Source organism: Ictidomys tridecemlineatus, chromosome 4, assembly GCF_052094955.1.
Source record: "Ictidomys tridecemlineatus isolate mIctTri1 chromosome 4, mIctTri1.hap1, whole genome shotgun sequence".
In the NCBI taxonomy this organism is placed as follows: domain Eukaryota; kingdom Metazoa; phylum Chordata; class Mammalia; order Rodentia; family Sciuridae; genus Ictidomys; species Ictidomys tridecemlineatus.
The window spans coordinates 9,235,131-9,307,219 of record NC_135480.1 but is presented as its reverse complement, the minus strand read 5'-3'; the positions used below and the strand labels follow the sequence as shown (position 1 = coordinate 9,307,219).

Here is a 72,089-nt window from a genome sequence, read left to right as displayed (position 1 = left end):
TAGTGGTGGGAATACTGTTATAACAAATACCTAAAAACATGGAGATGGAATTGGAATCCAGTAAGAAGTAGAGGATATAAGAGTTTTGAGGTATATAATAGAAAAAGTATAGATTCTCTGGGAGAAAAACAGATATTAAATTTGGTTCAGATGAAGGCTAATACAGATGTAAAGAGAACAGAATATTGATATCTAGTGCCGCAGTCTGGCTGGGCACAAATCACCAGCCACTGAAGCAGGAACAAACTTTATTTCTGAACTTCACCAGCACACTCCACACACACTCCCGGGAACTCCCCCAAATGCCACACAGCTCTTCCAGGAACCAGAAACCGGAAATATCCCCTCTCCTGCACTTCCCCAACCAATGGGAACTCTCCGGGAATCCCCGCGAGAGCTCAAGCGGAACTCAACAGGAACTCTGCCAGAACTCAAAAGTCATCATCTTAATGGCTCGCTAGTGTCACCTCTCAACCACTACTTCTGGCAAAAATGCCATGCGTCATCCCAACTCGGCTGTGGCCCCCAGCATCTTCCCCCTTCTGTTTAATTAAACAACAAGCAATGTGGCTTAGAGACCGTGCCTGCTAGGTTGTCCAATACTACATATGGTTCTTACCCATCATCGGATGAGCTGACCTCAAGGCATCGGCCTCCTGTCTTAGGTTGTTTCCATTGCAATTGGATCTTACCCATCACTGACTACCAGTCTAGCATACAGCCATACTGTGGATAGGCCTATGCACCAGTGTGTGTGTGGGAGGGTGAGGTTGGCCCCCAAATTTTAGACCATCACTAGCAGAAGGGAGGAGGATGCAAAATGCTATGACAACAAGCCAAATGACGGCTCTTTTTGGAAAAATTGTATCACTGATGACACCATCAGCAAAGATACACCAGCACTACCACAATTCGCTGCATCAACAGATAGTTCACAATGCATACAAGTGATACATAGTCCAGGCAAGTACTGCAAGCAGTTCAAAGCAGAGGAATCCATCAATATGTCCATTTCCTCCCAAAGTAAATCAACTCCTTGATTGAGCATTACTTGTTGAGTTATTATTCATTGATGCATCAGTTTATACAGTTTGTTGTGATAACTATCGAAGAAGCTGTAGTTTGGTTTTATCTTTGTCTTCAACAGCACTGGGATGAAGATAGGAATTCTGGCAATGATGGCTAAAAAAAAATTATGTAACATTCCAACGTACTAAGAAAACAATTTTCTGAACAATTTACATTATCCTGAACATAATTATTAAATATAATGAAAAGGAAAGGTGAAAGTAAACAAACAAATCTGTTAACCTCCTTTTTTGTTCACATATTAAAACAATCCTCAACAGCTATTTACTCAATTTAAATTAAACCATTTAAATCATGTGATTAAAAAAAATTTGGATCCACTTTTTCATGAGAGCTCCTCATATGTGATATATGGACATATGCACATACAGACATACAACACAAAATACAAGTGTGCACACATAATATACAACACATAAGACAATAGTAAAGGCCTTGTAGCTTTACACAGATGAAATCCCCATTGCAATGTTTAAAAACTCCACAGTCAAAAAATAAAACTGATCAGAAAAACATTAACCTAGGTCTGTATGAGCTCAAAAAATAAAATAGAATTTTATGATGTGGGAAAAGGCAATAATAAAAAAGATATTGAAAATAAGCATCCTGGTTACCACCTGGGATTGACTCTTCTTTGATATCCCATCCTTCTTTCTGTAACTTGCATATGGGTCTGAAGATATTCCCACAAGCAAGTCTCAAGATTTTTTACATTTGAAATAGGCATTAATGGTGTTCATTATTCATTAGCCTCCAGGTGTGGGAGAACCACTGTTGCAGATGTAAGAATAGCTGACCTGGAGCTCTGGATATCAGCTGTTATGGCTTTGAGTCAAATCATCTTCTTTTTGGTCTGTAGAAATCACATAGGTTAGTCTCTCTGGAATCCAAATCAGCTGCTCTTCTCCCTGTGGAAACACACAAACAGACCCCCAACTCCAGACAATCACTGGGTCAGGACCTTTCCATTGTTCTGTTAGAATATCCTTCCAAAGTAGCTTAGGCTTATGTACTTTTTTTGGACACATATGCCTTTCCACAGCACTAAGCCCTGATGAATCCAAATTTAAAAAGTTTAGAGTAAAAAGGGTTATTTTAAGTTTATCTTTGGGGGATATATACCCCTTTCTAATTTCCTCTTTTTGTTTTAATAAGTTCATTTTAATATTTTGATGAGCTCTTTCAACTACGCCTTCTCCCTGAGGATTGTATGGAATTCCTGTTATGTGAGTAATGCCAAATGATGAGCAAAATTGTTTAAAAGAAGTAGAAGTATAATCAGGATGATTATCCGTTTTTAACTGTTTTGGAACGCCCACAGTGGCAAAATTTTGAAAGCAATGAGCTATAATATCTTTAGTTTTTTCTCCAGCATGAAGGGAGCCCATCAAAAATCTGGAAGAAGTATCAACTGTAACATGCAATTATTTTAATTTTCCAAATTCTGGCAAGTGTGTGACGTCCATCTGCCAAATATGGTTAGGTATCAGTCCTCTAGGATTGACTCCAAGATTAACTTGTGGTTAAAAGGTCACACAATTTTGACATTGTTTTATTATTTGTCTAGCTTGTTCCTTAGTTATTTTAAAACACTTTTGTAAAGTATTAGCATTGACATGGAACCTTTCTTCTAGTGTAGAGAAAATATGTATGTCATGTGTAGTTTTATCTGCTAAATCATTGCCCAAACTAAGGGCTCCAGGCAAATCTGTATGTGCCCTGATATGTCCTATAAAGAATGGATCTTTTCTTTCCCAGATTAGAGTTTGTATAGTGGAAAACAAAGAGAAAACAGTCGAGGAAAGGGAAATCCTACCAGCATCTTCAAGGGATAATATAGCATTAACTATATACTGACTATCAGAAAATAAATTAAATACAGAACCTTTAAACATCACAAAAGCTTGTAATACTGCATTAAGCTCTACCTTTTGAGCTGATTGTTTGGGTACTAAAAATGTAAAAGTTTGATCAGGGATAACTGCTGCTGCTGTATCATTATTTGACCCATCAGTGAATATATTCGGAGCATTCATGATAGGTGTTTTTCTTGTCGTTTTTGGAAAAACTACAGGATTTGAAGACCAAAAAGACAACAAAGGATTAGATGTAAGCAATTATCAAATGAAACATTAGATTTACACATGATTATTGCCCAAGTATTTAACTCATTAGCTAACTCATCAATTTGATCCATAGTATATGGAGAAATAATTTTATTGGGAGAAATTCCAAACACTCCCTTTGCTGCTTTTATTCCTTTGAGTATTAATTGTCCTACAGCCTCAGGATACCTAGTAAGAATAGTGTTAGGAGAATAAGATAAATGTACCCACAATAATGAACCTTCTTGCCAAAATACTCCTGTAGGAATATTTTTGGTTGGTATTACAATGAATAATAAAGACAAACATATCAATTCTATCCAAATGCATATTTTCCATATATGTTTCAATAATTTTTAATGTCTTTCTTGCTTCAGGCGTTAACATTTGGGGTGAATTTGGATCTGATGGACCTTTTAGGATATCAAATAAAGGTCCCAACTCTCATGTTGGTATGCCTAGATAAGGTGTTATCCAATTTATGTCTCCTAATAACTTTTGAAAGTCATTAAGTGTTTTGAGTTGATCTACTCGTATTTGAATTTTTGGTGGACGGACCATGGTTGAGGATAATAGAACTCCTATATAATTAATTAGAAAATTTAATTGTACTTTATATATTGCTAACTCTAGATTATAATTTTTAATAAATTTGTAAGTGTGGCATAACATTCTAGCAATGTGTTTTTATTTTTATGTGCTAATAATACATTATTCATATAGTGAAATATTTGTAGTTCAGGATTTTGATTTCTAAGTGCCTGGATTGCTTTGTTAACATAAATTTGACACATAGTTGGGCTGTTAGCCATCCCTTGAGGGAGTACTTTCCATTCATATCTCTGATCGAGACCTTCATGATTTAGTGCAGGGATAGTAAATGCAAAACGTGGACTATCCTCAGAATGAATTGGAATTGAAAAAAAAGACAATCTTTAATACCTATAGCTAAAACATACTAGGTTTTTGGCAAAACAGACAATTGAGAAATCCCCAATTGAGCAGGTCCCATAATAAGGATCTCATTATTAATGGTTCTTAAATCTTGCAATAATCTCCATTTACCAGATTTCTTTTTAATGACAAAAATGGGAGTATTATAGGGAGATACAGAAGGTTGTATATGTCTCTCCACTAATTGTTGTTTGACCAGGTCATGGGCTGCTTGTATCTTTTCTTTAGTCAGGGGCCACTGAGGAACCCATACTGGTCTTTCTGATTTCCAAGTAATTTTTATTGTCTCAGTGACCCCTTCTGAAAACCCAATCCATGTCTATCTATTTCTTGATCTATTTGTATTGGTGCTGCTATACCTTGTTCTTGTTCTCCTAATCTTTTTTCTTTCCTGAAACCTTGTCTAGCCCTAATAGTGGGCACATTTGGATTGATGTTATTTGTTAATGTCAAATGTAATTGATCTAGGATATCTCGTCCCCATAAATTTATAGGAAGATGATCCAATACATATGGCTGTATAGTTCTTTCACATCCTTCAGGATCCTTCCAATCTAATACTATTGCACTTCTATGGGGATTAGTTGCCACTCCTATGCCTCGAAGCATTTGAGTGGCTTGTTGTAATGGCCAATGTTTTGGCCATTCTAGATGAGATATGATGCTAAAGTCTGCACCTGTATCCAGTAGTCCATTAAATTCATGTCCTTGAATATTTAGTTTTAGCATTGGGCGAGAATCTAAATTTAAAGACAGCATAGCCCAATCTACACCTGTGGAGCCTAATCCCCTGGAACCTCTTTCTATAGTACTACTGGAAAATTTATCATGTAGGCTTGATTTTATTAATAACTGTGCTATTCTATCTCCTAGTGAAATTACTGATATACCCTTTGAAGAACTAGCTATAATTTTTATTTCACCTTCATAATCAGGATCAATTACCCCAGGACTTATCATAAGTCCTTTTAGAGTAGAAGAACTGCATCTTAACAACAAGCCTACTGTTCCTTGGGGAAGAGGCCCTTTTACTCCTGTGGGAATTATTTGAACTCCCATCTCTGGATTTAGTGCTGCTCTGGTGGAGGCGCAGATGTCCAACCCTGCACTCCCTCTGGTTCATCTGATGAGAGATCTAATGGATAATGTGTCCTGGGCACTACCCTGATGCTGTTGCTGGGTTCCTCCATGGTGTTTCTGGGTTCCTCCAGTGCCTCGTATATTTGTGGTCGTGGGCCCCAGAGCATTGGGTCCCCCTGTCCATTTTTTGGCAATGGAGCCCAATGCCTTTCTCCACAATATCATGGGTAAACACCTGGTCCTTGTCCATTTTTTGATAACAGAGTTCCCTCTATGGTGGTTTGAGAATGGCATTCATTAGCCTAATGTCCCCCTCTACGGCATCGTGGCAAATACCCGGTATTCTACCCCTTTGGTACCTAATTTTGTTAAACCCTCCTCCTATGGGGCAATTCCTTTTAAAATGTCCTGTTTGTTCACAATTGTAGCATGTTTTTGGCCTGGCATCTAAAGCCTATTGTACTGCAGCTGCCAAGACTTGCCCTTGTTCATTAATGTCTCTACATAATTTAATATATGTGTATAAATCTCCATGTTTCCATGGCCTAATCACCTCTCTGCACCAACGATTTGCTTGCTCATAAGCTAGTTGTTTTATTAATGGCATTACTTGTTCTGTATCCCCAAAAACTCTGGTAGCTGTTTGAATAAGCCTATCTACAAATTCAGTGTAAGGTTCATTAGCTCCCTGTATTACCTTAGATAATTGACCTTGTAAGTCTCCATGTCCTTGTAAAGTCTTCCATGTCCTAACTGCATCTGCAGCAATTTGTGAATATATAGCAGGATCATATTCAATTTGTTGTTGTTGACCCTCATAAGGTCTTTTTCCTAACAACATATCTAGATTTCTTTGAGGGAACCGGCTGTTGCATTTTGCCTAGCCATCTTCATGCAAAATTTCTCCTTGGCAATTTTCCATAACAAATATTGTCCTCCATTTAGCACAGATTTACACATGCTAGCCCAGTCTACTTGCATCATATCCAAGTTGGTAATGGATTCGACCATGCTTACAGTGAAGGGTGCTTGAGGACCATAGGTTGTTACAGCCTCCTTTAACTGCTTCACTGTTTTGAAAGCATGGTGTATTCTCTGCCCTCCTGCCTGCTCAAGTACAGGGCATGCTAATCTTTGAGGTCCTGTCTCAGGATCCCATCTATCAACTACAGGAGTTGGGGGCCCCATAGCATATGTTGTCTCTATAGGTGGAGCTGTTGGATGGACACTTATGCCCAAAGAAATATAAAGCATGGTGAATTCGCTGCCCTCCTGCCTGCTCAAGTACAGGGCATGCTAATCTTTGAGGTCCTGTTTCAGGATCCCATATATCAACTACAGGGGTTGAGGGCCACTCAGCTGTCTCCATAGGTGGAGCTGTTGGTTGAATTACGCCCTCTGGTGATAGACCAGAGTTAGTAGCAGCCTCCTGTTGTAGCTTCCCCCCGATAGCTGTTTCTACTCTAAGCTTTCTTCCTTTAAATTTTCTTCCTCTATCTGACTAGCTCTAGAGACCTTCTCTTTTGCTTCATCTAACATGTTTTCTACCATAGTCTGGACCTCTAATAATTTACTTAACACTCTTTCAGTTTGTTTTTTACTAATTTCTAGTCTACTATAAAGATAATGCAACCCAACAAGATAACGCAAAACAAAACTGAAACAGAATGAAACAAAAATGGAACAAAAAATCGTTGTATTAATTTTTCTATTTTCCTGACATGTGCATTTGTGGTCTATTTCTATCTCTTCCTCAGGAGCGAACAACTTCAAACCTTGAGCCAACCATTTTTCCCAGTTTTCCTGAGAAAGTGTTAGGGATAGGCAGCTTGAAACAAAAACAAAACAAATCAAAACAAGAACACATTGTTTTTTGAAATGGTCACCCATTCTCTCGCCTTTCCTCAGGAGCGAGCAATTTCACTTACCTCGGAGCTTCAGGTGTTCCCCGTACGGGCCGCCAAATGCCACAGTCTGGCTGGGCACAAATCACGAGCCACTGAAGCAGAAACAAACTTTATTTCTGAACTCCACCAGCACACTGCACACACGCTCCCGGGAACTCCCCCAAACGCCACGAGGCTCTTCCAGGAACCAGAAACCGGAAATATCCCTCCTCCTGCACTTCCCCAATTAATGGGAACTCTCCAGGAATCCCCACGAGAGCTCAAGCAGAACTCAACAGGAACTCTGCCAGAACTCAAAAGTCATCATCTTAATGGATCACTAGTGTCACCTCTCAACCACTACTTCTGGCAAAAATGCCATGCATCATCCCGACTCGGCTGTGGTCCTCAACAATCTAGAAATATCATTAGCAAAGGTTCTGCTGGTGAGATATCTGTCCTTACCTGGCCAGTCATGCAGTTTTCCTGCTGATAAAACTATCAAAAACCTTCGTGGGTCTCTTAAGTGTCAAGGAGTGCCATATCATTGGACATTATCCATAGACATTGTTTGGATAATGCCATTTCTTATTTCTGTCCTCTGCTGAATGAATAATGGATCCATTAATCACAGATTAATGCTGAACTTTTACAAGGCAATCCTCTTTATAAAGTGTCAGAAAATTTGGCCAAGTTGAATTCCGCTGCTGGGTCCAAAATAGAATTTGTAAGCAATGGACTTGGATATTTAGCAGAGGAAATTCCCATGCTATGAGAAGCTTGTTTTGTCTTTGCTTCTTAAGGCAAAGTGTGAGAAGAAAGAAGCAACTCAAGTATTGAACTGTTAACCAAAAAGGAACTAGCAATAGTTAGAAAAGTTTTGAGCTTGTTCATAGATAGCATTTTCTGGAAATAGAATCCAGGATGTGGATGAACAACCTTTTGCTAAAGAGAATAAATATGTGACTTGTTGATATAATCAGCCTTTCAGCAGAAGCCAGGAATAGAGATGTGGTTATCTGGGCAGGATTTGTGGATAACCCTCTTGTTTGATGGTGTGAATCTCCACAACACAGGTGAAAAACCAAAAAGGTTTTTTGTTTTTTGTTTTGTTTTGTTTTGTTTTCGGGGGGGGGGGTGTTGCCCAGCATGAAACTGTCAGATTGTACTGAAAGGAACAGGAGCAGGAAACAAGAGAGAAATGACTCAAAGGAGATGATGTGGAAGCCAGGAGTTGGACTGCTGCAAAGAAGGGCTCAGAGACAGAGGACTGAGGTCTCAAAACCTAGTTGAACTTGCTATAGTGTATCTCAAATATAACTTAGACTAGTAATCCCCTCATTTCTCTCATTCTACTCCTTTTGTTTTCTTAAAAACTGGTTTAGCTGTTGATGGACCTTTATTTTATTTACTTATATGTGGTGCTGAGATTTGAAACCAGTGCCACACAGATGCTAGGAAAGTGCTCTATCACTGAACTACAATCCCAGACCCTCATACTCTTTCCTTTGGAGTGGGAATATTTACCCTGTGTCTGTTCCACCATTGTATTTTGGAAGCAGATAACTTTTCCCCTAGTGCTTCAGGTCTCTCACCCATTCCTAATTTAGATGATTAAATAAGGTTTGGGACTTTTTGAGTTGATGTTTAGTTAAAATTTGAGAATTAGATTTGATTCTGTAATGGGTTAAGACTTTGGGGGATGTCAAAATGGGATGAATGCACATGGAAAGAATATGAATTTGAGGTTCCAGAGGGTGGGCTGTTGTGGATTTAACTGCACAATCTAAAGATATATGTTGAGTCCTAAACCTGGGGACCCATGAGTGTGGCCTTGCTTGGATATAGGGTCCTTGCGGACGTAATCAAGTTAAGAAGTTAATACTGATTAGAGTGTGCCCTTCCAATGACTGGTGTCCTTATGGGAAAGGAATTTTGAACACTGATTTATAGGCAGAATATCATGAGATGATGAAGGTGGATATTTGAGTTTTTAACAATCCAAAACAATCCAAGAATTTTCATCTAGGAAGAGGCAGTGAGTGATCTTCCCGCAGAGTCTTTAAAGGGAGCCTGGCTCTGATGACTCCTTGGTTTTGGACTACTGGACTCGAACATTGTGAAAGAATAAATTTACATTGTTTAAAGTAACTAAGCCTTAGTACTCTATGACAGCCACGGGAAACTAATATGGCCCCATTTCCTCCCATCCTTATATTTGGCTACTTTTCTTGGGAATACCACACTCAAAATTACTAACTTCTATCAGTTTTAAACTAATTCAGACTCTCTCTCTCACCTACTAGGCTTTAATCAATATTCCTATCTCATCTGAATAGCAGTTTTTGTTAATTATTACACAATCAACTCTTAGTAGTTCAACAATTGATAAACATTCATTAAGTGTCACCTGAAACATAACTTTCTCCAGGATGCTCTCTTGATCCCTGTACATTATAGTAGGTCTCCTTCTTCACCATCCTTTCACACTTTTCATCATTTAACACAGTGGCTCTTTAACTTTGGCATATGTCAATCACTCAAATAAATACACCAAGTTTAAACTCCTGGGCCATGCACAGAATTACTTATTTAGCTGGTCTTTGTGGAATGATCTGGTTTCTTTTACACATTCATGTGTGTGAAGAATCCCATCAAGATGTAGGAGCTGTTCCTGAGAGTGAAGGATATTATAACAGTCGAGTGGCTTCAGTTTTGTATAGAGTGTGATGCAAATTCACTTGAGAGCATTTGAGATTATAATCTCGGTGCCATTAGAAAAAGACATCATGGTCAAGGAAGTGAATTTGGTCAGCAATGACTAGGGAAGTTTTGGGGGCAGTTCTTCAACACAATGTGAGGCCACCTTACCTTGATAGAGGTAAGAAGAAAGCCATCTGAAGGGTTTGGAATTTCCCTATACTTTCCAGCTTGATTTAGAGGCTCCTCAAAGACCATCAAAGATGAACAGGTGATTGCTGACAAAGAATGACTTTATGGAGAGAGAACATAGCTCCTGCCACTAATTCACACACCCAGCATTAACCCTAACATCACTTATCCATCAACATTCCCTTCCCCAATGCTTTAGGAAAATAATGTTAGCAGTTTCTCAAGGTTTTTGTTAGTTCAGGCAGAGAAATTTTTCAGTAGAGTCACAGAGGAAATTATTTAAATGTTTCTTCTAACAACTGATAAACAATTCCTCTTCTGGGAATGTCCCTAACTTCAGTGGACAACTATAAAACCAGAACGGATTTGTAGTTTAATAAAATAAGTAAACAAAAGTACAACTAACGTGGAAATGTTGATACAGGTTCAAATTTTTTTTTCATTGTTAGAATAAAGGGTGAATCTTTAGTTAATGTTACATTTTGGCTAAAAAAAAATGAGTTAAAACACTCAATTATGAGTTAAATTAAATCCAGATGGAATATTCAATGTAAAATATTAATTTTATTAACTGGAGATTTACCTCAGTGGACATCTAACCAGAAGTTAAGAATGATATTAAATTCATAGAAATTGGGAAATGGATTTGGGGCCTAGAGTGGAGGCAGGGGAGAATTAGCAGTCCCTCTGATGAAGCAGTTTATATTCTGCACCTTTTCATTTATTATTTCAAATATTTTTAGAACATCATCTGTGCTTGCTAGAAACTCAAGAGTTCACAGGCCATGTTGAGTGTTCATAATGGTCTCAGAGTTCTTCAAAAAAGGAAGAGTTCAGTTTGTGAGGGCAGGATGTTCAACGTGCTGTAGAAGAATCAAAGAGAGTGTGTTTGTAGTACTGAGTAAATGCAAAGTAAGGAAGGCTCAGCTGTAGAGATGAAGTTCCAACCTGTTATCTGAGGATGAGTGAGCCTTCAAGCGTTAAAGAAGGGGTAGGTGGAATTAAACACTGGGAAAAGATCATTCCAGGCAGAGTGAAATAAGCACCCAACTATGAACAGGGGGGCAGAGGAACCTGGGATCATTGTTCAATCATTGCTTTCTTAACATAGTCAGGTACTAAAGAGGGTACATAACTGGAGAAGATATTTTAAAGGAATGAACAAAAGAATCATCTTTATCTTGCAGATCAAATATTCTCCTTCTTCTGTTGCTTAATAACTGCCCATCGAGGAAGTGAAAATGAGACTCTGTTCTGGAAGTGATCATGAGGCAGGAGGCTCAAAACTCAGACATGAAGAATCTTGTATCATGGATTGGCAGATGTTTTCTGTAAGATGTAAGAAATGTACCTGTAGATAATAAATAGTTTAAGATCTGTAGGCCAAGATGCAAAGTTGAAGCTATTACTTATGTATTTATAGAACAAAAGAAAAAGCAAATTTTCATATTTTTGTTATTTTCCATAATTCATTTCCATGATTAGTTTTTCAAATTTATTTGTTTATTCTACTTTGTTAAATGTGTTGTTATATATGGCATACAATGCATTTCAATTCATAGTACACATATAGAGCACAATTTTTCATGTCTCTGGTTGTACACAAAGTAGAGTCACACAATTTGTGTCTCCATACGTGTACTTAGGGTCATTATGTCCATCTCATTCCATTATCTTTTCTACCCTCATGTACCTTCTACTTCCCTCACATTGGTAGATGGAGGTCAACACAGAAGTGGTGGCCAGAGTTCATCCCTGTGGGCTGCGGTCAGGTGTTCTGCATGGGTGCTAATGCAGGTGGTCCTACTTGGGCAGCCAGAGGTCCTTTGTAGACAAGTGGCCAGGAGTCCTACATTGACACTGAGGCCTGGAGACCTAAGCAGCATGGCAACAGTGATTTCTTCCAAATTAGATTTTTGACAAGACTAACATATAAAAACAATTGAGTATGAGTTCTTGTAATACAAATCTGACTATGAGAATTAAATTAGTTTTTGAGACATTTTATTTATTTGAGCACAAAGTTAATGCTACTTCTCAAAACCAATTGTATATATTCATGTGTTAATGATGATCCACAATGAACTTCTGCATATTTAATCTTTGCAATTGTCTTTTCAGACATGTAGGCACTACTAAAAACTGATATTAATCCATGAGCATATCTATTGCATGGAAGTCACTTAAAGAATTCTATTAGACTGTTCTCTAGATATTAGGTTACACAGAAGCTCCTCAATTTCAAAGCATCCTATTACTGGCATAAGAGCAGACACATTGATCAATGGAACAAAAAAAGAGCAGAAGAAGAAGAAGGAGGAGGAGGAGGAGGAGGATGAGGAGGAGGAAAAAAAGAAAGAGAAAAGAAAAGAAAAAATTTCTTCAATAAATGATGCTGAGAAAATTAGATATTCACATGCAGAAGAATGAAACCAGATCTGTATCTCCTGTCACACATCAACTTAAAATAAATTAAATAAATAAATGTAATATCTAAGACTAGGAGGTTTCTAGAGAAAAACATACATGAAATACTTAAATATATTGGTCTGGGCAAGAGGTGTTTTTTTTTTTTAAGTGATCCCCAAAGCACAGGCAACAAAAGCAAAACTAGACAAATGGCATTGAATCAAACTATAAAGTTTCAGCACAGAAAATGGAACAATCAACAGCCTGAAGACAACTTACAGAATGGAAGAAAGTCTTTTCCAGATATACATTGGACATGGGCTGATATCCATACCACATCAGGAACTCAAACAACTCAAGAACAAGACAAACAAACAACAGAAATTTAATTAAAAACTGGCAATAGATTTTATTATGGTTTGGGTATTGTCTGTCTCCCCAGAGGTTCATCTGTTAGGAACTTGGCTGTAGTACTGGGAGGTGGTGGACCCTTTAAGGTGTGAGGCCTAGTGGGAGGTCCTTAGCCCACTGGGGTCCTACTCCTGGAAGGGAATGTTGGTCTCCTTGAGTGAATTCTCACAAGAGTGAAAAATGCAATTCTTTGAAATTTTGTGTGGCAATATGGTTCTTGCCTTTTGTATAAACATTGAACAGCACAGAAATTATATAAAGCAGCTGACATCGCTTGTGATTCAACATTCTTTGTCATCTGAGGGACTTTTGTGTATTATAAATTCACACTTCAGTGATGCTTTAACTTACAATTTTAGGTTGAATTCATAAAGTTATATTTTTGAGTTAAAAGCACAATCTAATTGCCAAGCCATTCTGTGTATGACAACAGAGGATGGTTCTTTTCATTCAGAAAAACTTTAATCCTGTCTCTGACTTCAAAATAATTCCAGTAATAATTTACCATGGTTAATATTTGCATTTTTTAAATTCTTAGTGAAGACAAAAAACACTATGAAAGAAGTAGACAATCTGAATAGCCTGACATGTCTACTAAAGAAATGAAGTTTGTAGGTAAAACACTCCTAACTCCACCTTAAAAAAAAAAACAAGACTAATGAAAATAAAATAAAATAAAACGACAGTGGCAGATAGATTCACTGGTGAATTCTACCAAAATAAAAAACCAAAAACATTAAGACCAAGTTTGTGTTATTGTAGAATTACAAGGGTTCTTTAACATTTGAAAAGTCATCTCCGAACTTTTCCATACTTGGAAAGTAAAAAGAAAGAAAACAGATCATTTCAATAGATCTGGAAAATTATAGCATCTGTTTTTTTAAAAATTAATTCTATTTTTTCTAATTAGTATATATCTGTGAACATTTTTGGGGTACAGTGCTGTAACTCCATACATATATTCAACATGTAACAATCAAATCATGGCAGTTAGCATTTTCATACCTTTTAATATTGTCAGGTTTATGTGTTGGGACATTCAAATCCTTGTCCTCTAGTTATATTGGAAGATATATACTTAATTGCCATAGACTACAGAGACTGTAATTGTCCTTTCACACTACAGGACAATAGAGCTACTCCCCCAGTATAGTTCATAACTTAGGTGTTCCCCCACAGCTCATGTGTTGAAGGCTTGTGCTCTAGTAGATGGAGGTGTGGAGAGGTGGCTATTGGGATGGGGGCTTTAGGAGGTGGACCCTAGTTGAAAGCTATTAGGTCACTGGGACTGTGCTCCTAAGGGAGATATTGGGATCCCAACTCATAGTTCTATCACTTTCTGCTTCCCAGTCACCAAGAGATGAGCAGCTTTGCTCTACCAAGCACTCCCTGCCACGGTGAACTGCCTTGCTGACAAAGCAACAGGAACAAGCAAATATTTTCTTAGATATTTTTTCACAGTGCCAGAAAGATGACCAACTTCCCCCTTCTTAACTTTTAGTGACTTCTATATTCTCTACTGCTATGTGATTAACTATTTTTGGCTTCCACAAATGAGTGAAAACATTCATTAATAGTCTTTCTTATTCCAGTAATTGCCTGACTTATTTCACATAACATCATTTTCTCTAGTTGCTGCAAATGACCAGAGTTCAACCGTTTTATGGCTGAATAGTATTCCATTATATATATATATATATATATGTGCATCTTTTTCGCAAGTTTTTCCTTTTTATTTCCTTCTTTTTTAAGAGTCACTAAGTGATTTTGGGTTTGATTGGTACACTATGGAAAGCCTGAGTAAAAGAACAAAATGGCACTTCACACCAATGCCAGTACCTATCTTTTTAGGGTTATAACTAAGAAAGTTATTAATTTTTTGTTATCTGCTTTTCTTTAGAACATAAATAAAAGCCATTAACTTGAATTTGAGGTGTACACACAATAGTGTGTGAAATACTTTATATAATAAATAGTTATTACATTTCCAAGTACTGGAAACAATATCTGTGCTAAGATTTATTTTGACTGAATGGAACAAGAAGGAATCAACCTTCAACTACAGAGGGTTGTACTAATAGTAAATCTCTTAAAGTCAAAAATATATTCCTCTCCATTTTTATTTGCCACAGACAACACCATGTCCTGAGTAGATTCATTATGGGAAAAATGTCAATCACAGCTTTATTATCTTACTTTGGAAGGAAATAATGAGAAAACAACTTGGAAGGTAAGAATACATCTTTGTTTTCAAATAAATGATGTTGATTTTTCTTCCTATCAAAAAATTAGGTCTATTTATAATAAATATATATCAAAAATGTTTAGATCAGACTTTTTTCTTTGTGTGTGTGTGTGTGTGTGTGTGTGTGTGTGTGTGTGTGTGTGGTGCTGGGGATTGAACCCAGGGCTTGTGCATGCAAGGCAAGCACTCTACCAGCTAAGTTATATACCCAGCCCTTTCCATAGGCTCTTTATCAATGAAAGGCTGGGCTTCACCAAAGGGCTGCAAAAGTTAATGGTTTAGATATATTTATCATAAACTGATCCAAACCTTTTCAATAGGAAGAAAAGTTAACACCACTTATTTCAAAAAGTGAGAGATTTCTGCTACAGCCATGAATTCTTTAAAATCTTGAATATTAACAAAAATTAATAATCCTCATTATTTTTAGGTTCTGATGTACTGAACATTTTTTGAGAGAGAGAGAGAGAGAGAGAGAGAGAGAGAGAGAGAGAGAGAAAATTTTAATATTTATTTTTTAGTTTTCGGCGGACACAACATCTTTGTTTGTATGTGGTGCTGAGGATCAAACCCGGATGCCAGGCGAGGGCGCTACCACTTGAGCCACATCCCCAGCCCAAACACTGAACATTTTTATGGAGTTCTTCTCTAGTTATAGAAGCCCTCTTTATGTCCACAACAGCTATTACAAACTCTATGTTAGCATAATAAGTGTTCCATGGAAAATGAATTGATCATCTGGCCATCAATATCCAACATTGGTAATGTGTATTACCATCCTCTCTTCTACGTTACCTTTTATGGTACTATTTACAACTTAATTCACAGAAAATTTGTAAAGGATGTTAGTTTTCCCTGCACTAGCCAACTCAACAATGATAACTGTGCTCTTGACAATTAAATTATTTCCATGTCTGAGTGAATAGAATTCCTATTCTTGGGCACTGGACCTCCTCCAGCCACCCAAGTTGCCCGTCTTCCTCTGGCTCAGGCTGAGGTTCAGGAAGAGACACCTCTGGTTTTCTGCTTCAGTGCTGGGTGCCTCCCGCTTCTAGGGAACTGAAGAGAGGCAAAAGCCTAGGCCACCTTGCTGATGGCCAGGGCCCATCTGTGGCACTCACCTGCCTCAGGGACATCACTGCTACATTGTTTGCAGTGAGCCTCATAGACCACCACACTCCCCCAGATCCCCCCTTTTAAAATTCCATTCAAATGATCCCCCTTTGACATCTTGTCAAGTCCATAGCTTGTCTCTTGTGAATAGTGTTGCAGTAAACATGAGCATGCAGATATCGAATTGATAGAATGATTTCATTTCCTTTGAATATATATGCCTAGTGGTAGGATTACTGGGTCATGGGATAATTCTATTTTTAGTTTTTTGAGAACTCACCATGCCATTTTCCACAATGGCTATACCAGTTAATATTCGTACCAGCAGTGTATGAAACAACCTTTCTATGCATCTTGGCTAGCATTTGTAATTTTTGTCTTTTTTATAATATCCATTTTAACTGGCATGGGATAATATCTCATTGTAGTTTTGATTTGAATTTTCTTGATGACTAGTAATGTTGAAATTTTTTTTCATCTATTTGTTGGCCATTTGAGAAACATCTATTCAGATCATTTGCCTATTAAAAATCAGTTTTTCTTTGTTATTGAGTGGTTATCACCAAATCATCACCCCTTTTCTGATGAGTAGTTTATAAATATCTTCTCCCACTCTGTAGGTTGTCTTGACTTTTTTATTATTCCTTTGCTGTTCAGAAACTTCTTGGTTTGATATTATCTTGTCTAGTTTTTGCTTTCACTGTCTATGCATCAGGGTTCTAGCCCCCCAAAAAAATACTTTTCCAATTTCAATGTCTTGGAGTGTTTTCCTTATGACTTTTTTAGTGGTTTCATAGTTTCAGCACTTACATTTAGGTCCTTGATCCACTTTGAGTTGGTTTTTGTGTACAGTGAGTGGTAGAGGTATAGCTTCATTCTTCTATATGTGTATATCCAGTTTCTCCAGCATGATTTGTTGAAGCAATGGTCTTTTCTTCAAGGTATGTTCTTGGTTCCTTTTGAAACATCAGATGTCTCTAAATATGAGAATTAATTTCTGTATTTTCTGTTCTGTTTCAATGTTGAGTGTTTCTGTTTTTATTCCAGTACCATGCTGATTTGATCACTGTGGCTTTGCAATTTGTATTGAGGTCATGTGTTGTAAGCATTTCCATTTTACTGTACCACAACTACCTGGAGAATAAATAATAGGTTTAAAATATTTTGTTACTTTTGTAAATGAATGTTAGTATTTCATTTTAGTATATATTTATTTGATCACAAATTTAGACATCTTTTCTTATTTTTATGTTGCTTTTTTCTTCTGAGAATTATTTACTCTTGCTTTTTTCCCATCTATGTATTGAAGTATAATTTTATTCCTAATTATATATTAAATACATATATACATGTGTATGTTGAAGTCATCAATCATGTCAATTGTTATTTAATACATGATAATATTTATAATATTTTAAAGTGACTCATATTAGTTGTTTAAAGTGTGAAACCAGAAAGAGTCCAGAGGAAACACAATAAAATATTACCACAAATTGAGTCATTGAAAATATTTTTGTGAATTTATTCCCAGATAGCTAATTAATATTAATTATTACAGAATATTTAAATTGGTAAGTGATTTTGGTGCCAAAAATTTCATATATTAAATGTCTATTCATATAAGAGTATGTTTTTTGGAATGATTATAATTTGTGGTGCCATATACCACTACTGTCTGGATCCCTGTAATTTTATAAAATGTAGCACGTTTCATGATATATGAGCCAGTCCCTTTGTTACTCCTTTTCCTTTTCTTGCTTTCAAATTTTATCTATTCAAAGTGACATACAAAATTATATGTACTTATTGTGTGCAACCTGATGTTTTGCAGTTCATGTACATTGTGTAATGGTTAAATGTAGCTTATTAACCCATGCATTATGCCTCACACAGTTATCATTTCTTTGTGGTGATAGCACTCAACCATTCTTTCGGCATTTTTCGAGAATACAATATGTTGTCATTAACTGTAGTCACTACGTTGCTTAATAGACCTCTTTTACTTATTTATCTTACCTAATTGTAACTTTGTATCCTTTGATTATCCTCCATTCACTTACCCTACCCCAGTGCCCTAGTCTTTAGAGATCACCATCCTACTGTATTTTGAGATCAACATTTTCAGGTTTCACATGTGAGTGACTTATATATTATTTGTCATTCTATGTGTGTACTTCCCTTATTATAATGTCCTTCCCATCTATTTGTTATTGCAAATGTCAGAATGTTCTTCATTTATGTGGTTGAGTAGTGTTCCATTTCATGTAATATAAAACATAGGTGTGCTACAATAAACATGGAAGTGCAGGTATATCTTTGGCATAAAAACTCTATCTCTTTTGGATATATATCAGGTAATGGGATTGCTGGGTCATAGAGACAAGACTTCTTTTTCTATTATTAATTTCAAGATAAACTTCAAACTTGTTTTTCAATGTCTTCCTTCAAACCAACAATTGTTTGGTGAAATTACATAAACTCATTATTTATTTTGAAAACCAAATTGTATATTTAGTGATTTTATGTGGCATCCATTTGTCCACTATATTTATGACTAGTTTTATAGGCATATGGAACAATCTTGACTTTTTCTCCCTTATTTTGTTCTTCTTTGGATCAACTCTTGGGAAGTCGTTAAAACTGTGTTACTTTTGTGGAAGTATCTTCCTGCTTTACTTTTCTTGAATAATTTGTGCTGGGAAGAAGAAATAAAAAAAGAAGCAAAGATGTAGAATAAGTGCACATACTCTGCATGCTAGATGATAAACATTGTAACAAGCTCTACTTGATATCATTCTAATCCAACACTCCCTAGACACCATTGTGCTGGGAAAGGTCTTGATATCTGAGAATGTCTGGGAAGACAGTGTTGAGTATTGCTATTCTTACCCTTGTTGCTTTAGACATTTGGTCAATGACATTTTCAGGGGAAAAAAAATCAAACGAAAATTTAAAAATTCTAAGGGCATTTTCTCATTTTTCTTCATTCCAAATTCTATCATCCCATTTCTTAAATTTATCTCTCTCAAAATCTCCACTATACATGGCATTAAATTGGATTAAATCTTACAGGATCCACTTCCTTTAGATATACAGCCATCATTGTAAGTAAGATTTTTCTGTTTTAGTCCCACAATCCTTCCTGACTGAAGCAGTAATCAAGTTTGTATCTTTGACGCAAGTTTATTTCCTCCAAAAATATAACAAGCACTCATGGGACTGATGCCTGATAATACCACAAGTATACGAATTAAGTATTTGAGTGTTAACATATTTATGAGAAAAAGTTGGGAGTATGCTTCTCATAAGAGTGGAGAGTGTGTGCCATTCACAGTAGGACTAATTTGACCTTTTTGCTATTAAAGGACTGGTGCAAGATGGTCTGTGTAATCTAGTCTCAAGAGGAGTGATACAGCTTTGTGGGTAGAGGAGAGCTGCCACTCAATAAAAGACATGGGTCAAAGAGAAGTAGTTAAGATCTGAGCCTATGTGAAGGACAGATGGCTGCAAAAGGTCATTAGCTTCCTTGTCACAGAGCTAGAGAACATAGCCACTTCCTACTCAGGTAACAACCAGGGCAGCTGCTTACTTATTTTCCACATCCTGGAGGGTGTTAACAAGAGGCTGATTCCTGGTTTCTGGAAGGGGCAAGATAACAAGGACAGCAAGGAGGGTGATGACTCCATAGATGATCCAGGGCAGACGGAGAGAATACCCCAGTAAGGTCATCAGGAGAGGAGCCAGTATTGCACCTATTCTGTGGAATACTGTAGTGATGCCTCCCAGTGTTGACCTTAGGATGAAAATAACAACACAAAGAAAATCGTATACACATCTGTGTGTATATATATATATATATATATATATATATATATATATATATATATATATATGTTTACATTTGTCAACTCCATTTCATTTTGGGAGACAATACAGCAGAGTTATTAAACACATGGACTTTGAATCAGCTTTTAATTGTGACATTGGCCTCTACTGATTTCCAATTAATCAGTTTCATCATTATTAAAATTAGAAAATCCACAGCACCAATCCTGTAGTGTGGCTCTTAAGATTAAGTGAAAATCTGCAGTAAAGGACTTGGCAACTTTGCCAGGCATAAAGTCTGTTTTAAATAATTGTGGATTATTAGTTTGCTTTTAAAATTTGTTTTACAAGTTGGAGGGCATAAAGGAATGAACACCTAAACAGTCTCAGTTTTCTCCCTACAGTAAGTGTCAGTCAGTTCGGAAAGTCCTGTTTGGAAAGCAGACAGAAGGTCATTTAGCTCTTGTACCTGAATACAGTGGGGAGGAGCTCAATTTGGTGGAGAGCAGAACCAGTGCTGGCAGCAGAAACAGATCCAATTCCCAAAGTTGCTAAAACCACACGCAGAGTCTGCATTTCTGGAGAGAAGAGACCAGGGAGAATAAAAAAATCTTGGCTGAAGAAATCTATCTATCCCTAACTAATTGTGGGGTGATTCTGTTGTAGGGTTTGCAGGTGAGAAACAAATGACAGACAAAATGCAACCCCTCAGAGATGATGGAGAGGTTGATGAGCTGCTGAATGCTGGGCTGAAACACTGAACCAAAGGATCTAAATCTCTTGCTTCAATTTTCTCTGCACATTTGAGTATTGCTCATAATGGTGGGAATAGAGAAATCAGGAAATATTTGTTTTTATTTACTCTGTCAATTTTTTCATGGCATTTTCTGGAGGGCCTAGAACTATATGTGAACAAAAAAAATGAGGATTTTATGACCCATGTCTTGAACAGTTTAGAACTAAGAGTATGGGAACAATGTGTGATGTGGGACAGGTCCTCCTCCACATAGTGACAAAGGGATTGGACAATGTGTAGAGAGGCAAGTTCTAGGTAATAATTCAGAATTTAAAGCCTAGCATTAGGAATCCTATTCAGACATGAATAATGTCACACTGGGAATTAATCACATATTTTGAATTACTGAATTCAGAAAGGTTAAACAGATTATTTTAAATTCATAATCAAAATAGGACTTTAAAAGAATATAGATTGTTCTCCTTTAAGTCAGGAAACTTCTGTTGGGGAGAAGAATGGAGACTTCCAGTCTGAAATCCTACAAAATATGTTCCTGCTCTGGGAACATGGTGGAGCATGGTGACCACTAAAATTCCCACAATCATTAATGAGATCATTTGGGTAATTTAGTAAAATAGGTTGGGTTAAATTCTTAATCTATTTCTAGTGTTTTTCCTAGTACATTATTGCTATACATAATAGTGGGGTTCATTTTGATACATTCATAAGTGCATATGACATAATTTGTTTCATTTCAACCCCTAGTACTTCCCCTTTCACTCTCCTCCTCCATCTCCCTGATCCCCTTCCTCTATTCTACTGGTCTTCCTTTTATTTGTATATTGTTTTTAGTTGGTACATTATAATCATACATAAAAGTAGAAATTATTATTCATTTCTTCTCTAAGTACAAATTATGAAACAGATTAGAAGACATATTAAGATTAAATTATCCCCTTACTCCTGCTGTGCTCTTGCTTTCTGCCTGAAGACAAGGTATTTTTATGTCACTGAATTCAAGAACTTCCCTAAAAATGTATTGAGTTAGGGAGGCCTTAAAAATCAGGAAGAGTCCCAGGGATAGTACTTGGAGATGCAATTGCAAGGTCAGAGGCACATGATTAGCTCCTCTGCTAAAAACCCTGTTTGTACCATTCAAACTGCTGTTCAGGTTCATCTTGGATGTGGTCAGGTCAGCTTTATGTCTGAACCATACCTTAAGGACATAGGCACAGTTGGAGCCTAAGTCCTGCCAAGAGCTTGCCATAATCTGTTTCAAATCTTCATATTAACTGCAAAGAATCCTTGGCTTTTAATGACATTCTTCTGGCATCAGGCACGTAAGATGATGTAATTCCTAAGGAATGAGGGAAACACTTTCTTTCCCCAAACCTTTGTCTCTCTCACCTTGGGGCAAAAATGTGTTGACCAGAATGGAGACTCCGGCCAGGAAGGAGAACAGTGTCTGGTTTGTCCGACGACCCATGTATTTCAGAGTCCAAAGGGAAATGAATCTGGCTGTGAGCATGATGGCTCCAAAGAGAACCTGGAACAGGAAGATATTGCTCCCCAGGTGCTGCAGGTTGAGTACGAGGCCATAAAAGGATACAGCACTTGAAAATCTGAAGTGAAAGGAGAAGAGACATCTAATAACATTTAGAGCCTAAGGAACATTCCCTAAGATTTTGAAGGAGACTCCTACATGATGATTATATTGGCATGTGGTCAATGATAATTATGGAAGGGAATAATATAAAAAATGTTTTTAAGGCAGTGATCTTAAATTATCATAAAATTACCATGGGCTCTTTATTGCTATAATTTTTACTGAGCCACAAAAGAATATATAGCAGATACATACATTTTCCAGTAAAATTTAAAGTTTTAACTGCATAACCCTATGCATAAAAAGGTAATTTGAAATCTGAGCACATTGCTCAATTGGAAGGCATAAAGGAATGAACACAGAGTTAGACATTGGAAACTAGGGAAGTTTATTCTTTGCAACAGTGAGTCTCTCTTCTTTGATCCTTGGTGTGGAGTTCTTTTTCATCTTAATACTGGTAAGTAAGGGTGCAGAGAACTAGGGAGAAGAGTTTGATATGTGTTTCCTGGTTTTAAGAGTGTAGTGACCTAGTCAGATGAAGTTGTGCCATAACATATCTATTCATTTTTATATCTGATAAGATAAGCACTAAAGTAAGCAATAGGTGTCAACTATGATTTCCACAATACTAATAACTGTAACAATATGAATGGTTGGGGCATAAATTATATAAGATAGTTTTAAAAGAGTAGAAAAAATCAGTCCATTAAGAGAAAAAAATGGGAAAAAGGAAAAGAAAGATTAAAATATTTTAAAGGAGAGAAATAAAGCAGAAGAAATGTATAAATTGAATCCCAAAAAGAAGGAAAAAATTTTTTTAAATAAAATAAAGTGGAAAGAGTTAGGGACAGAGAGGAAGACACAGCACAGGGGATGGAGAGCACAGAAGAATTTTAGTATTAGAGGGAGAATATAAGAGAGAGAGTAGCAATAGCAAAAAAGAATTCACTAACCCTAAAAAACAAAATCATAAAATAAAAATCTGATAAAATATGAAAAACGTAAGATTTATATACATACATCCATTCATACACACATATGCATATATATAAACAAAACTGCAAATACAATTGGAAGAACAAAAAAAATTGTTCACAATGAATGAAAGAATTGTCTTCATTGCGGTGGTTGAAACTGAACAAGGATGGGTATTTACTACATATGTTAGACTTCCCTTCCTTCCATTTCTTCCCAGGGTATGTATATCTTATAGCAAAGATTGGGGATTATTAAGTCTTCCTCCTTTTGTCTCAATTGCTAGACCTAGAACCAAATATGGAGTAGCCTGAATCAAAGCTTATTGAAATGACTTAGGTTTTCTGTTCATTAGTACAAGGTAGTATGGAAAGAGAAATACCATCTGTTGGAATATTGTCTAGAAAGACTAGGTCAATGCACGCTTAGAGCAGGGATGATTCAAAGATCTAAATGGAAAGTTCCCACAGTTGGGATCTATCCATAATTGGAACTTTGTCATATTCTGGAGATATTAGTAAAAGAAACCCATAGGGTGAGGTAGATGGTAATCTATTCTGGTTGTACCAATCCCAGACACTTCTTGATAATTTCACTCATAGGGTAACCAAGTTCCCTGGGTGGAAGTGGCACAGCAGGTCGCAGAACACTCCACCACCCAAGACTATGGCCTTCCAAGACTCAATCCTTGAATGTAATCATGCCTGCCTGTTTGGCTTCCTAAATATCTTTAGCTGATTAAATGAGTCACCAGACTCTATGGGAAAGTAACTTTCACTCCCCTCTTTATCTGAACTGAATTCTCCTGGTTGAAATCTTCTGTATGCCTGTTTCAATTGTATGCATCCTAGCCATATGGTAGATGCCAGCCAGGATGCTGTGCCAATCTTTTCTATTGGTTCCTGTAGCAAAGTGGTTCCCCACATCTAGTGTAACTTCCACGAGTTGGCATCCCACTTTGGCTCTCTTCTCCCAACTTGAGAAACATGGAGCACTTTCAATAACCAACTCCAACTGTAGATTCAGAGTAAGCTAAGTTAAGGCTTCCTTTCTATTCTATTGGAGTCTCCATGCCACTTTTTTTCTGCTTTTTCTTTCTTTATCACCCCTCTGTGGTGATCCAGAGCAGTAGCCACCACTGGCTTGGCACTGAAGTACACTTTCATGTCCTTCATTTGAAATATCAGTATTTCTGGGCCTCTCTGAGTCTCTGACTGTCTAGTATTAATTATAGTGAGTTCACTTAAACATCTACCTCACTGAGACACAGTATTCCCATTGATTCAATTCAAAGCCACAGAGAAACTAGAAAGTGAAACCTTTCTCTACTCTACCATATTTGTTCCTCATGGCTAATAATTTTTGAAAGGAGGAACGTGGTTGCATCTTAAACATTTTGAAGTTACTAAACACCAGATGGTACTTACCTGTAAAAGCTCAAGCAGCAGGTTCTCATAATCACTTTGGGTGCATGGAACAATTGAAAAATTGATGGTTTGGTCTGGACTGCATCCAACTCCTTCTGTATGGTGGATTTCACATACTGAAACAACAAAAACAACAGGCATTTATAATATGTCAGTAATGGGCAGGTATAGTGGTAAGTACTAGAGGATGAGATAAGTATGTTTACTATCTTTGAAACCTCTGCCTCATGGGGAATATGGATGTTAAGTGATCTCTCTTGTAGGGAGAGTTACAAAAAATGTGGGGAGAAATGAAAACTATCTAGGAATAAAGCCAGTTTTAAAACTGAGCTTATGAGAGGTAAAAAGCATTAACAAAAAGATTTGCACTGTACATCAAAAACAATGAAAAAGTACTTGTGTAAGGGTTTGAAATTTCTTTCCTGTCCACTGGAAATGAGATTTGTTCCCTCATTGTTAGAATTAGAGTTTACCTCTGTAAATCGATGAATTTTATAAAAGCTAGGTCCACTTTATGATTTGGTTCCAAGTAAACTTTTTCTAAGTATTATAGTCATGCTGACTCCACTCATGATTGGAATGTACAGAGTTACAAGAGTGTAAAAAGTAGGGAATCTGTCGATGAAGTATAATTTGCACCCAGGCCAGATGTTATAGCAGATGAAATTTGGTGAAATTCCAAGTGAAATATAATAGTTGCAAAAACATTTGGTTCAGGGTTAGAACTTTTAGGCTTGACACTTCTATGTTACTTAATATTTTGGGGAAGTTTGGTCAACAGGTATCTAGGTACAGTTACATAGGAGAAATAACTTCTGGTCTTCTGTTGTACAGCAGAGTGTCTATTGATAATGATAACATATTCTGTATTTCAATAAAAGCTAGAATAAAGAATTTCAAATGTTCTCACTACAAACAATAAATGTTTGAGATGATAGATATGCTTACTCCAAGGTGAACATTACATAATATATCCATGAATCAGAATATCACAAAATATCCCCAAATGTGTAGATTTATTATGCATCAGTTAAAGGTGACAGTAGCCTCTTGTTCTCTCACAGGGGTTATCTAAACATCACTCAATGTCACACATGTAAATATCAAATGTATTCAGCACAAGAGAAGGCACTTAATAATTTTCAAATAGTAATAACTTATTTCTGGTAATAAAACTACAGTGAGCTGTGCACAGTGGCACATGCCTGTAATACCAGCAGCTCAAGAGGCTGAGGCAAGAGAATCGCAAGTTCAATGCCAGCCTGAGCAACTTAGTGAGGCCCTAGTAACTTAGCTAGACCCTGTCTTAAAATAAAATATAAAAAGGGCCTGGAATGTGGTTCAGTTGTTAAGTGCCCTAAATTTGATCCATAGGATCAAACAAATCAACTCCCCCAAATGCCCCAAAGCAAACAAACAAAAAAAACAAGCAAACAAACAAAAACCAACCCCACACAATCACAACAACAACAACAACAAAACTATAGTGACTTAGCACAGGATATCACAGACAATTTTTACCCCTGAGTCTAGGCCATATAAGCACTGGTTCTTATTGCAACTGCTTAATCATGATGCTGTAGCAAAAAACAGTCATTAACAATACACGATCAAGTGGGTTTGGCTACATTCCAATACTATTTCATTTACAAAAACAGGTGTTAGTCTGGACATAGTTTGCTAATCTCTGGTTAGTGGATGCTGTTGTATCTTTTTTACTCACATTTCTCATTCACTTCTCCAGCTTTTGTGAGTGCTGATGCTGGTTGTTGTGGCCCCCACTGAGAATTGCCCTTGGATAAACAAAACCTCCTCACCCAATGCCATATATTTGTCCTTATCCAATAACTGAAAAATTCAAGCATATCAAAATTATGCTCCTTGCTTCAAGGCCGAGAAATTTTTGTGGGCAATCCTAGTTCCAGTGTTTATTACAAAATCTCCTGGGTCCTCTATTACAATTGCATTATACTCTGACTTTTATTTCTGCCTAATTCCATTTCTTCTCCTCATAGAAAATGTCCTGAAAGAACATCTCCATAAACCTCCTGCACACAAATCTCAGATTTCCCAGTTCCTAGGAAGCCAGATTTACAATACTTGTAATTGTCTGGTAGTAGTCAAATAAATTGATGCTATAATGAGAATCTAGAGCCAGATCATCCAATAAATACAACATAATGGTGTTATCCGGTTCATACAGTTGTAATTTAGGTATTAAAATTGTCAATGGTGGTAAACTGGGATGGGTTGGTGGTAGAACAGAGTGCACCAGTATGCATATGATCCCAAGATTTCAAAAGTTTCAAGAAAAGGAATAATTGTTCACACTTGAGAATTCAATAGCTCTTGTAAAGTGCTATGAATGCATTTAAGAAAGACAATGGAAGACTGGTGGTGATTGACTACCAATCTAAAGTGGAATGTGAAAACCAGAAGATGTATATAAAGAGCAGTATATAAGGAGACCCTCATCTTCCACAGGTAGAGGGAAGAAAAATATGAAGACCAAGTCCCAGGACTAAGTTTTAAGAATAATGTCAGGTTTATATGACATTATATGGTTTCTTTTGTGAAAAGACCTGGCCTTAATTGAAAAGCAGTACTCCTGTTGGGATAGTTATACCTGAGCAGAGGCATTTGGTCCTTTTGAATCCCTACATCCCCTAGTACTACTTGGCATGAAAAAAAAAACTGACCCCTCTTCCCTGATAAAATCTAGTGTTACTGCCTGGTTTAAAGATAGTGCAGAGGTTTATGTTTGAAAGAAAATGTATAATTTCTCTGCCATGATTTATTACTATTTTCCTCCTACCAGATGACTAAAAGAAAAATATAATCTGTCTGGGAGATGTTTTGTCTACTGAGGAGGAAAAGTGCCTTTATGTTCAAAGTGCTCAAGTAGCAAGCTAAAACCATCAGCTTGAGAGCACACATGGGGAATAATTTTTTAATTTAAATTTTTTTTTGGTGCAAATAACAATCATACAGAATAGTAGGTTTCACTGTGGCATATTCCTACATGCATATAACATTATAGTTTAATTACTTGTATTTCCAAGTCACACCTCTTTTTCCTCCCTGTGATCCTCTTCTTCACTCAACAGTCTCCATTCAATTTTCATGAGATTCTCCTTTTTCCCCTTTTTCTCTCCAGCTGCCACATATGAGAGGAGACACGTGACCTTGAATTTATGAGTCTGAATTATTTTACTTAACAAAATGATCTCACATTCCAACTATTTTTTGACAAATGACAAAATTTTATTCTTCTTTATGGCTGAATACAACCTTGTTGTGTATAAATATAGCAGTGTTTTTAACCATTTATCTGTTGATGAATACATGCTCCATAACTTGGCTCATGACTTGTGTTTCCATAGACATTTGTGTGAATATATCACTAGAGAATGTTGATATTATTTATTTTGGATAAATACTGAGCTACTCACTCTTATAGCTCGTCATATGATGGTTCTATTTCTAGTTTTGATGAATTTCTATTCTGATTTCCATAGTTGCTGTGCTAATTTACATTCCTACAGTGTATCAGAGTTCCAATGCCCCAGCATCTGCACCAGAATTTATTGTGATTTGTATTCTTAATGACTGCTGTTCTAACTAGAGAGATAAAATCTCAATGTAGTCTCAATATTCATTTTCTTAGTGGCTAAAGATATTGAACATTTTTTCATGTTTGTTGACCATTTGTACTTTTTCTAAGAAATGCCTTTAGTTTATTTGCCCATTTATTTAGGCAATTTGCTTTTTGGTGTTGAGTTCTTGATATTAATTATCTATCAGAAGAGTAGCTGAAAAAGATTTTCTCCCATTCCATAGGCTCTCTTTTCACACTATTATTTCTTTGCTGTGCAGGAACTTTTTAATTTGATGCTATTCCATTCAATGATTTCTGATATTATTTTCTGAGCTATAGAAGTTTTATTAATGAAGTCATTGGCTGCACCTATATTTTGAAGTGTTGCCCCTATATTTTCTTCTAGCAATTTGCAAATTTTTTACCTTATTCTTAGGTCTTTTATCCATTTTTTAATTGATTTTTGTGAAGGATGAGATATATCTAGTTTCAGTCTTTTACACATGAACATCCAGTTTTCCCAACACCACTTACTAAAGAAGATGTCTTTTCTCCAACATGTTTTGGTGTCTTTGTCAAGGATAAAATGAATTAATGGATGGGTTTCTTGCTGGGTCTTCTGTACTATTCCATTGTTTTATTTATTTTTTTATATATATATGGGGTTTTTTTTCCAGTACCATGCCATTTTTCTAACTACAACTCTGTAGTATAAATCAGATATTGTGATATCTCTGGTGCTATTTTCTTTGTTCAAAATTGTTTGGGCTAATATGGGTCTTCTGTCTTTCCATATGAATTCTAGGACTCCTTATTCTTTTCTAGATCTGTAAAGAGTGTCATTGATATGTTGATGGGTATCGAATTGAAGTGTAGATCATGTTGGGTCATAGGGTGATTTTTATCAATATTAACTCTGCCTATGGGAAAGAAAGATTCTAAGATCAAGGGTGGTCAGCTAGGTATCAGACCAGAAACACTGCACCTGACCCCCCCCCCAAAAAAAATGTAGGCACAACACTTCGTGTTGGCTTAGAAACAGACTTCCTTATCAAAATTCCTAAAGCACAAGAAGTAAAATTTAAAAATCAACAAATGGGTTGGTACCAAACTAAAAAGCTTATTTATAGCAAAGGAAACAATCAAGCATGTGAAGAGAGAACCTCGAGAATGGGAGAAAATTTTTGCCACCCATGCTTCAGATAGGGCATTAATTCCCAGGTTATAAAATGAACCCAAATTGTCAACAAATTTATTTTTTAAAAAATATTCAAAATCTCTAGCAATCAAATAAATGCACATTAAAGCTACACTGGGATTTTATCTCATTTCATTCAGAATGGCAATTATCAAGAATACAGTAAGAATAAATGTTAGTGAGGATGGGGGGAAAGGGAAACATTCATACATTGCTGGTGGGACTGAAAATTTGTACAACCACTCTGGAAAGCATTATGGAGACTCCTCAAAAAATTGGAATGGAAACACCAGTTATTCCACTCCTCAGTATGTATCCAACAGATTTAAAATCAGCATACTATAGTGATGCAGCCACATCAATGTTTATAGCAGCACAATTTACAATAGCAGAACTATGGAATGAAACTAGATGCCTATCAACAGATGAATGGATAAAGAAATTGTGGCATATATGCTATACCCAGTGGAATATAAATCTGCCATAAAAATAATGACTTTATGATATTGCCAGAAAATGGATGGATATGGAGATTATCATGTTAAGTAAAATAAGCCAGTCCCCAAAAAACAAAAGGTCATATATTTTCTCTGTTACATGGATGTTAACACAAAATAAAATAGGAAGAGGGGAAGAATAGAAGTTCAGTGTTTAGACAAAGGGGAATGAAGGGATGGGAGGGGAATAGGAATAGGAAAGACAGTGGAATTAATCTGACATTACTTTTCTATGTACATATATGAATACAACACAGTGAATCTCACAGTTGTGTACATCCACAAGACTGAGATCCTAATTAGAATAAGATATAAACCATGCTTGTATAAATATACCAAAGTAAATTCTCCTGTCATGCATAACTAAAACAGAACCAATAAAAGAAAAAGAAAAAAGATCAAGATGGTCAGAGTATAAACTTGAATAAAGGGGAAGTTTGTTTTTCATAGGTACATAATTGTTCACAGCTTTGAACAAGAGCCTAAACAGAATGATAACTACCAATGAAACAGAATCAGTAATAAAAAGTTTTCAAGCAAAGAAAAACCCAGGACCAGATGGACTGTCATCTGAATTCTACCAGAATTTTAAAGAATAACTAATGTTAATCTCCTCAAATTGTTCCATGAAATAGAAAGGGATGGAACACTTCCAAATTTATCCTATAAAGCCACTATCATCCTTATACTACAACCAGATAAGGACACATCAAGGAAAGAAAACTACAGACCAACTCTCCTGATGAACTAAGATGCAAAAATTCTTAATAAAATATTAGCAAATTGTATTCAATGATATATTAAGAAGATTGTACATGATGACCAAGTTGATTTTTATGCCAATCTTGCAAGGATACCTTAACATATACAGATCAACACATGTAATTTCCCACAAAATAAAATTAAGGACAAAAATCACATAGTCATCTCAATAGATGCAGAGAAATAATTCAGCAAAATTCAGCATCTATTCTTGACAAAAAGGAAGAAAATAAGGATAGATGGAACTTATCTCAATATTGTAAATAGTATACATCACAAACCCTATGCCATATCATGAAGAATCAGGGAAAATTGAAAGCTTTAGGTGATATTATACTCCCAATAAACGTCCTGATCACAATCTGTGAGAGACTGTTAACCACAAGACCTAGGTAATCACTGCCCAGGTTGCTGTTAAGACACTATATTTTAAGGGAGAATTTACTCCATAACAACAGAGAATTCATTTCATGTTGGTACTAGGATTGAAATGCCACTGTAAAAAAAATAGTTTAAGTTTTTGGAATGGATATAGAGGTTGGGCAGTGTGTAGAAATCTTCTGATTTCTTGCTCATAATAAAAGCAAGAAGAGCAAGGTAAGTTGAAGTAAAACTATATAAAAGGTACTAGGATTTTCCAGCCTTCCCATTTGGCAAATGAGACTATCATTTGGAACATTGTCAGGAAAACATGGCTAGAAATAAGTAAGTCCTAATTTACAGGTAAGGTCCAGCATGTGAAAGAACAATATTTCTTAATAATTAATTATAACTTTAATTGACATAATAATGGTACATATTTATGGAGTACAATGTATGTCTTGTATACATGGACAAATTGGGTAATTAGCATATACATCACCTCCTGTACAATGTTTCTCAAGATCTCAGGAGGATCAGATCTCAAACAAACAATAGAACTTCTGAGATACTTAGATGTATTTTCTCTCAGCCATTTCAGGAACCCAAAGCAGAGAAAGGCTTATGTCAAAGATGTTTGTTGAAGTGTTACAATTTTTTTTGTAAACCCCAATGAAATTTATAGGAGATCCACAATGATTTTGTGAAACATTTGTCAGAAAAAAACATTGACAACTTAACTGATAGAACAGAAATTTTATCAAATTAGAAAGGCTCTCAAAAATGCTATCACTGATAAACTAGCTTGCAACACCCTTTAAATGAAAATATAAGAGGAAAGAAATTCAGAGGTTGGAGCCAAGGGACAAAAGGTTGTAAGATCCATGTTTCTTCAGTTTTCCAAGCCTTGAGATGTACTTTCAGAATTTCTAAACTTTGCCTACCTTGATTTCATAATTGCTATAAACTCTGTTGTGTCTCAAATCCCCTTTTTGAATGGAATGTCTACAGAAGTTACTCTATGCTTTTATCACCAGTACACATTGGAAAAGTTTGGAACAGCATTTGATCTCTTGAGTTTCATAGATTTACAAGTTCTATGATTAGAACATAATAGGTAAGTAGCCTCAACCACACGTGGACCTCATTTAAGTGTTCAGGTTCTGGGGGCCAGGGTGGAGTTCAGTGGTAGAGTGCTCTCCTATCAAGTGTGAAGTCCTTGATTCAATTGCCAGCCATTAAAAAATATATTCTGGACTTCAAGCACATGCTATAATGAAATAAGACTTTGGGGGAAATTGAGCATGTGTCAATTTATTTAGTGGATCAGAAGGATGGAATAATTTTGTAGCCAGAGAATCTATCCTTTGTTTTTCTTTATAAAAATTTTCTTCTGCAGGGCATTTGCTCTGTTTCAGATTTAATGTAGGGGAGCCTATTAGTTTTCCCTCCACCAAGCAGTTTATGTGATGCTTGAAATGCATTTTAGCTTCCTTTTTATCAGTTAACCCCGAACACTTTTTTTTTTTGAGAGAGAGAGAATTTTAATATTTTATTTTTTAGTTATCGGCGGACACAACACCTTTGTTTATATATGGTGCTGAGGATCGAACCCGGGCCGGGCGAGCGCGCTGCCGCTGAGCCACATCTCCAGCCCCCGAATACTTTTTGGCCCATTTAAGCTAAGGTGAACACTTCCTCTGTGTTCTCTCAAAAATTATTTTCAGGTGACTTTGTTTATTACTATATATTAACATGATAGCAAACAGTAGATGAATAAGTATTTTAAAATGTGTTAATTAGAGTATTCTTGAATGAGCCACATCAGGATCTGACTCCCATCAGGAGGAAAACTTCAGGGGAAAAAAAAGATTTTTTCCAAAAATTTTTCACAGAGGTGCAACCTTAGTACTCTTTAATGAGAACGATATTAAATGTCAAAAAGAATTTTACTGTCATGTCTATATTGTGTAGAAGAGTATATGACATTTGTTGCACAATAAATATTTGTTGAATTGTTAAATAAATGGATGGAATTAGAATAATAATTTTAGTGCTATCTTTTGCATGCTCAATTACTCTTTGTCTTATTGGCTTTCTGATTTTCCTTAAAAGGGACTGTGATTTATTTAAATAGTGATAAATGAACTACTATACAATTAGTGTACTTCCATCAGTAAATTGCAACATCTATGTCCAAATATTTAATAAAAACAAAGATACATTTTTTCAGTGCCTCCTCTCTACAATGAATCCATGGAGAAAAAGGACAGAGACTTAAGAGCTCACACACAGAATTCCCATTCCAGCCCTTTAGTCACCCCAAATGCAGGGACAAGTTCATGGAATACTGCATACATGGCATACATTAAGGGCATCTGAGTGGCAGGCCACTCCCCACATGCTAAGTGTGAACAGCAACCCGTTTACCCCGTGGCACAGCCCTGAGCTTGAGGCCATGTGTTGCAATCCCTGTGCTTGCTCCATGGCCCACTCCTCAATTGGTCGCTGCAAGGACAGTTAGCAGACATTGCATTGGTGGCTGCCTGTAATCTGTTTAGCTACTGCCTGAGTAAATAAATATACATGGTAACTACACAATAAAATCAGACCTGCTTCCTGCTTGGTTTCCAGAGGTCTTGATTAGCAACTCCACAGCCACACTCTCCTCTACCCTGTTCTGTGGACCTCCTCACTGGGCGAGAGAGAGCCCTCCCACCCAGGGACAGAGGGACACAGCCTAGTGTGATTATGAGGCCACGTCATTTCATCCCGGCAACCAGTTTCCCCTTCCAGATCACCTCTATGGTCAGGGTCTCTTCAATATTCTTTTTTCCATTTATGTGTGCAACTCTTCTAAGTTCCTTTACACCCTTTTCTAGCTGATTTGTGACAATCAGCCACCGGAAGGACTCCACCAGCTTCCTGATTAAAGAAGAAAGGTACAGTAAATATTCAACTACTTAATTTCCACACAACCTTTGAGATTCCTTTACCTTTCCATTTATACATACTTTCTCATTATGGAAGTGTAATTTATAACCAAATCTTCTTCTTCCACTGGACTGATCTTTCACTAAGATGAGGGACATATCTGGACATTAATGTGTGAAAATAATTATAGGCATCAGTAAACAAGGATCAAATGGCATAAATCATCCATTTGCCTTCCAATTTTTTGTTTTGATATATAATTTACATATCATAATATTTTCATAGGGTACAATTCAATGAACACAATACTCAATGGTGAAAGACTAAAAACTTTTTCTCTGAGATGAGAAATAAGGCAAGCAAGCCCACTTTCACCACTTATTTTCAACATAGTCCTGAAAGTTAAAGATAGATTAATTAGTCAAAGAAAATAAATAAAAGGTATCTATAAAAAAGAAGGAAGTAAAATTATCTGTTTGCAGATGATATGGTTTTCTATATGAAAATACTGAAGATTCCAGGGGAAAAAAAAAAGATGTTTTAGCTAATGTATAGGAAATGCAGCAAAAGAGCACAATAAAAAATCAACATAGAAGGTCAATTATATTTATATGCAATAATAATGAACAACTTGAAGAGAAAATTACAAAATAATTCCATTTACATTATCAACAATCAGAAAGAATTCTTAAAAGTTAACCAAGGACTTATAAAATAAAAACTGCAAAAAAAATGGCTGAAAGAAAAAAAATTTAAAACCAATGGATATACATCCCATGTTCATGGATTGAAATCAATGATAGCAATACTACTAAAAGTTATCTACAGATTCAATGAAATCCCTATTAAACTCCAATGAAGATTTTCATAGCAATAGAAAATACACTCTAAAATTTATATGAAATCTCAAAGGACTCTGAATAGACAAAATATTCTTGAAACAGAACAGCATTGGAGAATGCCCACTTTCTGATTTCAAAACATACTACAAAACAAATGTATTTGTTACTACAAAGCAACAATAATTACAATAAGCTGGATGCGGTGCTGCATGCCTGCAATCCCAGCCGCTCAGAAGGCTAAGGCAAGAGGATCATGAATTTAAAGCCAGCCTCAGCAAGGGCAAGGCACTAAGCAACTCAGTGAGACACCCTGTATCAAAATAAATAGGGCTGGGAATGTGGATCAGTGGTCAAGTGCCCCTGAGTTTAATCCCTGGTACCAAAACAAACAAATAAAGAAAAAAAAAAACCCAATATGGTGCAGGCATATATACATACAGGATGGAATAGGGTAGAGATCCTCAAAATAAATCTTCACATGTATGGTCAAATGATTTTTTACAAGAATGCAAAGACAATTTCATGGGGGGAATGACAGTCTTTTTAACAAATGAGGCTAGGAAAACTTGATATCCACATGAAGAAAAATGAAGATGGATTCTTGCCTAATGCCATATAAAAAATTAACTCAATATAAACGAAAGACCTAAATGTCCCAACACAACAATTCCGGTCTTCAGAATTTATCAAAAAAAAATCAGCATACTATACTGATGCATTAATATCAATGTTTATAAGTGTGAAATTCACAATAGCCAAGTTATAAAACCAGGTGTCAATCAATAGATGAACACATAAAGAAAATATGGTATATACACACATAAAGTTTTATTTAGCCATAAAGAAGAATAAAATTATGTTATTTGCTGGAAATGGATGGAACTGAAAAGCATAATGCTAAGTGAAATAAGCCAGACTCAGAAAGTCAAAGATTAAATGTTTTCTTTCATATTTGGAAGGTAGAGATTAAAAAAAAAGAATAAAATAAAAGGAGCTCATGAAAATAGAAGGGAGAACAATATAGCAGAGGAAGGCAGGCAAGGATAAAGGAGGAAAGGATGCAAAAGAAAGGTGCTGGGCATTGAAATTAACCAAACTGTGCTACTTGCATGTATAAACAAATCACAATGAACTCCACATTTATATATGATCATAGTGCACCAATTAAGAAAATAAACATGTAGAAGAGAAAACATAAGAGTAGAGGAAGCCATTCAGAGGGAGTGAGAGGGCAGGGAAAAGGGAGGTAAGGGAAAATGAGATATAGGAAATTATATTATGTGCATTTATGAGTATGTCACAATGAACTCCAATATTATGTATTATTATACCACCCTCATAAAGTATAATAAATTTTTTTTATTTTTTCTCTTCTAATGATTTCATGACAATTTTCTGCCTATTTTACAAAAATGGTGACTGCATAGTGCCAACCTCCACTCAAACTTCCATTCTATTTCCTCTCTTGCACCTTGGATGGCACAAAGGATGTTAACGGGGACATGAGTTAGGAGCAGTATTGGGGCCATACAGATACCCAGTGACATAGCTCTTCTGTTATCACCTTGGCCTCTCTTGTAAAGAATGTGGAGATTGTTCATACCTGGAGGGCAAGAAGAGGACAAGCAAGGGTACAGACACAGCCAGTTGCAGAATGTACCACTTTCGAATGGCAAAAGCCAGTCCTCCAAGGAACATCTGCCCAACACTATAGGAAGACAATATCAGGACTATTCCTACAGACTTCCTTTTGGATGTTGTCCATTCTGACACTGGAATAAAATATGTACATAATTGTCATTCCAGGCAAAGGGTAATTTCACAGTCAATTCAGGCATGAGAAAATGAAAGTCTCAAATTTTTTACTTACTGAGACAAGAAGAATTTATCATAATAGTCATGACACTCAACCCAGCACAGAAGCGTAATATGCAATAAATAAGGAAGGTGGGGGCAAAGGCTGCTGCAGTGTCAACGATGCCCAGCTGGAGTAAGCACCACAGGTAGACCACCTTCCGCCCAAACCTAAGAAAGATTGGAACAGGTTAGCTTATTTCAGAGCAAAAATAATATGTGGAAAACAAGAGAAGATTAAATAACTTGAGATTTAGGGTAAAATGTTTAACAAGTAGGACATTGTACTGTGGTCTAGCGGAATCATAATACTAGACAACAACAAAAATCACAGATGTAAGCATCCCTGCTAATCTGAGAGTGATGCCAGAATGCACAGCAACACACATGGCATAAATGACCTTGATGCCATGTGGAGCCATATCAAGAGGAGGAAATAGGGGAGGTCATAACAAATGTTTGTTTTAAAACATTCATTTAGGAAAAGTGGATTTGTGTGTCATATTCAGAGTGCTGAGGAGTGAAATCAAGAGATCCATACTTGGATCTGTGTGATCTTTAGGTAAATGCTGAAGGATTTGAAAGGAAGTGTGGGAAGACAATACATCAAAGTTGCAGATAGATGGCATAATCACTACTCTGGGCCATGTCAGTGTTCATAGGCCTCGGGAAATGTGTTTCAGAAGGCGACCTGGCAACTGTTACCTTTAGCACAGGAACTCATAGGAGGTCCACAGAGGACAGACAGAGAATACGAAACAGAAGGACATGTCACATAAAAAGAACAGGGAAATATTTGTGTCATGGAGCTCCAGGGAAGGGTCTCATTCTGGAGTTAACTTGGACAAAGTTCCATGAGCTGATACAAAGTTTTCAGAAATGTTAATTTTTATGGTTTAGATGTGATGTCTTCCGAAAGCTCACATGGGAGACAATGCAAGAAGGTCTGGAGGAGAAATGACCCAATTAAACTAATCAGTGAGATAATCCATGGTGTGTGGGGAGCCACTCTGAAGGACTCACGCCTTCCAGTCCTGAAGCAGGAGGCTCTGACTGATCACTACATTTCTTGGTGACTTGGGCATTGTCCCAGCTCAGGAAGTTGAAGGCTTGTCTTCAGATGTAGGTGTCACCCCTGGGGTTGAATGACACTCACCTGTCCCTTGTAACCCTGCTTTTTCTGGCCTTTTTTGGATAGAACTTTCTAAGAACAAGGGTCCCCCCCCCAATAAAAGCCCACTTCTGAACGAGCTTGCTCCCTCTCTCCAGCCTCTTGTGACCTTCTCTTGCTCTCCCATTTGGGGAGTCTGAGGCGAGAACAGAGAAGCTGTCCTAAAGACTGTTTAAAGGTAAAGCGCGCGCGTGTGTGTGTGTGTGTGTGTGTGTGTGTGTGTGTGTGTGTGTGTGTTATTTGTTGTCCCTGGAAATTCACACAAACGACCATAAGTTCAGCTACCCGCGCAGGTCGGGGGCAGCAAGTGGCGCCCAATGTGGGGCCGCTCAGGGTGAATTTCCAGGTTGACAGAGAGAGCAAGCACATTTGGAAGTGGGCTTTTATTGGGGGGACACTTAGAAAGTTCTTAGAAAGTTCTAACCATGGCCAGAAGGAGCAGGGTTACAAGGGACTGGTGAGTGTCATTCAACCCCAGGGGTGACACCTACATCTGAAGACATGCCTTTGACTTCCTGAGCTGGGACAACACCCAAGTCACCACGAAATGTAGTGATCAGTCAGAGGCTCTTGCTTGAAGACTGGAAGACATGGGTCATTTAGAGTGGCTCCCCACAGTGGTGGGATTAACTGTGTGGTAAATGGAGGCAGGTGGGGTGTGGCTGAAGGAAGTGGTTCGTTGGGGATGCAGCTATGATGTATATATTTGCATCTTGTGACAGCAGTCTCTCTCTGCTTCCTGGTCACCATGTGAGTTGCTTCCCTCTGCCACCCTCTTCCTCCATACTGTCCCCTTAACTTACACCCCTATAATCTTTCCTCTGGGCTACTTCAATAGACTGACAGATGGTCCTTGTTACCACTCAGTGGAGAAATAAGGCATTTAAAAGGCAAAGTTATAAAATTCCCATTAAATTCAAAGGCTGGGAAGTGCAATGAGAGTAACTTGGGTGGAGGCATCACTAAATAGGGAGTCAGGAAAATGAGTTTTCAGAAAGTAACATTTGAATCTGAGTACCCAGAAGTTGGGCTGAACAGTGTACAGGAAAAGCATTCTAGGCAGAAAGAACAGCAAATATAAATGCCATGTGGCAGAATCCAGCTAGATGTTCTAAAGACTAGCAGAGAATGGAGAAGTGGGTAGGCAAGATGAGGAAGGGAGGCAGGGGCCAGATCTCAGACTGGCAAGACTTGAGAAGAAACTCAGGGTTTTATTCTATGTGTGATAGAATACCACTGGGTGTTACCTGGGGAAGAACAATTTTAAGCTTGAGAAGACACAGGTCAACATAGGGTATGGATGGAATGTGTTATCAACAACAGTCAAATGATAGCTGCAAATGTGAGCTACAAATGCTCTAAAGTGTTCTAAGACACTGGGTGGCAGAAGGTCCTTCATTTGATAGGGGGGTTGAACTTCATAACATCTGACTAGGAGAAGCAGGGGAGGTGAGGGCGAGTAGAAGGAAGCTGGATAATGGCACCAAAGCACAAGTGGATGGCAGTAATAAATTCTAATCTTCTACAGAAAATCAGGTGACTATAGTTCACAATAACCTATAGTATATTTTATGAATCACTATAAGAGAGGAGCTTGAACACTACAAACCAAAATAATCATAAGGAGACGGAAATGTTCATTACCTGGATTTTATCAGTATATGTAAGGTATACATAAAATGAAATATCACATAGTACTTCATAGTACAATTACGATGTGTTTATAACATTCTTAAAATGTTTAAGGTTTGTAAACGTATCTTGAATACATACACTATATGTATTCAATATATACAAATATATCAAATTTATGCACTTTTTAAATTTGTGAACTAAACTAATTAATATAGTAAGTTTCTTTATGGGCTTCCATTATTTCCATTAGATCTGTTAGGGCCATCCTACAAATCTCTTCATGAGTATTGAACAATCCTCTTACAACTGGTCTCTTGTTTGCTATTGTTGCCTTCTATCAAATTATACTCCTAGACCAATAGTCCCATGACACCATTGTTAGATCTCTTATTAAGCATTTTTTGAGATTTACATAACACACAAAAGTGTAGATATCAGACGTTTACAAATGTAATCATGTTCACAGAACCAATGTACCCATTTAACCAGTCCTAAATCAATAAAACATCACTCTCATGAAGAAGCCTCTCTCAGATTCTCTCCTGGACACTATTCCGACCCAAAATACCTAAGATCATAAACTATACCACTATATATTATTCTATCTGCATTGATCTTTATAGAACTTGAAATCTTGTATTAGGTAGTTCCGTGCCATGTAATGTTTCCCCTATGTTATTGCATGTGGTAGTAGTTTGTTCTTCCTCATCAGTAGAATTTATATGAATATACCACATTTTTTATTCTACTGTTTAGGGATAATAATCTGAATGTATGCTCAAAGAAAACTTACTTATTCATATTTTTCACTTAGCTGTTTTTTTAATTCATTCTCTACTACAAATTGGTAGTACAGAGGCCTGAAAACCAGGGGGAAATGAGCTCTCTGACACAGAAATTCATACAGGTAACAATTAAATGTGGTATGCTCAAAGTCACAATTTTAAACTGAGATTACTAGGTGGCTTTGAGCATCTTCACCCCCACCAGTGTTCTTGTGGGAGACATGCTTGGATGAGGGTCACAGCTGACTGCCTTCTCTAGCTCTGCCAGGGTGCTAGAAGCCACAAGTTTCTCACCTCCAAGTTTTATCCTCCTAACTTCTCAATAATTACTTTTTCTGGTTACAAATGTTACCTATTAAAGTCATTTCACAAGGATCAGCGTCCAGGTTACAGGTCCAGTGACTTATGATCCCATCAGGCCCACAATGCTACTCAATCCTCAGATTTTATAGTGACGACTTCCCTCTGTACGTATGCCTACACTGCATGTGTGAAATTATGACCAGTTTTAAAGTATCTATGCTCACTTATCTTACAGGGTCTAAGTGGTTCAGAACATCACCAAGGCCAGGCACTAATTTTTAAACATGCAAATGCCTCCTTCCTCTCCCTTTGTTGAACTCTTACATACACCTCATCTCCTCGATTTGCTCTGCAAATTACTTCCTGAAACTGATATGATTGACATACCCTTTTCTGTCCTCTTTAATGCAGCACAATGAGTTTTTCACAACAAATTGTAAATTCCAGTTTATGTATGAAGTGTTAATATTTTATTGTAGTTTCGTAGAGTCAGAAAGTGATACCCGTATACACTTCAGTGCAAAACACACAGAGTTCAGCAAGATTTCTTAAATAAAGGAATAAATACTTACTGAAAACTTAATCTGACCAACAGTCTAAAAGAAAGTGAGGTGACACTCACCTGTCTGAAAGAGGGCTATATATCAGACTTCCCAACAGTGACCCAGTCATAAACAGAGTTTGAACCATTGGTTTTAATGACTGGGATTCTCAAACCAGGTCCCACTGGAAGAGAATCAAAAAAGCACAGTGGAGTTTGAGAGGGTTTTAAGCCTTTAAAAGGAGCACAAATTCCCAGATACCATGTATGTGATCCTCTGCTTTGTGGATCCTGCCAGCTTCACCAACAGTCACTCTTCCCTGGTTGCCCTTCCTCCACTTATTTCAGCCCTTCAAGTGTACTTGCCTCTCTCCTGCCTCATAACCTTCCAATGTTCTGAACCTTTTTTCTACAGGTCTTTATTCATTTTTACCTTCAGGCCACCAACTCCCTTTATTCCACTAACTTATACACATTTTCTGGCTACTACAATTTAAAACATATAAAAACACATTTTTAAGAAATTTCAGTTACCAAAAATTAAAGCCTTAATTTATTTTTATCATCATGTAAGTGGTATAAGGACCCTGCCTTTGACTTTTCTTAGCAGTCCATACTTCAACTACTACAATATCTCTCATCCTTGGCCACACATTGAATCATTTAAAGAACAGCCAAAAAAACCCACTAATGCTTGGATCCTGTGACCCAGAGATTCTGATTTGCTTGCTCTCAGTACCAGTTTTTCCAATAAATATTGAGAATCACTAAGTGTAACATTTGATCAATTTTTAAATTATAGATCTTTCTCACTAGATTAAAGGATAATTATAGGTATATGTTTTGTCTATTCAATTCATTAACTCCAGTACTGTACATTCTCAACAGCATTGTGGTGTGGATAAGCAATTGCTACCTGCAGAAGGAAGGAAGAAAGATTTAATTACAGTACACATCTGGGGACTAAATGTATAAAGCAAGTCCCTTCTTGGTACTACCTCCAAACTCTTTGATCATACAAACAGTATATTGGGATGAGGCACCTTACCTCAGTTATGATGGTGGAGGGGAAATAGCTTCTGTCATACACCCAGCCATCCACACAGGGCTCCGTGTCTGCCTCAGCTGTGTTGGTGACAGTTTCATTCAGGTGAAGGAGCTGCCACTGGGGATGGATGAAGCGACGGCATTTCTCTGGTTTCAGGTTTGAGTCCAGGGGAATGGAGATCCTCAGGAGGGCATCTTGGCTGAAAGTCCTGGTGTCATTACCAGAGACAGTGTCATTGTCCAGAATCTGGACCCAGCAGCGATGATTAGGAATTGCTGCAGTGAAGTTCTCCAGTATAATATGAGAGGATGTTAGGAGGTTGGTGATACAAAAGAGAACTAACTGAAAGATTTGGAATCTCCCCAGGCCTCCGGCTTGATCCAAGAGCTCATCAAAGGACATTGAGGCTGAACAGGGGATCACCTAAAGGAATCTCTTTATGGAGGTAAATTCAGAAGGAGAAAATGCTTCCTTTCACCAGGACCTGTAATGTGTTGATCCTCATTCAACTTTCTCCTGATGGGCTGTGACTCACAGCTGCAGAATAATGGAAGGATTTCCTCAAAGTCCTTGGGTTTAGGCAGGCAGATCGTTTCAATAAAGTTACAGAAATATTTGGCAAAGAGACTTCTACTTACTGACAACTGAACCTGCTTAAAAGATTACTCTGTGAATGATTCTGATCTTTGAGCTTTCTGAGAAGTCAACCATTAACTTTCAGTGGATGTCATCTCCATATGACCCTAAATATAGCTTTCTATGATCTGTCCTTTTCAGAAAAGGAATGTTGGAATCTCAAAAGTAAAAAGCTTTCTGATATTACTGTGTAAAGAACAGAGCATGGCTTTTCTTAGGACTGAATTGTCTTTTTATTGGTTGCTCAAAACATTACAATGATCTTGACACAGGACTGAATTTTCACTAGAAGTTACTGAAAAATATTCTTGGTTAAAATAAAGGAAAGTGGAATATTGAAAATAACTGCTGATTGTTGGTATCTAGAATTCTGCTTCAGCTTAAATAGTGACAGTGATTTTAAAGTTTTTGAAATATGGAAACAAGTATTAGGAACAAGGAGAAAGGAAACAGAACTTTTATGCCATAATTTATTTTATCAGATGTATTAATTTATTCAAATAGCATTTGGGCCTTTTATTTCAGTATATTTGTGTGCTTGATTACAAATTTGGAAACACAGTTTGCTGTTACAAGGTCTTATGTCCCAGTTAGTGAGAGATAGACACATAAACAATTTCACAGAAAATGTTTAATGATTTCTTGGTAGAATGGGACAGGAGTGTCATCCCTCTAAAAGTAAAACTTCAAACTTGTGAAGGAGAATTCCTGAGACAATGAATGATTAAAAGGACAGTTTCAAAACAAGAAAGTACATGATTATAAGTACATAATTATACTAAAAAATTGACAAAACTGTGTACCTGCAAGATATTCCAAAGGTGAAAAACGTGCAGGGTAATAATGGGAGGAGTTGGGCTGGTTGAAAAAAAAAGCAACCAAACAAAATATCTGGAATTAATTCTGCAGACTAGAGATTTTTATTCTTGAGCTTTAAATCTATCACCTGTGCAACATCTTAAAATGAATACTTCTGTACAGGTTGTATAGATTCTTTCAGGAAATGACTTTTTTGAGAATTTAAATGAAATATTTTAAGTGATATCTAAAATGCATTTAAAATGTCCACATTTTGGGTACCATTTTATGTTTTGATACATGTATACATTGTGTGGTATTTACATCAGGCCAAACACCTGTTTTCTTAAGCATTTACCAATTCTTTTATTAAAAATATTTTTAGTTATAGATAGACACAATACCTGTAGTTTGGTTATTTAGGGGTTTTTTGTTTGTTTTTTAATGTGGTGCGGGAGATCAACCTCAGTGCCTCACACATGTAGGCGTATATTCTCCCACCGAGCCACAGCCCCAGCCCTTATTATTTCTTTCATGGTAAAAATTCTCAAAATTATTTCTTCTAACTTTTAAAAATGCACAGTACACTATTGTGAGCTATAGTCTCTCCACTGCACAATAACACATCAGAAATGCATGCTCCTGTCCAACCGTTATTTTGTACACATTGATCAAACTTTTGCCATCTCTCCACTATATTCTCCCTACCTTTGGCAACACCATTGTACACTCAATTTTTAGATTCTACATATGAATGATGTGCAGTACTTTATGAGCCTGTTTTATTTCACTTCATCTAATTACCTCCAGTTCCATCCATGTTGTTGCAAACAACAGGATTTCATTTCTGTTTCTTCATTCCATAAGCTTCTAGGCACTTGCATTGAAAAAAAATCAAATGTTTTTATCAGTGCCTTAAAGTTATACATAGTAGTGGAGTTTATTGTGACATATCCATACATGCAAGAAATGTCATTTGCTCCATTTCAATCCCCAGTACTCCCACATTCCATCACCTCCCCTCACCCTACCTCCCAACCCCTCCTCCTTTTCATTCTTCTTTATAAATATATATATATGAATATATATGAATATGTATATTCATTATCCATTTATTCATCTATGAATACTTAGCTTGTTTCTACTTTTTAGCTATTATGAATAGGACTGCAATAAACATAAACATGCAGGTATCTTTTTGACACACTGATTTCATATTCTTTGGGTATATTCCCAGTAGTAGGAGTGCTGGATCATATGGTTTCTCTTTTTTATTTTTTTAATGTTTTTATTAGTGCATTATAGTTACATATAATAGTAGAATTGATTTTCACATAACCATACATGCATGAAAAATGATTTGCTCCAAATCAGTCCCTAGTGCCTCTTTTAATTGATTTTTAATGGATGTTTTATAGATATACATAAAGGGAAAATCCACTGTGTTGTGTTTATAAAACAAATTTTTTTGGAATACTGAGGATTGACCCCAGAGGTGTTTGAACACTGAGCCACATTTCCAACCCTTTTAAAAAATATTTTATTTAGAGACAGGGTCTCACTGAGTTGCTTAGGGATGAGTTGGCTTTGGACTCTCAATCCTCTTGCTTCAGTTTCCTGAGTTGCTGGGATTATAGGGGTGTGCCACCATGCTCAGCCACTGTGTGGTATTCAAATAGATACACAGAATAATGTGGTCCATTTTATTCCGCAGTCTCTTACTTATTCTGTCTCTTTTCCTTCCTCTTCTAACCCTTTCTACCACTCCACTATCTTGCCTTCTATTGTCATGTAACTGCCCTCCACCTATCTTTTCCCCTTATTTTGCTGTAGCTTCTGCATATGAGGGAAAATGTCCAACCTTTGACCTTATGAGTCTGGCTTATTTCACTTAGTGTGATGTTCTCCAGTTCAATTCATTCCCAAGCAAATGTCATAATCTCAGTCTTCTTCATGGCTGAGCAAAACACCATTGTGTATATATGCCATATTCTATTTTCCCATTCATTTATTCTTGGGTACCTGGGCTAGGCCCATAACTCGGTTACTCATGAATGACATTGCTATAGATAGTGATATTCCTGTATCACTGTGATGGGCTAATTTTCTTTTTTCTTTTTTTTTTTCTTTCTTTCTTTTTTTTTCATATCCACCAAGGAACAAGGGTCATAGGATGGTTCCATTCCTGGGCTTTTGAGGAATCTACATACTACTTTCCAAAGTGGTTGTACTAATTTTCAGTCCCAACAAAAAATGTTTAAGTATACCATTCTTGCCAGAATTCTTTGCATTGTTGATGATTGACATCCTAAATTGAGTGAGATAAAAATCTCAGTATTGTTTTAATGTTTATTTCCTTAATTGCTGGAGATGTTGAATATGTTTTTCATATGTTTGTTAGCTTTTTATATTTCTTATTTTGAGAAATATCTGTTTAGTTCTTCTGCCCATTTGTTGATTGTATGTTTTTTCTTTGTGTTAAGTATTTTGAGTTCTTTATATATTCCGGACATTAATCCCTCTAGGAGGAGTAGCTGGCAAAGATTCTCCCCCTTTCTGTAGGCTCTCTTTTCATGCTTTTAATTGTTCCTTTTTTGTGAATAACCTTTTTAAGTTGATTCCATTCCACTTACTGATTGTTGGATTTGTTTTCTGAGCTTTAGGGTTTTGCTAAGGAAGTTACTGCCTGCTCCAGTATATTGGAGTAGTGACTATGTTTTCCTCCAACAGTTGCAGTTTCTGGTCTAACTCTTAGGCATCAGATCCACTTTGAGTTGACATTTGTCAGGGTGAAAAGTAAGCATCTTCTTTCATTCTTGTACATATGAATATCCAGTTTTCATCAGCAGCATTTGTTAAAAAGACATCATTTCTTCAACCTATGTTTTGAGTATCAGATGACTATACATCTGTGTGGTTTTGTCTTTATATCCTCTATTCTGTTCCATTGGTGTTTTGGTTAGCTTTTTTTTACTACTGTGACTAAAGACCTGACCAGAACAATTGTAGAAGAGGGAAAGTTTGTTTAGAGTTCATAGTTTCAGAGGTCTCTGGCTGGACCTTATACAGCAAGGTCCAGTCCTCAGGGCTCCATGAAAGGCAGAACATCATGGTGGACGAGTGTGATGGAGGGAAGCAGTCCACATGATAATCAGTAAGCAGAGAAAGACTCCACTTGCCAGATACAAAATATATACCCCAAAGACATGGAGTCCCCAATGACCCACCTCCTCAAGCCACACCCTACCTGTTTCCATTTTCACTCAGATAGTCCCATCAGGGGATTAATCCACTAACTGGGTTGAGGCTCTCATACCTTAATAATTTCTCCTCTTAACATGCTTGCATTGTCTTACACATGAGCTTTTGGGGAAAAACTAATTTCTAAACCATAACATTCCACACCTGACCCCCCAAAAGCTCATGTTTATCTCATCATGAAAAATACATATAGTCCATTTCCAAGAGTTCCCATAGTCTGAACAATTCAAGCTGCCCAAAATTGCAAGTCAAAAATCTCCTCTGAGACTCAGGGTAAGCTCATATCATGAGCTCCGATAAAAAATTAAAAGCAATGAACAAGTATCCAAAATATAAATGTACAGGGAGTTCAGGAAGTCTGGAATCCAGTTGGACAAACAAATCCTGTAGTTCCACATCTGGCATCTGGGGCACATGGCATGGTGCTCTGTCCAAAGGGCTTGTTTAACTCCAATCTGTGGCCTTGTTGATTGTAGCCCACGTGGCCTTTCTGGTTGGTTTGACTCACCTCAGTTGCTGCAGCCTTTCTCAGTGGATATTCCATAGTGCTGGAATTTCTTATTCTTGATGGTCTCCACTGCAGCTTTTGCCTCTTCCTCACATTTTTATGCATTGCTCTCTCAAAGGGTCCTGCAGAGACTATGACCCTGCTGCACTGTTTCTGCACTCCCAGGCCTTCATTTGAAATCTTTTTTTTTCTTGGAACAGCATATTTATTCTTCTACTTCTTAGTGAAAATATTACATTGCCCATTATTAGACAGCATAGCCTTCTTATTAATAAAATATAGAGAACATTTAGAATGAGCTATAATTTTGAAACATAAAATATCAAGATTCTAACAAAAAAGAAATGATGATTCTGAAAACATATAGTTATGTCCAGATTATCATCACAATATAAATAATACTATAAGCCATAAAATTCAGAGGGCAAAAGATATCCAGGCACAAGTGCCCCCAAAACCCTAGGAAAATCTCTTTTCCATCAATAAATCTAGTGTTTATTGGGGTCTTTTTATTTTTTATTGGTTGTTCAAAACATTACAAAGCTCATGACATATCATCTTTCATACATTTGATTCAAGTGGGTTATGAACTCCCATTTTTACCCCAAATACACATTTGATATCTTGATGGAGGCTTTCATGACCTCCAGCATGTTACATTCCTGCAGACCCAGGTGGTTGACACCAAGGTCTTCCACCATCTTGAGCAGTAGCCAAGCCTCCAGGGATGCTGGCTGCAGCAGCCTCTGAGTGCCTGGATAGATTAGTCTGCTGAAAAAACTAAGGGAACCCCACTGTCTCTTCTCAAGAGCATTTTGAGACTTTCTTGAGTCTGAGATGGATATGACCTTGCCAATACCTGAAATTCCCTGAAGCCATCTTTCTTATTGTCTCTGGGAAAAGGTTTTAGCATTTCTTTAGTGGAGGTAATATCTTTCGCAGCTGTAACTTCTATAGACCCAGTTTTTCCCACCTTTCAAGACAAAAGTTTTTCAAATCTTTCTGCTCTGCTTTATGCTCCTTGTTATCACAATAAATTTGTTTAAAAGCCAGCAACATGAATGCCACCACCCAAATTCTATGCTGCCTGGATATTTCTCTCGCCATATTAGGAAGCCCATTCCTTGTAAATCAGCCTCATAGACATGGGCAAAATTCAGACAACTTCTCAGACAGAACATAACACAAATGGCCTCTACTGCAAATTCCAATACAGCTCTCTTTCTCTGAACCCTCTTGAGCCCGGTCTTTACAATCCATGGTCATATTGGCATTCTGGTGTCCTGAGTTCCCACCAGAATTAGCCATTAAGCTCTATGTTTATCTAAAACATACCCAGCTTGCACTGTTAAACATCTCAAATTCCTACTCCAATTTTCAGAAAGTCCCAAAAACTTCCAAATCACATGGTCACAGAAACCCCCTCCTTCTCAGTACCAATTTTTGTTTTAGCCAACTTTTTTTCTACTGTGACTGAAAGACCTGACAAGAACAAATTTAGAAGAGAAAAAGATTTTCTGGGTCTCACAGTTTCAGAGGTCTCAATCCAAAGATAGCAAGCTCCATTCATCAGGGCTCAAGGTGGGCACAATATCATGGCAGAAGAATATTGTGGAAAGAATCAGCATACATTATAATCAAGAAGCAGAGAGAGACTCCACTTGCCATATACAAAATATATACCCCAAAGGCAGGACCCCAATGTTCCACCTCCTCCAGCCACAAAATACTCACCTTCAGTTTACATTTAGTTAATCCCATCAGGGGATTAATTCACCTACTGGGTTAAGACTCTCATAAATCTTAACTCTATCATTTCTCCTCTAAATGTTCTTACAGTGGGTCACACATGTGCTCTGGGGGGACACATAATATCTAGACCATAATATTGGTCATCATGTCTGTTTTTTGATGGCAATATCCCTTTATGATAAAAACTCAGAGCAAAGTAGGAATAGATTGAACTTACCCCAATACCATAAGGTCCAGGTGTACAAGCCAACTACTCAGATAAGACTGAATCAGGAAATGTTGAAAGCTTTTCCTGTAAGACCTGAAGTAAAAAAATGTTCAATGTCCAATTCCCACACTTTTATTTAACTAGTATTCAAATTCAGAGTCATAGAAATTATGAGGATATAAGTTGGGAAGTAATACTCAAAATGTGCCTATGTCCTCATAAACAAATATACAGCAAAACCAAGAGTCTACACCAAAAAAAAGTCTTAGAACTGATAAACAAATTCTGTGTATTATGTTTTTTGTTTGTTTGTTTGGTTGGTTATCTTCTGGTACTGAGGATGGAACCCAGGTGCACTTAACCACTAAGTCACATACCCAGCCTGGGTTGTTTTAAAGCTTTTTATTTTGAGACAGGATTTCACTAAGCTGATTAGGGCTTTGCTAAGTTGCTGAGGCTGGCTTTGAACTTGTGACCCTCCTGACTCAGCCTCTCAAGTTGCTGGTAATAAACCAGTTTTGTAAATGACAGGAGACACATGACACACACACACACACACACACACACACACACACACACACACACACACAATGATCGAGATTGGGGGTCTCTGATGACCTCATGGCTGTGACATGCCTGGTACCTGAAAATGTTTCTGTGCATTCTGTGCAAGGGCACAGGGCACAGATGCTATGGTAACACCCTGCCTAATGAGGCTCTGTGCAAGAGTCTTATCAGCTTTGACCTTGATTCCAGGCACATAGCTCCCTAGGAATAGAGGAATTCCCATGCTAGACAATCACAATGTTTCACCAACTTTGCTACTCCTGAGCTTGCCTGTTTAACAGTAAATTTGAAAAATTGATTTCTTGAGCACTACACAAAGCTTTTAACATTATGCATTGCAATTGTGGAAAAACTGTATAGGTGTTTCTATTTCTATAACTTTCCTGAATACAAAGAATAATGCTTGCATAATCTTTAACCTGATAATGAGTTACACATGAATAAAGATTGCTGGTATAACTCTTGAGATCTGCTTCTCCATCAGAGAGCAGCACTCCACCTGACCCCAGCTTTATTTTCAAAATTTTCATGTGTGAGTCTTCATTTTACTAATCCCCCTTTGACCTTCACTACAACTACAAGTTTATTGTTGTCTATATTCTTGATGATTGCCATTCTGACAGGAGATAATATCTTAGAGTAGTTTTGATTTGCATTTCTCTAATCGCTAGAGATGTTGAACATACTTTCATATATTTGTTGATTAATTGTATTTTTTCCTTCTGTGAAGTGTCTGTTCAGTTCCTTAGCCCATTTATTGATTGGGTTATTTGTTTTTGTTTTGGGTTGTTTTTGGTTTGTTGTTGTTGTTTGTTTGTTATGTTTTTCGGTGTTAAGTTTTTTGAGTTCTTTATATATCATAGAGATTAATGCTTTATTGGAGGTGCATGTGGTAAAGATTTTCTCCCAATCTGTAGGCACTCTCATTATTGATTGTTTCCTTTGCTGAGAAGAAGCTTTTTAATTTTAATTCATCCCATTTATTGATTCTTCATTTTACTTCCTGTGCTTTAGGAGTCTTGTTAGGGAAGTCAGATTGTAGGCCTACGTGGTGAAGGTTTGGGCCTATTTTTCCTTCTATTAGGTGCAGGGACTCTGTTCTAGTGCTTAAGTCTTTGATCCACTTTGAGTTCACTTTTGTGCAGGGTTAGGGTTAGAGGTTTAATTTCATTTTGCTAAGTATGGATTTCCATTTTTCCCAGCACCATTTGTTGAATAGGCTCTCTTTTCTCCAGTAAATGGTTTTGTCACCTTTGTCTAGTATGACATAACCATATTTATGTGGGTTTGTCTCTGTGTTCTCTATTCTGTACCATTGGCCTTCAACTCTACTTTGGTGCCAATACCATGCCATTTTTGTTACTGTAGCTCTGTAGTATAGTTTAAGTTCTGGTATTGTGATGTCTCCTGCCTCACTTTTCTTGCTCAGAATTACTTTACTCTTCTGGGTCTCTTATTTTTCTAAATGAATTTCAGGATTGATTTTTCTATTTCTATGAGGAATGACACTGGGATTTTAATAGGAATTGCATTGAGTCTGTTTAACACTTTTGGTAGTATGGCCATTTTGGCAATATTAATTTTGTCTACCCAGGAGTATGGGAGATCTTTCCATCTCCTGAAGTTTTCTTCAATTTTTTTCTTTAATGTTCTGTAGTTTTTATTGGAGAGATCTTTCACATCTTTTGTTAGATTGATTACCAGGTTTTGTGTTTGTTGGTTTTAGGCTATTGTGAATGGAGCAGTTTTCCTAATTTTTCTTTCCAGTGGATTCATTGTCCTCCTGTTCTCTGTCACTGCTCCACACCACACACACACACACACACACACACACACACACACACACACACACGATACATATATATGTATGTATTCTGTGTGTGTGTCTCCTGTCATTTACAAAACTGGTTTATTACCAGCAACTTGAGAGGCTGAGTCAGGAGGGTCACAAGTTCAAAGCCAGCCTCAGCAAATTAGCAAAGCCCTAATCAGCTGTTGTATATAAATGTGTTTGATTTATGGGTATTGATTTTATATACTGCTACTTTGTTGAATTTATGCATTAGTTCTAGAAGTTTTCTGGTAGAAATTTTTAGATTTTCTATATATAGAATCATGTCATCAGCAAATAGTGATTGTGTTCTTCTTTATCTATTTGTATTCCTTTAATTTCTTTCTTTTGTCTAATTTATCTGGCTAGATTTTCAAGGATGATATTGAAGAGAAGTGGTGAAAGAGGACATCTTGTTACAGTTTTTTTACACTTTTGAATAAGAAATAGAAATTAGAAAAAATGAGAGGGAAATATGAAAAACTCCTAGAATACAACATATCAACTATCTGGGACAAATTAGAATGCAGTTCTACAAATATATATATATATATATATATATATATATATATATATATATATATATATGTATGTATGTATGTATTATTAAGTGCCTACATTTAAAATACAGAAATATCCCAATAAGAAAAATCTAATGTTATATCTGAAAGCCATAGACAATGAGGATTAAACCAATTCTATATCCACTAGATGATAGGAAATAATTAAAATATAAATCAATGAAGTAGAAAATGGGAAAAAAGGTAATTCAATGGATCAATGTAACATAGAGTTGGTTCTTTGAAAAAATAAACAAGACTGATAAAATATTAGCCAATTTAAGTATAAGAAAAAGAGAAAAGAGCCATATCAACAAAATTAGAGCAGAATGCAGAGATGTAAATACAGATATTTCTGAAATACAGAGGACTATTAGGGACTATTTTGAAAACATATTTTTCTATTCAAAAATCTAAAAGGTTTTTTGACCAATTTCTAGAAATATGTGACTTACCCAAATCAAGCCAAGACTGTATAGAAAATCTAATTTAAAAAACAACGAGATTGAAGCAACATGAAAAACCTTTGTGACAACATTTTTAGACCAGTTGGTCTTGGGGCTGAAATCTAAGAGATCTTTAAAGAAGAATATTCTCATCTCTTTCCAAATTGTTTTATGAAGTAGAAAGTGGGTAACATTTACAAATTTAATCCATGAATCCAGTATCACCCTAATACCAAAATCAGATAAGAATAAATCAAAGAACAAAACTGTAGACCTACATCCTTGATGTATGTATCTCATAGCAGATAAAATGAACTTCAAGCCAAAATTAATAAGAATAGATAGAGAATTTTATTTCATACTGCTTAAGGGATGTACAGATTCAATGCACTCTCAATCAAAATGCCAATGACATTCTTCACAGAACTAGAGAAAACAGTCCTAAAATTCATATGGAAATAAAAGACTAAGAATGGTCAAAGCAATTTTGAACAATAAGAGCAATGCAGGAAGCATCACAATGCCCTTCAAATTATATTACAGAGGTATAGTAACAATACCAGCATGGAACTGTCGAAGAAATAGACATGAAAACAAATTAGGCAAAATAGAAGACACAGTGACAAATCCACATAGATATAGTCATGATCCTTGTCAAAGGTGCTGAACACATACAGTGGAGAAAAGATAGTCTTTTGAATAAGTGGTGCTGGGAAACGTGGATGTTCATATGTAGAAGAATGAAATTAGATTGCTACTTCTCATTCATAATAGTCAACTCAAAGTGACTCAAGGATACAGAAATTAGACCAGAAACTCAGTAACTGCTTGAAGAAAACATGAGGTCAACATGCCAATATATTGACTCCTACAGCATAAGGGGGGAAAAAAATCAATAAATGAGTTGGTATGAAATTTAAAAAGTTTTGCAGAGCCACAGGAAACAATAATATGAATAGAGAGATTTTAAAATGGGAGAAAGTATTTGCCAGATACTCTTGTGACAGGGAATTAATATTCATAATACATAAAGTTTCAAGGATGATATTGAAGAAAAGTGATGAAAAAGAACAAAAAAAACTTAACATCAGAAAAATGTATAATCAATAAATGAGCAAAAAACATCAACAGACATTTCTCAAAAGAAGAAATACAAATACATAAAAAATTCAATATCCTTAGCAATTATGGCAATGCAAATCAATACTACACTGGGATTTCATCTCATTTTTTTTTACTTAGACAAAATAAGTGAATTATGTTCTTTGCTGATAAATGAATGGAACTGAAGAGCATCAAGCTAGTGAAATAAACCAGACTTAGATGACCAGGGGTCAAATGTTTTCTCTCATATACAGAAATGGGAGAGGAAAAAAAAGGAATATAAAGGGGATCTCACATAAATATAAACAATACCAATAGAGCAGTGGAAGGAAATCTAAAAGCAAAGCAAGGGGAGGTGGGTACTAGGAAATGAAATCAATCAAATTATGGTATTGCCATGATAAAGGCACCAGAATTAATCCATTTTATATAATTATAATCATTGATTAAAATACAATTAAAGAAAGCTGGGGCTGTAGCTTAGGGGCAGAATGCTTGACTGGCATGTGTGGGGCACTGAGTTCGACCCTGAGCACTGCATAAGAAATAAATAAAGGCATGTTGTCCATATACAACTATAAAATAAATTTTTAAAAAATACAATTGAAGAGAGATCAGTAGAGAAGAGAAAGGGGAACAGGGTGATGGAATAGGGAATGGAGAGGAGGAGAAACTGGGGAAAAAATACTGATCAAATTATGCTCTGTGCATGTATGTGTATGTCACAATGAATCCCAGTATTGTATATAATTATAATTAACTAAAAAAAAAACAATTAAAATTGTACATTTTAGTTTGACCCTGCCAGTTCCTATTTTAGGGACCTGAGAAAATTAATATTATTTTTAGTACAATTTATGGTAACCACCTACTGTTATCTCTATGCCTGTACTTTTTTGAAGATTGAAATTACATAGTGACTATGAAGTTGCTTAGTGAAAATTGAAAATATTGAATAAATATAAAACAATGAAATAATAAAAACACTTTCCATCACACGGGAAAGAATTTGAAGATTAGATAGCAATAATTATGCCATGTACTTGTGTGTATAGCTTTGCAAAGAAATGCTCAAAGAGAATATTTCGGTGATTTTCAAATTTGGAGGTGATATTCGATAGGATAAAAAAATTTTCATCCATAGCTATTTAATGAAGGAGCAGCACTGTTTATCATGTTGAAAATGAAGGCAGCCTGGACACCTTACACCATTTGTTCCATGAATCATCTTCCTTTCCTCTCTTTAGAAAGCCTTAAGACAGGCTTTGATATTCCTCCTCCCAAAAGGCTGGTTCAGTGGAGGAGACCTATTTGGCGAGGAATGTCTCCCAGAGAGATGATTACAGAGAGTGAGATGAGTTCAGGCCGACAAGAGGGTGTACCTGTGGTGCCCTCATACATAATGTCATTCATCCTCATAACAAATCTGCAAACTGGTGATGTTGCTGTTCCCATTACATAGATGAGAGTGCCCAGGCAGACTGAGCTGCTTGTGTATCCAGATTCCATCACAATGACAGGAGCAGGAGTGCTTCCAGTCTGCATGGATCCTTCAGTAAGCAAAACTATTTTGGGGGTGCTTAAGTTAGGAAAATAACACTTTATGAACAAGCATTTCTTATGCCTCACAAGGAACTTGGAAATTTTTGAAAAGCCAAGTTTTCCTCCTGCTCCAGTGCTGAGTGTCATAGTCAATGTGATTCCAACCAAGAGGGGAGTTAATAGGACTCCATGTCTGTCATCCCAGCTGTACAGTGGTACTGCATGAAAGTATCATTTCCCATTTGCCCAGGTATCATACTAGGCAACGTGACACTAGGTTTCTTGCCTTAATTGAGCAAGTGGTAGGTATTAGATTGAAGGACAATGAAGGTGATGTGGAAAATACCATGTGAGAATTGACTACATTTTCATCATCTTTGATCAGGTGAGTGTCAGAGTCAGCTCGATGGCTCATTACCAACAACAAAGCTGAGGAGGGCTTACAGGAATTTGAAAAGGTTGCACAGAAATGTAATGAAGACTTCTGCAGATGCCCTAACCATGGAGGTGAGCAGGATGGAAGGTGCTTATGAGACAGGGAAGACATAGCTGGACATGCTATTAATTTGTATCTAAAGAAGCAATGTGCTATTGCTGAAAAGACTGGACATAGATTTTATTCAGAGGCAAAGGGCCCCGATTTTTTCTTCCTTTCTCCTCAAATCTGTATTTGAAAGTGTTCCAGGTGATTTTGAAGATTGTCTTCCCATTTTAAAATCAAATTGGTTTTATTATTTTTTATTGTTGTTTTTCCATTCATTGTTGGTTATTGAATCATTTGAGTGATCATACATGTTGGAGAATTGCTGCCACGGACCAGCATGGGCAGCTGAACTCAGGCGAATTTCCAGGGACACCAAATAAAACACAGATACACATTTTACCTTTAAACAAGCTTGAGGACAACTTCTTCACTCTCAGCCTCAGGCTTCCCAAATGGGAGAGCAAGAGAAAGTCACGAGAGGCTGGCAAGGGAGAGCGAGCACGTTCAGCAGTGGGCTATTATTTATTAGGGGGACCCTTGTTCTTAGAAAGTTCCACCCAAAAAAAGGCCAGAAGGGGAAAGGTTACAAGGGACAGGTGAGTGTAATTCAACCCAAGGGGCATCACCTACATCTGAAGACACACCCTCAACTTCCTGAACCAGAACAATGCCCAGATTACTACAAAAGGTAGTGATAGTCAAAGCCTCTCCCTTCAGGATGCAAGGCACATGTCATTTAGAGTGGCTCCCCACATTCCCCTTTTCTTTGGAAAAGCAGGAGATGGGTCACTTAAGTCCCCAAATCCTTGTTTTGAAGGCTTGCCTTCCTACGATTACAACACAAGAGAGAATTAGTCGCAAAAAGGACAATACAAGGATATAACATGCAGAATGCTTAAGCATGTTTCCAGGATTAAAGCCATTCAATTCTTTAAGTATTTGATCAGCTAAAGAAGCAGGATCCAAAAAATCAATCTTACTTTTTTGTATATCTTGAATATGATGACGGAGCTCCAAAAGATCCAAGCTGTTATTATTATTTTGCCAAATGACCAACAAATGGTTTTAACCTTCTACCAATCCCATTGGGAAGCATGGTATTTGGCAGAAGTAACACACACATACTTATATCTAGCATGACATCACACATACTTATAGCTAGTGTGACATTTAAGCCTCTCCTTGAACTTCAAACCTGAAAGTTCATTACCAATATTTATGACAGTTGCCTCTAAGGCATTTAGCTTAGTCTCAATCCTTTCAATATTTATTTGATTATGAAGAGCCTTGGAAGTATTCTGAGCCAAATTATTAAGAAAATTTGCATACTGAATATTTTGAGATATGGCCACTAATGCTGTGACCATTGAAGCAATAAAGGAAACTGAGGCAACAACTCCCACTATTACAAGTCCAAGAGCACACTTAAGTCTCACTAGCTGGGCATGTATTTGCTGTAAGACTTGAAAACTGGCATCAGCATACCATGGCTCTGAAGGCAATAAGACAAAAGAGGGCTGAGAAGGATCAGCATTCCTTTCCCTCTATTATATCTGGTGATACAGTAAGTTAATTTACATTTAATACATGTTATAAGATACCTATCATCTTTCCTTTTAACTTTTACATTTCCAGTAATTAAAACATAAGGAGATTGAACACAGGCCTGTAAGCCATAACAAGAATGTTTCTTACAGTTTTTGCCTACAAAGTCTGGTAAAGGTTTGTCAGTAAAATGTAAGAATTCTGAGGCAGCAATTAAGCACCAGACATGTTTCTGAATGCCACATTTGCTGAAGGTCAGCATGTTACTAACAAATCCTCCAGGGGTCATGGCAACACCTTTGCATAATTGCTTTTTGTCAATTCTAGAAGACCAGTCCAAAAAGTACCCACCATTTCTAGACACCTTATGCTGTACTGGGAAAGAATTTATACAATACATCCACTTAGGAAAGGTGCCGATTTCTATTGCAGAATGATTAGGACAATAAGGTATTAGTGGACATTCTGCTGAAAGGACTGGCTTGTTATGATACAGTCCCATTTTAATAACTGATCTGATCTAAGGCTTTGAGTTTCCAGCAACAGTAAAATTTGCTGATCTAGGTCCCCCAATTGCTGTCTTTTCCTTAAAAGACACTTTTAGACAGCCAGAATGTTTATCTTTAGACCAACACAAAGGTGATTGGATAAACATAGCCAGAATAATTAAATCCAGTCACATGGATGGGAGTAATATGGGTGTGTGTGAATCTTTCCACATATATAAGTCATTAATAAATACTGAGATGAATTCTCTAGTCCACACTGCTGAGTGTACTAAAGGTGTATCTGGAAAATATGTCCAATAAGTTTCTCCCTGATTCCATTTACCTGACAGCTCAATAGAGCTAATATTGCAGCAAGTATCATTGTTGGAGTAACAACATTTGTGCAGCCTGCAGCATCAATCTCCTCAGGTCCTTCCATGTTGGTTGCTTCCTCATTTGGCCTCTCTGGGCCATCTTTCTTCTTCTTTTCCTTCAAGAGTTCTTTTTGAGGGAAGTCAGGTCTGGCATTTCTGGGTCGATCTTCAGTCGTTTGAATCTTGGTTCTATTTCCTCCATGCCTGATGAAGCATTCAGGTACCCAAATGGGATGAAAAGCACCTTCTGGCAAAATACAGGCATGACCTCTACCCCACATAATCACTGGATCTGGTCTTTTCCATTGACTAGATCTGCACAGTGATACGAAGACATTTGTTGACAAACAGCAACCATTTTATCAATCTTATCATTGCCTGATGTTAGAGGCCCTGGAAGATTAGTGTGGGCCCATATGTGGCCTATAAAACATTGGTGCTTTCACATTTGCACCATGCTTTGTAGGGCATGAAACAAAGTGAATAACTCTTGTGGTGATGTATACCCAATAACTGAGTTTTAATATTTTTTGTAATTCCAACTTCATATAAACTGTCAGAATAAATATTGATGGGTTCATTTGTAAAATGACTTAAAGCATAAATTAGAGCTTATAGTTCTGCTCATTGGGTAGAAGCATATGAGGTTTATATTACCTCTGTATGAGCATGACTATAAAAACATGTTTTACCTGAGCTTGAGATCAGTGAATGCTGTGCACTATCTATTGATTGTGCATGTACAATCCTTGGAAATATAAATGAGTTACAAATGCAAATTGAATAATTTTATCATGAGGATAATGACTCTATGACTAGGAAAAATAGCAAATTTGCCAAAAATTTGAAGTTTGAAAAATCCAATCATTCTGTTGAACAGAAAATTGAATAATTATAATATTAGGTTCTGATCCAACTGGCTGTAAAACTCTTGTTCTGCCCTTTATCACTACTTGAGAAACAAAATCATAAAAAGGAGTTGATGACTTTTGAGGAGAGTGGGCCAAATGAATTCACTCAATAACTCCCAATGTTTGCCATATTGCCCCTGTAGGAGCATAAACAATTGGAAATATTAATAAATATATCAGCTCTTGTGAAGTAATTCTAGCAATTTGAGCATTCTTAATAGCAATTTTAACTTTCCTCAAAGCCATTCTCACTTCTTCTGTGAGCTAACAAGAAGTTGGAAACAGATCTCCCTGTAATGTCTGGAATAAAGGACTTAAATCTGAAGAAGTTAGCTAAAGATGGCCTCAGCCAATTAATATCTCCTAATAATTTTTTTTAAATCCTTAAAGGTGTGTAGCTCCTTGACTCTCATTTGTAAGTTTTGAGGATGGATTGTATGTCCTTCAATCACATGACCTAGATATTGAAAAGGAAATGTCTTTTGCACCTTCTGATATGCAATGCACAAACCCATTGCTGTGAGTGAAGTCTCTAATTGGGCAGAAACTTTTAAGAGTACATTAGAATTAGCATCAGCTAAAAGTATGTCACCCATAAAATGAATAATATATATAATATATTATATTTATATATATATATATATATATATATATATATATATATATATATATATATATAAGCTGTGGTGGGGTGCTTTCCTCCCCGCAGGTGGGAAAAGAGATTTGGTGGACATTAATCAATATATTGCAAGAGGGTGGATTTGGGGCACTGGGGGTGAAAAGATTGGAAGTCAGAGGCCAAGGTTTGTTCAAAGAGGTGTGGACTACCTCTAAATCCCCGAGGAAGGTTAAAGGCAAAAAGATATCCTTTAAATCTATGACCAAGAAGTGGGTGGCAGTGTGGGGGATCTGAGACAGCAGGGTGTACAGGTTGGGAACCAAAGGATGTATGGGCCTAACGGAGGTGTTGATGAGTAGTACATAGGACCCGTTGGGCTTTTCTACCACTAGTATGGGAGTAAGGGGAATGAGCAGGATGGAGGTACCCCTTGCTAAGAAGGTCCTGAATAATAGGTTGTAGGCTCAGAAGAGCTTTTGTGGACAAGGGGTATTGAGCCTGATTGGGGAAGATGTTAGGATCTTTGAGATGAATATTAACTGGTGGGCAGGAAATGGTAGAGGGGATGTGGGAATCCCATACAATCTGGTCAACCAGGTTAGTATGGTGTTTCATGTCAGCCTCACAAGTGGAGCAGAATGGCCAGTCTTCTGCTAAAAGGGCCAGAAAAGATGAACAGGTCGATTCTGGGGCCTGATTGATGCCAGGAGCCCAGATGTTGATTGTTGTATTGAATTTAGAGAGAATATCTTGGCCAGGCAAAAGAACTGGACATTGGGGCATAACTAGGAACGTCTGAGAGAATGGGAAGTTGTCTATGGAACAGGGTAATAGGGGAGTCTTTCTTGGATAGATGATATTTCCTCCTACCCCAACAATAGGAGAGGTGGATGGCACTGTTTGCCCCCAGAATTCTGTCAGGAATGAGAAGGTAGCCCCGGTGGCAAGGAGAAAGTCAACCTTGCACCCGTCCACCAGAAACCGCACCTTGGGTTCCTGTCTATTGATCATTATGGCTGGGGACAAGGACCCAAGGCTCTGTCAATTGATTGCCATGCCCAGAAGGTTGGAGGGTTCCCTGGCCATAAGCCTCCTACGGGATCTATGACAGTCAATGATCTTGTTGTTGGCATTTAGGGCATGGTGCAGGGCATGCCCTGTCCCAATGTCCCTCCTTGCCACACTTGAAGCAGGCACCCAGGGGGGTTTTCAGTGATGGGTGGCGACCCAAGGAAGCACCCTGCAGGACCTGGGTGAGTATAAAAACCTTAAAGGCTACCGCCAAGATCTCAGTCTGGGGGATGGCAGGGCCTTGTTTGAGCTTTTTTAGTTTGGCCCAGATGTCATGGTAGCTCTGTGAGAGGAAATATGTCATAAGGACATAACGGCCATCTGGGGCTTCGGGAGTTTGATCTGGGGCAGCAAGTGGCCCCGGAGGGTGACTGGGATTAACTCCGTGAGTTTCATCCGCATGGGCTCTGGCAAGTTCCCAGACTCTGGTACGTTCCTCAAGAAGGAGAGTATTGGCCAATAACATAGAAGTGAGGCTATAAGCCTGGAGGACCCACTGAAACTCTCTTATGTAAGTGGTGGGATCTGTGGTGAATGAGCCCAACCTTTGCTTGAGTTGCATGGGGTCATTCATAGAGAATCAGACATGTACCAGGACAATGCCCTCAGGTCTGCAACCTCTCTTAAAGGGCCATGATATGTGGAACTAGGGGCAGGACCTAGTTTGGGGGGAAATAAAGGTGTTGGCCGAGTCAGGGGGAGCATATGAGGGGCTGGACAGAGCTGACGGGGGAGGTTGGTAGGGAGGGGGTTCATCTGCCGGATAGGTAGGGGTGAGAATGAAGAAGAGAAAAAGCCTCAACATCTCCTTCCACTTTTTTGAGCACTCACAGAAATTAAACAGATCTCTGAGAATTGTGGGATCTAGGGATCCTCTTGGGGGCCATTGACTTTGATTGTCTAATTGATAGTAAGGCCAATCTTGTGTGCAGAATTTAATAAGGGGGAGTCTGCAGGGAGGGAATAAGAGGCTCCCATAGGTTAGGAGAGGGACAAGGGTGGTTGAGAGAGAGAGAGAGAGAGAGAGAGAGAGAGGAGTGCCTGTTCTTCCACACCTCAGGACCTCCCGCTCATGAATCCAGAGAGTCCACCATGACATGAAGGTCATGATGGGGTGCGTTCTCTCCTCCAGATTGGGCATCAGAGGTTTGCCGGATGATCATGGTCAAAGCCCCTGCGTAGCCTGTCTGAAGTTGAATACACCCAATTAGGAGAAAGTTTGAAGAGCAGCCTTAATAGAGAGGGAAGGGAGCTAGACTGGACTAGGAATGAAGAGTGGAATTGAGGGTGTTAGGTGCAGGACAGGCTGGTCTGCAGGTCATGCCAAACAAAGTTAGCTGCAGAATGACCTGGCTTCTCAAACCCTCTGTCTGGTTCTATATCACCTGTTGGCTTCAAGCCCAAATGCCCAAGCCCCCGCTCAAGGCTGAACACTGTACCCCCCACTCAGGGTTGAACACTTAACCCCCCTTGGGCCAACAAGGCAGCTTGCAGATCCAGAGACCCCATTGGATTTAGGCTATAAAAACAAAAACTTCCTGTGCCTGTTCCTTCCTCCTATCATAAAGTTTATTCAGACTCAGGTGGGTAAAATTTCTAATCAAGCTTTTAACCAGCTTCTCCTCAGAAATTACCAACTCCTGGCTACTGATGATACCTCCAGTTGAGACCTATGCCAAATGGACTGACATCATCATGGATCTGTGATGGCAAGGAACCTTTGTTGATATTGGTCTTCTCTGCCCTCCTGTGGGGGCTCCTTACTTCCTTCCTCTCTTTCTCCCACACAGCCCCATCTCAGCAGGAAGCACCCAGAATGAGTCAACACCTTCCACCATGCAACCAGCGCACTGATTTCATTCATGAGGTTCTTGGCATAAAAGTTAACTAGTGAGATTGAAATAAACACACAGACTCAGTTACCTTTTTCTATAACCAGAGGGCTCCCCCTCTGGCTCCCACCTCGAACCACCTGGTAGGGCAGCAAGGATTACTCAGGGCTAGCAGGAGAGAGAGAGAGGGAGCATGCCAGGGAGTGGCCTTTTATTCGGGAACAAGAAATTCAGGGGAGAATTCCATCCAATGAAGGTTGAGGGGGGCCGCACTCCAAGGTCAGGGTCAGTGATTGGCCCCAGGGTCAGTGGTCAAGTCACTCCCCCACACGGACAGGCTCTCGCACCAGGAGAGGGTCGGTAAAGCTCCGACACAGTTTAGCCAGAGCGCCTCAGACCCAAACTGGGAGTTGCCCAGTCACGTGTGAGAATGGCTCCCCACAGATGCCCACTCTCATTTAATAACAAAGAGGGGGGAAGGTTGGGAGTTGCCCTGGCTCCAAAGACTAACTTCCCCATCCCCCAAGAAGAGCCATCCAATGGTGAGCCCTGCTGGATCACATGATCCTGTTATCCAATGGTGAGCCCTGCTGGCTCACCTGATCCTTACCCACCAATCAGACTAGCCCTGCTGGCTCACCTGATCCTTACCCACCAATCAGACTAGCCCTGCTGGCTCACCTGATCCTTACCCACCAATCAAAAAGCACCCCATACCAACTGTCAAACCACCCTTGGCTCTGTAAATATGCAGAGCTGATCCTCAATAAACGGGCATTTTCTCCGACGTTGAGCCTTGTTCGTTCTTTCAGCAGGCGCAATATATAAGGACCAGCTTTGGGGCCAAAATCTACAAGAAAAAACAGATTTGTATGCCCCAGTATGTACAATACCTCAAAATTTTTTATGATTGATTTTAAGTTCTAGTAAGGGGTGCTCCTGCTGGATTAACTGAGTCCAGTACACTTGGTCTGGGGACTGGGAAGTTGAGGTCTAAGCAGGCTGTCTGCAGAATGGCAAGGCAAATGTACTAACTGTGCCAGTATGTCCTTTGTGGAGAGCCAAATGGCATTTTCTGATTGCACAGTGATTTTTAATCTCATCTCTAAAATCTGAATCAATAGCCCCTGGCATTACCTGGATTCCATCTTTTAAATTATTTTTGTCCCAAAATTACCTCGGGGTAATGGCCCATGGTTTCAAGTAGGAACTTGCTGTGGTCCCATTTCAGGTGTTAAATTTACTACCATGGCTGGTCATAAAAGTACCATCTGGAGGGAGCTGGTTGGTAATAGTAAATATCCGCCATGACCGGCTGTGATGACGTCCAAAGCCTGCGACTCTGACCCCTCGTCCTGCGCATACTCCAGAGCCCCCATTGTTTGTTGAGCCGGGGGTAGCCCCTGCCCCCCCATATTTTGGTCCTGAAGGACTCAGGCTGCTGCAATGTCTGTTCCCATCCTCCCTCACCATGCAGCTTTATGTCTGGAAGCACTTCCAATGCAAACTGGGAGAGGTCTCTGCCCTACTGTGCCAAATGCCCAGTCCTGCCACAATTGAAACACTGCCCTCGAGAACAGGGTCTCTGGGATTGGGGCTGGAGTACCTGTTTTAAAGCAGTAGCGAGCATAAAACCTTGTAATTGTGTGGGACCAACATCCGCACAAAGGCGAATAAACTAAAAAACTGTCCCTTTTTTCTGATGGGGTCGGAGGATGTCCTGACAAACTTTATTGACATTTTCAAATGCTAGCTGTTTGACTGTGAACTCAGAGGTGTCTGAGTCTCCAATGGATTTGTTTGCTGCCCAGTAAAGGCACACTATGAAATCAGAGAATTGTTGTTCTGATCCCTGTTTAATCTGACTAAAATCCATTTTAGACTGAACCCAGGAAGATATTTGGTGCCACGCCCTTTTGGCACATGAAGTGATCTGATCAGAAATGGCTAGATCATAATTCAATCTTCTTTTTAGGTCTGTAAATTGCCCAGTTACCATTAACATCTCCAAAGGGGCATCAGAAGCCTTGCCTCCTATTCGTCTCAGCCTGTTTGGTACAATCATCAGTTCCGTGAGATCGCCAAAGGAGATAATCACTCCCAGAAAGGCAAGATTTTGCCATAAAAACCAGTCATTTTGGGGTAAAGGCTCATGGCATAATGAATCAAGCAGACTTGCTCCTGCCATAGGTGCTGAGCAAGCATGATTACAGAAGAAGAATCCAGAAGGTTGCAGCTATTAACTGAGATAAAAAGAAACATCTTAGGAAGGAGTTGCTGCTTCACAGTCACGGTGGAAATCACTATGGAAATTACTCAAAAGACTAGCCATGGAACCATCACCACAGATCCAGCTACCATTCCTCAGTATTTATCCTGAAGAATTAAAGTCGTCATGCTACAGTGAGACCTGCAAACCTATGTTTATAGCAGCACAATTCACAATAACCAAACAGTGGGACCAGCCTAGGTGTCCATCAACAGATGAATGAATAATGAAAATATGGTAGGGAGAGAGAGAAAGAGAGAGGGAGGGAGGGAGGAGTAAAGAAGAGTAGAGGTTTATTCAGCCATAAAGAAAAATGAAATTATGCTATTTGCAGGAAAAATGAATGGAACTTAAAGACACCATTGTGTTCAACAAAATAAGCCAAACTCAGAAGGTCAGGGGGCCTATGTTTTCTGTCATATAAGGAAGCTAGAGAGGAAAAAGGAAAAGAAAGTTGTAAGGGAAGGGTGGGGGTACCATGAAAATTGAAGAAAGATCAGTAGAATAGAGGAAAGGGGCCAGGGGAGTGAGGAAAAGAGAGAAAGGGGAAACACTGGGAAATGATATTGGCCAAATTATATTGTTATATCGTGTGCATGTATGAATATGCAAAAAAACTCACCACTTAGGTACAACTAGAATTCACCAACAAAAATATGGAAAAATAAGTTAAAAAGATAAAGTGTCATGTCAATGGTAGAGTTTAGTAGCTATCGAAACGTAACTTTTGTTGATATTTCTTTTTCTTTTATTTACTCACTAAACAATTAGTCACATAAAATATTATGTTAGGCTGTAACCAAAGAATCAAAATTCAAACTGTAAAGTAGAATAAAAACTGTTGATTAAATAGCTGCACTGTGTAAAATATTTATTTTATTTTATTTTCTACTGGCAATATGTCTACAAAATTAATTTAAAAGACCTTTCTTCACCGTCTATTGATTTTATTATTATTATTTATTTCACCTCACGATGAGTACTGGAAATAATTCTGTCACATAGAGGATTAAAATATGAAGTACTTCAGGAGGCAGATGCACTAGGTACTGCCCCTGTAAAATTGATTAATTAATAACAGAAGGGACCTGAGCATGATTCCCGGCAGCACTCTCGCTTAAGCATTTCCCTGCACAAAGGTTAGGGAGCAGCAGAGTACAGCCAGCCAGCCCTGTACTGGAGAGAGCGTGACAACAAACCCAAACCACCAAGGCATCCAGAAAGTCAAGAGAACTTTTGAAGAAGTGAGGACTGAGAGTTTCTGAATCTTGAGGCCCCCTAGTGGAACACTGTGGGAACTACACCCTTGGCAGTTCAGCCAGATGACAGGGTGCACCAACAGAGACCAGACAGAGTGAGTCATACTGAGGCAGGGGGCTAGTGAGGACAGACTCTGCCTTCTTCCTGTGTCCATTAGATACCACCCTCAGGGAAAATAAAGAAAAGCAAATATTCTGGAATGCCTAAATTTAAACTTGAAATAGCTGAGGGTACCAAAACTTGTGAGACGCAGGACTGGGGCTCTAATGAAGGTGAAGCTATATTTTTTTAAGTTACATGTTTTGTACAGTCTAGTTACTCGTCTTTAAAGAAAATTCCTTCTGCCACTCATAGGCTGTTGAGTAAAATCCAAACAACCTCCCAAAATGGAAGCTGTCTTCATATGTGCTTACAGAATCTCGTAATAATGTAAATAACGTAGTGCTGTCAGTGAAGGACAGGCAACACCATGGTTTTCCCTCATGTGGAAAAGGAGTCTTTTTCATCAGTGAATCCCCAGAAGCTAACAAAGTGCCCAGGGAGTAGTAGGTGTGGACACTGTGGTGAGCTGCCTGCTCCCCACTGCCTTCAGGACTGAAGGAGACTAGGAGGATTAGTAGCTCGGTCCTCTCTGAGAGGGCTGTCCCCCTTCTTTTGCCTCCTGCATCAATAAAATAATAAATGGAGGGCTGTCGAGATCTGGGCCTCCTGTCTCCATTCAGACAACACCACGGAGCCTTCACGCTGCAGAGCTCCCGTAGGTTGGCTTAGGACTTTCTCTGTACCTGCCTCACAGTTCAGCTTCTCCCTCTACCCAGTCCTGCCATTTTCTCCAGTAAACTTCCTGCTCACAAAACTTAGGATCCAAGTCTGCTTCCCAGGGAGCCTGATCTGAAATAACAAGTTATCTATAATGCTGAATTGAACTGAAATGGCAAAAAGCATGAACCTCAAAAAGCGTATTTCCTATACAATAACCTAAGTGGGAAAAATCTGTTAATAAGTGATACCTACTTGTCTCATTACTATGAAGCTTCTCTAAGGAATCCCAGCCATGAGTCTGAACAGAACGAGAAGGACTAGTTTTCATGAGTCACAGCATATGGCAGGTCCTGCTGGAAGCCAAAGTGAGAGGCCCAAAATCATGAGGTATACTGTGGTCTTGTGCTGGCTCCATCCTCTACCTCCACCAGCTTCTCCTCAACCATCACGTGGTTCCAGAGGCCTGACCCACCATGTGATTTTAAAGCCAGTACCATGAAGCCCTAAATCCAACTGCACTGTCTTCTACTCCAGGATTTAACAGTCACTTAAACCAGTAAATTCCTCACTTTGCTTAAGCTATTTTGTTGAGTTTTCTGTCCCTTGCAACCAAAACAATCTTAACTCAGTTCTACTTGAGCTTCAGGAATGCCCAGAGAGACAAGACCAGCTGAAGGCTTTTTTCCCATATTTAGGGACTGGCAGATCAATGCTGCCATATGCTCCTTTTCTTTCCACCACTTTTCTTTAATATCATGTCTGCCAGGATCTTCATGTGTGAAGTATGGGTTCTTGATAGACAAGATGAACCTCCCCAGACATCCCACCCTTCCTGAGCCCATCCTCGCAGTGGAATAGCCTTGAGTGTGTGTCCCCAGAAGGCTACTTCACCAATGACTTATAAACAGCTAATACAGTACTATTTTTCCATTGCCCTGTGACATTCCAGGGCTCTGGGGGAGGTGCCTTCCTGCTTCCTTGGACATTCACCAGTGGGGTACAGAGGTATGGGAGCACAGAGCCCTCGGCATCTGCTTTTGAGTGAGTCCCAAAGAAATGTCTTACTATAACCCCTTGAGCTGAGGAGTGGTGGAGACTGATCCTACTATAGTTGATCCAGAGTGGGCTCCATCAGGCTCCAAAGCTGCCCTCCTGATAGGTGTCACTGTCCCAGTGAGCTCTGCCATAGTCACAAGGTTGGTGGTCTCTGTGTGGCATCAATCTACTAAAGAGGTTTAGATGTTTTGTGGCCCCCTGGTTACTCCAGACTAAAATGTCTTGTTATTTCCGCTCTCATGAGCAGACACTGAATGTGGATAATCCTAACTCAACATCCGTGTGAGTTTTCTGGCACCATGACACAACACTTGAGGAAATTCACTTATAAGGAGGAAAGGTTTATTTTGGCTCATAATTTCAGAGGTTTCATGTCCATGGTCTTTTGGTCTGTGGTAAGGCAAAAGAGCATCATGGTGGGAACACTGCTTACCTTATGGCAGCCAAGAGGCAAAGAAAAAGACAGAAAGGGGACAGGATCCCATTAGCATTTTAAGAGCATGCCCCCCCATGACTGATGAGAGCCATTGCCAAGTAGGAATGATGCATCAAAATTTCCTTGCCAGCGTACCCCATGTTGCTTAGAGGAAGGACTCGTGGAAATGGACTTGACATTGCATGTATGCTTGAGAAAGGTGACCCTGCTCAAGGACCAGGGTGGATCCAGGTTTAAGGAGGATCCTACTGGATTAGGGCAGATCAGGTTTTAGGGAGTATCCTGCTCCTTGGGTTTAGGGCAGTTCCAGGTTTAACGTGTACCCTGCTAGGAATACAGCACATCCTGCTGCCTCAGGCATGCTAGATTCTTGAGTACCCGTTGAGTTCTCGTGGGATTCAGAAAGTATTTGGGATTCAAAGCCTGGTGGAGTACGTGAATGTGGAGAAGAACATGGATTTCTCCAGAACGTGTTTGTAGAGAGCCGGTGTGAGTTCGGGAATAAAGATTTGCTGTTTGAATCTACAAAGCTGTGAGTGGCTCATGATCTTGTGCCCAGCCAGACTGCGGCACATGACCTAACATACTTCCGTGAGGCCCCACCGCATAAAGATGACACCACCTCCCAGTAGCACCAGAAATTTGGCAACCAAGCCTTTTAAGACATTTATTCAAAACAGAGCAGTACCTGCACCATTCAGAGAACCCCCCCCATCCCAAAGGTGCCACAAATCAGTTTTCAAAATGTATCCTACTCACTAATATCCACTACTACTCACCAAATAGCCAAGACCTGATTTCAGATCATCTGCACTTGACTCTGTCCTGCTACTGAGATGCATGGATAGCACAGCCCTTTGCCCCTGGCCAAATTGTCCCTATAGTGATACATCTCTGGCCCCTACCTACCTTCTTCTCTGGTTTGTTATAAATTGGCTCTTTGTTTCAATTTCTTTATTTCACCAAGGGGGACATGACCACTCTGAATGTTTACCTGGGTAAGTCACAGATCAAGTTGGTTCAGTGGGGCAGCATGTTTGGGGGGCGGGGCACCAAGTCTATAAGGAAATAATGAAAAAAGTCCACAGAGCCATGGAGTGAGTGAAGGGACTCGCAGGGATGTTTCTAAAACATGTAAGAAAGCACCTGGAACAGCATGAACACTCAGATGTCATTGTTAGTCATCATCTGAGAGCAGAAACTGTCAATAAGAGCCTCCAGTGTAGCCCAGTGCAGTGGTGAACACCTGTAATCCCAGCAGCTCCGGAGGCTGAGGCAGGAGGATTGCGGGTCCAAAGCCAGCCTCAGCAACAGTGAGGCACTAAGCAACTAAGTGAGACCCTGTCTCTAAATAAAATACAAAATAGGGCTGGGGATATGGCTCAGTGATGGAGTGCCTCTGAGTTCAATCCCCAGTGCCAAAAAAAAAAATCTTCCAATCTAGCAGAGGCCCCTCTAGCTGCCTACTCAAAGTGACAGGTCCTGTTTTAATCCCTCCTTTACACTGGGCAGAAATGTTATGCCTGAAGAGAAGATCCTGCTGCTCTGGGAAAAACAGTCAAGGCCACATTGTTCTTCTCTTTCTGACTCAGGATTCACCTGACCACCGCTCATGGGTTCAGCAAAAGACACGGAATACACTGTTCATCAAGACAGAAAGACTAGAAACCTGTGGTCTCCAGGATTTTTTTTTTCCAAAAGCTCTTCTTAGAACTAGAAATGCTGGAAACTAATCATTTACAGAGCACTCCCCACACTGCTATATAAACTCAGCAACGCTTTGGCTTTAAACTTTAAGCCATCTTTTTAAAAACAAACAAAAACTTTTTTTTATATCTCTCCTGGCACACATAAAAGACCATCAGACTCTAGCAAAGAAAAAAAATCAGTTGGTTTCCATTAAAGGTGCTGCCAGGTGAAAGTTGGTTTCAAAGGCACTGGAAATACAAACTTTGAGAAAAGAATTTCAATTGGCTCAAACAGCCTTCTTAGAATTTGTGCAGTCATTAGTTACTCTGCTGAAGTAATAAAAGAGGTTTCTATAGGAACAACATGAGGGTGGACGTGGGCTGTGGTCACAAGAATGCTGAGGGTTCACTCAGGCAAAGGCGTGGATACCCAGGGCTTGCTACTTGGCATGAGCTCAAAAATGTTCTTTTAATGAATGAATAAACCCAGCTCCTAATACTCCAGAGTTTTCTGCTCCACAGGGCTCAAACCAGACAGAACCCAGAGGTATATTTCTGCTCCAGACATAAGAAAAAGATGGATGAGTTCATTATTTAGAAGTCACTGAATACTTTTTGGTGGGGAGATGTTGTTAATCAAACAACACCCAGTTTATTTGATTAGAGATTAAGATGGTCCATAAATTCAAAACCTTCTTGAAATTAAAGGGTTCGATAAAACATGACAGAGCTAGTTTAAGGAATAGACTTCATTAAATATTATAAATTCCTGGTACTTGGGTTCCATAACTCTCTAGTAATTAGAGAAATGCAAATCAAAACTAAGATTTCATCTCATGCCATCAGAAGGCAGTTATCAAGAAATCAAACAACAATAAGTACTGGTGAGGATGTGGAGAAAAGGTATACTTATACATTGCTGGTGGGACTGCAAATGGTGCAACCACTTTGTAAAGCAGTATGGAGATTCCTTAGAAAACCTGGAGTAAAACCACCATTTGACCCAGCTATCCCATTCCTGGATCTATATCCAAAGGACTTAAAACAGGATGCTATAGTAATGCAGCCACATCAATGTCTACAGCTGCTCAATTCACAATAGCTAAACTGTGGAACCAACATAGATGCCCTTCAACACATGAATGGATAAAGACACTGTGATATATATACACAATGGAATATTACTCAGAAACAAAAGAGAACAAAATTATGGCATTTGCTGGTAAATGGATGGAGTTGAAGAATATCATGCTAAGCAAAGTAAGCCAATCCCAAAAAACCAAAGGCCAAATGTTCTCTCTGATAAGTGGATGCTGATCCATAAGGGGGTGGGGAGACGTGGGAAAATGGAGGAGCTTTGATGACATGGAAAAAATGGAGGCAAAGGGGAAGAGGGTGGGGGCAGAAAATGGTGGAATTAAATGGACATCATTATCTCTAAGTACATGTATGACTGCACATATGATACAACACTACATCCTGTACAACCAGAGAAATGAAAAGTTGTGCTGCAATTGGGTACAATGAATCAATGCATTCTGCTGTCATATATACCTAATTAAAATAAATAAATAATGTTTTTTAAAAATGGCAGTCTCAATATAGATCAGATAGTGAGTAAAGAAATGGAAGGAAGGGGTGATTGGGAGTTCACTGCTTTCCCCGGGGGTGGAGAAGATGGGGACAGGAACTAGTCATTAAACATCATCCTAGTTGTAGTTTGCAGACATGAGGGCTTTCTCTGTCTACAAGCACCCAGGACTACCCTGCAGGCAAAGAGACAGGCTGCTTAGGAAGGGA

The 72,089-nt window shown here is 38.1% G+C and overlaps 1 protein-coding gene across 1 annotated transcript; it reads right to left on the bottom strand.

The window, feature by feature from the left end:
* Positions 1-17,677: 17,677 nt before the first annotated feature.
* LOC101978562 (steroid transmembrane transporter SLC22A24) lies at positions 17,678-42,984 on the bottom strand. Its single transcript, XM_078045787.1, is given in 10 exon segments — positions 17,678-18,879; positions 19,774-19,977; positions 20,479-20,587; positions 22,153-22,367; positions 24,754-24,869; positions 33,970-34,093; positions 36,548-36,716; positions 36,815-36,969; positions 41,315-41,418; positions 42,282-42,984. Coding segments are annotated over 10 exon segments (1,659 nt in total). The 5' UTR covers positions 42,684-42,984; the 3' UTR covers positions 17,678-18,818.
* Between the last annotated feature and the right edge of the window lie 29,105 nt (positions 42,985-72,089).